The 65,272-nt window shown below is 33.7% G+C and overlaps 15 protein-coding genes and 1 long non-coding RNA gene across 23 annotated transcripts; 6 read left to right on the forward strand and 10 right to left on the reverse strand.

Annotated features, from left to right (window-relative positions):
* Positions 1–2,487: 2,487 nt before the first annotated feature.
* On the reverse strand, positions 2,488–6,371 carry LOC105956432 (eukaryotic initiation factor 3 gamma subunit family protein). The gene is made up of 13 exons (XM_012980282.2): positions 6,058–6,371; positions 5,823–5,950; positions 5,356–5,476; positions 4,930–5,011; positions 4,789–4,859; positions 4,514–4,555; positions 4,054–4,178; positions 3,836–3,929; positions 3,623–3,728; positions 3,414–3,538; positions 3,193–3,298; positions 2,921–3,007; positions 2,488–2,789 (listed from the first exon to the last, which is right to left on the reverse strand). Exons 1-13 carry the CDS (start codon positions 6,186–6,188, stop codon positions 2,688–2,690), a joined length of 1,320 nt encoding a protein of 439 aa, XP_012835736.2. The 5' UTR covers positions 6,189–6,371; the 3' UTR covers positions 2,488–2,687.
* Positions 6,372–9,919: 3,548 nt separating this feature from the next.
* Positions 9,920–12,751, forward strand: LOC105956430 (C2H2-like zinc finger protein). The gene is made up of 3 exons (XM_012980280.2): positions 9,920–10,633; positions 10,761–10,861; positions 11,943–12,751. The coding sequence occupies exons 1-3, from the start codon at positions 10,035–10,037 to the stop codon at positions 12,599–12,601; spliced, it is 1,359 nt and encodes a 452-aa protein (XP_012835734.2). The 5' UTR covers positions 9,920–10,034; the 3' UTR covers positions 12,602–12,751.
* Positions 12,752–17,160: 4,409 nt separating this feature from the next.
* LOC105956377 (WEB family protein (DUF827)) lies at positions 17,161–18,487 on the reverse strand. The gene is made up of 2 exons (XM_012980228.2): positions 18,240–18,487; positions 17,161–17,797 (listed from the first exon to the last, which is right to left on the reverse strand). The coding sequence occupies exons 1-2, from the start codon at positions 18,351–18,353 to the stop codon at positions 17,234–17,236; spliced, it is 678 nt and encodes a 225-aa protein (XP_012835682.2). The 5' UTR covers positions 18,354–18,487; the 3' UTR covers positions 17,161–17,233.
* A 736-nt stretch (positions 18,488–19,223) lies between these two features.
* Positions 19,224–21,847, reverse strand: LOC105956429 (integral membrane protein (Protein of unknown function DUF92, transmembrane)). Its single transcript, XM_012980279.2, has 6 exons — positions 21,597–21,847; positions 20,972–21,206; positions 20,740–20,853; positions 20,240–20,462; positions 19,579–19,827; positions 19,224–19,480 (listed from the first exon to the last, which is right to left on the reverse strand). Exons 2-6 carry the CDS (start codon positions 21,115–21,117, stop codon positions 19,349–19,351), a joined length of 864 nt encoding a protein of 287 aa, XP_012835733.2. The 5' UTR covers positions 21,118–21,206; positions 21,597–21,847; the 3' UTR covers positions 19,224–19,348.
* A 552-nt stretch (positions 21,848–22,399) lies between these two features.
* LOC105956428 (AP-2 complex subunit sigma) lies at positions 22,400–24,622 on the forward strand. Its single transcript, XM_088815701.1, has 6 exons — positions 22,400–22,583; positions 22,689–22,787; positions 22,879–22,929; positions 23,609–23,782; positions 24,127–24,186; positions 24,379–24,622. The coding sequence occupies exons 1-6, from the start codon at positions 22,581–22,583 to the stop codon at positions 24,418–24,420; spliced, it is 429 nt and encodes a 142-aa protein (XP_088671827.1). The 5' UTR covers positions 22,400–22,580; the 3' UTR covers positions 24,421–24,622.
* A 71-nt stretch (positions 24,623–24,693) lies between these two features.
* LOC105956427 (uncharacterized) lies at positions 24,694–29,436 on the reverse strand. Of its 7 annotated transcripts, none has more exons than XM_088815699.1 (13): positions 28,964–29,436; positions 27,962–28,074; positions 27,809–27,866; positions 27,181–27,311; positions 26,941–27,094; positions 26,716–26,839; positions 26,576–26,621; positions 26,429–26,492; positions 26,261–26,312; positions 26,100–26,169; positions 25,727–26,002; positions 25,444–25,638; positions 24,694–25,249 (listed from the first exon to the last, which is right to left on the reverse strand). In XM_088815699.1, the coding sequence occupies exons 2-13, from the start codon at positions 28,040–28,042 to the stop codon at positions 24,902–24,904; spliced, it is 1,599 nt and encodes a 532-aa protein (XP_088671825.1). In that variant the 5' UTR covers positions 28,043–28,074; positions 28,964–29,436; the 3' UTR covers positions 24,694–24,901. The 7 variants fall into 7 exon arrangements, with proteins under 7 accessions (XP_088671825.1, XP_088671822.1, XP_012835731.2 ...); XM_088815696.1 differs by having other exon boundaries at positions 27,962–28,103; XM_012980277.2 differs by lacking the exon at positions 28,964–29,436 and adding an exon at positions 28,332–28,589.
* A 600-nt stretch (positions 29,437–30,036) lies between these two features.
* LOC105956376 (snakin-2) lies at positions 30,037–30,881 on the reverse strand. The gene is made up of 3 exons (XM_088815702.1): positions 30,754–30,881; positions 30,580–30,631; positions 30,037–30,361 (listed from the first exon to the last, which is right to left on the reverse strand). Exons 1-3 carry the CDS (start codon positions 30,826–30,828, stop codon positions 30,180–30,182), a joined length of 309 nt encoding a protein of 102 aa, XP_088671828.1. The 5' UTR covers positions 30,829–30,881; the 3' UTR covers positions 30,037–30,179.
* A 3,533-nt stretch (positions 30,882–34,414) lies between these two features.
* LOC105956375 (snakin-2) lies at positions 34,415–35,242 on the reverse strand. The gene is made up of 3 exons (XM_012980226.2): positions 35,113–35,242; positions 34,945–34,996; positions 34,415–34,749 (listed from the first exon to the last, which is right to left on the reverse strand). The coding sequence occupies exons 1-3, from the start codon at positions 35,188–35,190 to the stop codon at positions 34,568–34,570; spliced, it is 312 nt and encodes a 103-aa protein (XP_012835680.1). The 5' UTR covers positions 35,191–35,242; the 3' UTR covers positions 34,415–34,567.
* A 1,081-nt stretch (positions 35,243–36,323) lies between these two features.
* LOC105956393 (gibberellin-regulated protein 11-like) lies at positions 36,324–37,310 on the reverse strand. Its single transcript, XM_088816062.1, has 3 exons — positions 37,134–37,310; positions 36,995–37,031; positions 36,324–36,698 (listed from the first exon to the last, which is right to left on the reverse strand). The coding sequence occupies exons 1-3, from the start codon at positions 37,209–37,211 to the stop codon at positions 36,517–36,519; spliced, it is 297 nt and encodes a 98-aa protein (XP_088672188.1). The 5' UTR covers positions 37,212–37,310; the 3' UTR covers positions 36,324–36,516.
* A 1,242-nt stretch (positions 37,311–38,552) lies between these two features.
* LOC148771929 (uncharacterized) lies at positions 38,553–39,400 on the forward strand. Its single transcript, XR_016030550.1, has 2 exons — positions 38,553–38,827; positions 39,145–39,400. It is a non-coding gene; the product is annotated as an uncharacterized LOC148771929 (long non-coding RNA).
* A 1,795-nt stretch (positions 39,401–41,195) lies between these two features.
* Positions 41,196–45,201, reverse strand: LOC105956426 (putative alkaline/neutral invertase B). The gene is made up of 5 exons (XM_088815693.1): positions 44,786–45,201; positions 43,798–44,209; positions 43,012–43,443; positions 41,909–42,467; positions 41,196–41,752 (listed from the first exon to the last, which is right to left on the reverse strand). Exons 2-5 carry the CDS (start codon positions 44,206–44,208, stop codon positions 41,457–41,459), a joined length of 1,698 nt encoding a protein of 565 aa, XP_088671819.1. The 5' UTR covers position 44,209; positions 44,786–45,201; the 3' UTR covers positions 41,196–41,456.
* A 2,487-nt stretch (positions 45,202–47,688) lies between these two features.
* Positions 47,689–50,452, forward strand: LOC105956391 (cytomatrix protein-like protein). The gene is made up of 6 exons (XM_012980239.2): positions 47,689–48,071; positions 48,192–48,282; positions 48,527–48,588; positions 48,696–49,199; positions 49,863–49,934; positions 50,021–50,452. The coding sequence occupies exons 1-6, from the start codon at positions 47,919–47,921 to the stop codon at positions 50,135–50,137; spliced, it is 999 nt and encodes a 332-aa protein (XP_012835693.2). The 5' UTR covers positions 47,689–47,918; the 3' UTR covers positions 50,138–50,452.
* A 1,432-nt stretch (positions 50,453–51,884) lies between these two features.
* On the forward strand, positions 51,885–54,253 carry LOC105956424 (flavanone 3-dioxygenase). Its single transcript, XM_012980274.2, has 3 exons — positions 51,885–52,365; positions 52,955–53,383; positions 53,619–54,253. Exons 1-3 carry the CDS (start codon positions 51,991–51,993, stop codon positions 53,940–53,942), a joined length of 1,128 nt encoding a protein of 375 aa, XP_012835728.2. The 5' UTR covers positions 51,885–51,990; the 3' UTR covers positions 53,943–54,253.
* Positions 54,254–57,486: 3,233 nt separating this feature from the next.
* Positions 57,487–58,752, reverse strand: LOC148771930 (uncharacterized). Its single transcript, XM_088815287.1, has one exon. It carries the CDS (start codon positions 58,750–58,752, stop codon positions 57,487–57,489), a length of 1,266 nt encoding a protein of 421 aa, XP_088671413.1.
* Positions 58,753–60,278: 1,526 nt separating this feature from the next.
* On the reverse strand, positions 60,279–60,886 carry LOC105956374 (hypothetical protein). Its single transcript, XM_012980224.2, has one exon. The coding sequence runs from the start codon at positions 60,794–60,796 to the stop codon at positions 60,416–60,418; it is 381 nt and encodes a 126-aa protein (XP_012835678.2). The 5' UTR covers positions 60,797–60,886; the 3' UTR covers positions 60,279–60,415.
* A 1,381-nt stretch (positions 60,887–62,267) lies between these two features.
* Positions 62,268–64,548, forward strand: LOC105956425 (nucleolin). 2 transcript variants are annotated; one of them, XM_012980275.2, is made up of 4 exons: positions 62,268–62,746; positions 62,829–62,963; positions 63,093–63,163; positions 64,130–64,548. In XM_012980275.2, the coding sequence occupies exons 1-4, from the start codon at positions 62,504–62,506 to the stop codon at positions 64,446–64,448; spliced, it is 768 nt and encodes a 255-aa protein (XP_012835729.2). In that variant the 5' UTR covers positions 62,268–62,503; the 3' UTR covers positions 64,449–64,548. The 2 variants fall into 2 exon arrangements, with proteins under 2 accessions (XP_012835729.2, XP_088671820.1); XM_088815694.1 differs by having other exon boundaries at positions 62,376–62,746; positions 62,835–62,963.
* The last annotated feature ends 724 nt before the right edge of the window (positions 64,549–65,272 follow it).

The following is a 65,272-nucleotide window of genomic DNA, read 5'->3' on the forward strand; positions in this document are numbered from 1 at the left end:
GTTCCTGAGGTCCCTACAAAATAAGCACACGTGAACTAAGCCGGGGGTTGATCCGGCGGAAACCCCTCCGACGCTCAAGTCAGATGCACGGATCGTAGAGAGAGTAGAGAGAATAAACTCGTGGTCGATTATAAATAATGAGAACGTACCTTTACAAATGAGTAAAACACATATTTATATCTCGGTGATTGGGTTGGGCTTACTTTGTTGGGCCCAAGCCTTACTTTGAAGGTATTTGGGCTTTCGTGTAATGGGCCTGATTAGTAGATATATTTGGGGGCCCATTGGGCCGGCCCATTTAGGTATATCAATACTGGCGGCGAGAGACCAGCGGTTGCGGGCGGCGGGGACCAGCGGCTGCGGGCGGCGGTGGAGGGAGCAGCGGCTCCGTTCTCGGCGTCGGGAGCAGTGGCAGCAGGGGAGCAGTAGCGGCGCGCTACGGCGGAGGGAGCAGTAGCGGTAGGCGACTACGAAAGAAGCAACGTCAGCGGCGGCGGTGGAGGGATCAGCGACTGCGGGCGGCGCAAGTTGGGAGAGGAGCAGAGGTGCTCGTATGACTGGTGGATAGAGAGAGAGTTAGAGAGAGAAGAAGAGAGAGGGGGGAGAGATGTAACGGCTGATTAGTGGGAGATAAACTAGGGTTTGAAAAATTAAAAGGGTAAATTAGGTATTTCAAGTTGCTCAGGGGGTCTCACTAATTAAGATTAAAATTTGGGTTTTTGACTAGAAAAGAAAAATTCATAGGACCTATGCGTATATATTTTCAAAATTAGGGGGTTATCCCTCATTTCCCCGTGCTAATATTAGGAGAGTTCTATAATATAATATTCTCTAACACCACCGATCCGGTACATTATATCGGTTTGATCTAACATTATATAACGAGTAACTAGAGAAGTCCTACTATGTAAAACACAATAATACAATGTTGATCTAACATTATATAACGAGTAACTAGAGAAACCCTACTATGTAAAACACAAAATAATACAATGTTCTACAAATATCCGGTCAAGATTAACTTGATCTAACATTATATCCGTACGAGTAACTAGAGAAACCCTACTATTTATAGTAACATTATATTCTTTGCACTGTATTCACCATGGCTGACGGAAGCTATACGCGATTTAGACTAAGGGTAACAATGCGCGCTTAGTCGGTACCTCTCGACACCCTACTATTTATAGTAACATTATATTATTTGCATTGTATTCACCATGGCTGACGGAAGCTATACGCGATTTAGTCCAAGGGTAACAATGCGCGCTTAGTCGGTACCTTTCGACGACGTTGTTTAGATACTATGAAGCTGTCCTCTTTAATAAGAGGTTTGAATATTTCGGTCCATTTCTTACGCTTCCCGAGTTTAGGGATATTTTCGAAAGAACTAGCCGCGTCAGATATTCATTATTCCATACCTTGTATGCAGCCTCGCTGCTGCCATCGTAATATCCTGCCACCCATACATACCCACCGGAACCACCATTTTCTTTATTATTTCCGGTTGTTCAATTGCTTGTTCATGTTTCAGTTGCCCTTCTAGACCCACCGGAACCACCGGTTTCTTGATTGTTTCCGATGGTTCCATTGCTTGTTAATGTTTCCGTCGCCCTTCCAGAACCACCGGTTTCTTGTTTCCGGTGGTTCCATTGCTTGTTCCCTTCATTTTTTATCCGACGGGCGTATCTTCCGTCGAACTGTCCCATACCATGTCTTCATACCATGTCTTCAGAGATAACTTGATGAATTATAAATATTTTTAGATAATTTGCAGGGGTGCTTGCCTATTTAAGGATTTGAGGTGCTAGGGTTGGGTCGAGTAATAGTAACCATTTAATTTACGATTTAATATCGTGAGAATTCGAGGTCCTAAGGGAGATTTACATAACAATTCAAAATGGGCCCTTGATAAATTATTTTGAAATATTTTTTGAAATGTATGTATGTAGAATAACTAAAAATATGGAAAAAAAAAATTCGAAATTAACAGGATGATTTGCGATTTACTGGTTTAAAATATGGAAAAAAAAAATCGAAATTAACAGGATGATTTACTGGTTTACTTCCTCCCGTGACATATAATCTTTATAGCAAATAGACTTCATAAACATTTATAAACTTGAATACACTAATAGATTCTTATTTTAGAATAAAAATAAGTAATTAAAATATTTTAGAACTGATGTTCCAAAATATAATATAAAATTACAAAATAAATTTTAAAAAATAAGTACTAATAATAAAGTGTATATAAAATAATTTTTGGGCCCTAAATTTTCGTAAATATCCGGAGACTCTAGGTAACCTCCCCTCAGATCCAACCATATTTGCAATGGCGTAATATATGTTCTTTTTTTCCAATTTTAAGTTAAACAAAAGTATATAATAATTTAGTTTCATTAAATTCCAAATGCACCGTACGCTATAAAAAAATATGCTAACAAAATAAATTCATTATATAATTGGCTGAAATAAAATGCTATATTATGCCAAATTTCCATAATTATTCCATAAATCAACTATTTGAAAGTTAATCCGTGGCTCGAGCAAAATCGCATTTACTGTACACTTCTTACAAATCAAGGCAAGTACAAGGTTTAAGTCACACCAGAACTCAATTAAGGTAAAATAATAATAGTAATTAAAAAAAATTAAAAAAAAAAAAAATTCGATAATTCATATAACTAGGCGGGGCTTTTTTCGCTGGCAGTTATTCGAATGCCAGTCAATAAATAGCCACCAGATGAGCTCATCTGCATATGTGGATGAGTTCTTGATGGAAGAACCTGCAATATGTAAGATTATATGTAATTACTACGAGTAACAGATAGTATTACGAGCCATTTTCAATTAAAAAATATTAAAAATTATTTTTATTAAAAATATTGGACATTATATAGAGTATCGAGAGTTGTACCTGATACTCACGCAACCAAGATTCCGAAATTTGCAAGCTGATGGCCATTTTCTCCGTCTGCAGATTGTGCATGCATGTTGCTAGAGGCTGTAATAAAATAAATAAAAAATAAAAAGAAAATCAGAAAGAGGGAGAGAGATTGTTTCGCTCGTATTTAATTAATATGCAAATTTCGACTTTTTCTTGTTCTTGTTTGTTTAACCAAATGAGATTTTTTTTTCAATTATCAAAAAAGTGGTTAATTAAATTTAACGATTAAAATAATTAATTACCTGGAGATACTGGTGATAAATGACGAATGGGGCCGAGTAAGATAGAAGTGGTACAAGCTCTTTTGCGATGCTCCAAGCATCCAAGTCTGGAGCAGCAATAATCAAACTGCAAATAAAAATATTAAAAAAAAAAAGTCAGATATTTATCGAAAAATAAACAAACTATCTTCACGAAATTCAGAATAAAATTAATTAAAAAAAAAAGCAAAAAATTAAATTACCTGGAAAAGCCATTTTCCTTCCAGGAATTAATAGCATCAAGAGGTGCCTTATCGCCAGCCTTTATACTTTTACCACTTTCGATATTACTGACCAAGTCTATAGTTGAAGGAGACGACATTTCTTTCTGCAGAAATATAAACCGTCATTGTAAATTTATATATATAGAAAAAAAAAAGAAAAAAAAAGATAAAGAAAAATTATCACAAACATTTTGCACTTTTCCGATATCAGAGTCATCTTCGATCTGGTCAATGGACGTTGAATTTTCACTGCGGGAAGAAGGTTGTAGTTCAGAAAGCGAAGCATGCACGATCCTGGACAATGAAGAAATACCACAAACGGGAATAAATTTTATAGCCAAAAAAACCGTTGCAATAATTGCATAATAAAAGGTAAACAAACAGGATTTAAGAAGACGCACTTTTTGCATGTCTCGTTACTGAAATTGAACATTCGGACAATATTAATAGGATATGGAGTCATCCCGCAATACGTATTACATACATAACCCATTCCTGGAAAGAGGCAAAAAAAAATATTAGGCATTAAATTTTCATTGAAATAGAAAAAATAAATTCGATTAAATTATTCAAGAAAATTTTTATTTTATTTTTATAACGGAAGAAGGTAAATATATACCTCCCAAACGCTCCGCCACAGCACCAGTAATTAAACCGTCGAGCATATCCAATACAAGTACATCTGAGTGTGAGGTAACATTAGCAAAGGACAACAGAAGAGACAGTGTGTCCACCCGTAAAAACCTGGCAATTATACATCATAGAAGTTCTTTAAATAAAGGGTTCGTGGCATTAATTGTAAATATTTGAGCAATAGATGAAAGTACTAGAAAGCAATCGGAATAAGCAAGAAATTGACTACTTGTCATCGGCTCGTCAATATTAACATAATTCTTAAAGTGATAAAAGAAATCCCAACTATTTGCAAAAACTAGAAAGAAAAGAACTACTATTTGACAATACGAGGCATGTCTTAATCATTAAGAATTATTAATGTGAACATAATTCTTAATTTGGTTAATGTGATTATAAATTGAAGTTAATGCGGTAATTTATCATCACAAGAGTAAGTTATTTACCCGATTTTCTCTCCCTGTTTTTTGAAGTATGCTTCACATATGCTGCAAGGAACAAGATGCAAATATATTAGCAATGAAACGATATTCAGGAAAACAAATATTTGACTGAAATAATCAATGATTGCAGATCGAGATTTCCTAATAAGTATGTATAATATTAAAAACAGAAACAGAATTTCGCATACAAATTAAAAGCAACAAGTTCATTACAGTGCTTAGAAATGAACATGTAATTCTGAGTAAAGAAAAAAAAAGTGAGTAATCATTAAGCCAACCTTCGGGCAAATGGACGTCTCACAAGTATCCTCGGTGCATATTTTTTCTGCTTTTTGATCCGGTACTTTTCCTGCAAACCGAGATATATTCAGTATTTGATGTTCGGAATAGATTAAGCTTTTTTCGTATTAGTCAATTACCTGTGAAAATGCAGTTTTCTTATCAAATGTTGCACTATTTGCAATAAGGGCCTCAACTATTTCATCCCCAGTTACTCCCTTTCTGCAAACAAGGTATAAACAGTCAAACACTATTGCAGAGGCATAGTATACCTTGCAGCCATATTAGGCAAAAAATGTTAGAACTTAGACGAAAACAAGAATCAAGGAAAAGTCAAAATACATAAAGTTGGTTTATGGGCATTATACTTAATAGATCAACAGCAGAGAATTTGAATTAGAACCAAATTATATTGGCCAGTGTCTTTACATGACGTGCTTAATGCTATAGTCGCAAAATTAAGCGCAATCAGTCTCTATCGTATGTAACGAACTTCCCCATTTCGATGCAATAAAAGCATAGTTGTATAGTTTTAACCTAGAAAATAAGCAACTTTAGTAATTTACCTCCGCATTTCATCAATGTCTTCACCCGTGAGAGTCTGGGCTGTGTTATTATCAACTAATGCGCGATTATCTCTGCATTCCTCCATAACTTCGCAATCCATTTTCTCCCCAAGGTTATTACCTGATTAAAAATATATATATGAATACATTGGCAATTGAATTGCTTAAACGACGTTCATCGCAAAACCAAACTATACATACACAATCAGACCCTTATTTTCCTCTTTCGTCTCCCACCGAGACGCAGAGGCACATATATATCTTCAATACTAAGCATACTAAGAAGCAACTAAATTCAGAACACAACATACCAACTCAACTCTAACACCGTTGAAACGAAACATAATGCTAATAGAAACAACATAAAACTAACCCGTACGAGTCGAAGAACATCCGAAAAATTTAATATAAGCACTTTTCAAACTAGTCATGATTCAGATATATCTAAAGAAGACAGATTTATTAACCTTCAGATGCTGGACCGACTCGGGAGAGAAACGGTCCGTCTTCTCCGACATCTACCTGAAACGAAGACCCAAACGGGCATCCAATCAAAGGCTGCAGCGAGCAATTCTTGTTCCCTATCTTTATTTTCCTAAATTACACAAAATATAAAAGCCGACTCAAAAAAAAGGAGCTGTTGTATAAATTTTCATAATTTCCAAGCACAGGTAAAAAAAAAAATTGAAGTTAACAGCTTACGCGCCGCCGTTGAGGCGAGAGAACAGCACTCGATCGCCGTCGTTGATGTCGAGCAAAACACTGCAGCCTTCCCAGGTTATTCTCGGGTTCCTATTCGCGCACATAGTTTCGTCTGAATTCTTACTAGACATTGCTGTTTTTTTTTTGTTTTTTGTTCTCCGACCAAAAGAAACAACCTTTGATCGATTTGGTTGAATTCGAATTGATGGTTTGTTAGGGAAAGAAACAACCTTGGGCGGTTAGAAGAGCAATTTGGTTGAATTTGAATGGGATTTGGGGCGAAGAAATTTGAACCTAAAACCCTAGCAAATGGCAACGGTTCCCCTAAACGACGACGTATTTTAAATGGGCCTAAACTTTGGGCTTTATATGAGAAATAAACTCATGGGCTAATTTCCAGAGAAGCCTGCCTATGGAGTTCTATTTTACAGATTACAATTACTAAATATAAAGTAAATTTTAATAAACGAAAATATAAATCCAACCTACGGCAAAACTAATTACATCTCCGTAAATTTTTTTCTCTACTAATTTTCTAATTTTTTTGATTTTTTATCTCAATGGAACGATTTTTTCACTTTCTTTGGAACGATTAATGACATCTTTGTAATTTTTTTTCTTTTTTCTCTACGAGAACGCTCTACAACTCTAATGGCATTTTTGTAATTATGTTTTATATCTTCTAATTATGGATGAGTTTTTTCTTAACACTTTCTTCATGTATGCCGAATTTTGAATGTCATATTTTTAAATCGTTATTTTCCTCACTTTTAAAATATCACTAGGTGCATCACATAGAGAAATACTATATATATAACATAATTTTAGGCATGCTTACAATTAGGTTCCCATACATGGTTCTAATCCTTGCTACCCAGTATATTTCACGCAGTGTAATATCCATATTATGCTCTTATATACATACACGTGTATATTGCGTGCAATATGTGACATAAATATCATTAAAATAAAAAATAAATTGTATATATATTTTGGATTTGAGAAGAATATGGGAGATAATATCTTAGTTGTTATATATTTCATTTTAGTATTACCACCAACTTAATTTTTTTAATACCTAAGTGTTGAAGCAAAAAATAATAATATAGACTATGCACAAGTCAAATTGAACGGTCCACATCCATTAAGGTGACAACGAAATACCAAACCATTCATAATATTCGCTGTTTCGACAATTGGAATAGTTGGGCTAAATAAACCCATGATTAAATAACTAATGCATCAACATTTTTTCATTTACTTATTTTATTGTTTAATAATATTACAATTATTTAGATAAAAATCGTAGTTGTTTCAACACACCCCCAACTCTTCACCTAACGATTAGGAAAGCTTGTCCCCGTATTTCAAAATTGATGACGAATACAAAGTATATAATATGGAATAACTTAGATTTGCTACGTACCTAGATATTATATATAAGGGTTTTTTTACGAGAAAGTATCTGACCACCAATCTTTATTAATTTAAATTAAATTGAAGTATTTTATCCTTTTCATTAATAAGTAATAACTACGCCCTTTTAACATGTATTATAAACAAAGAAATATTTAATATTAATGCAAAATTGCCCCCAACTATTTAAATCTAATTTGTAACTGTAAACTCTAAATTAACTCCAATTTCAATAATTTATAAAAGTCAATACTGTTAGAGACTGATGTTGACCGCCGGTCAGCGGCGACGACGATAAAAAAAAAGTCAACGCCAGTGACCAGCGGTCAATGAGCACGGCAATCAAAATTGGAGTTAAATTTGGGTAAGGGGTCAAAATTGAATAATTGTTTTAAATTTATCTATACCCGATGAAAATTTTCGGTGATTTTAAACCATAGCTCTGCACATAACAACGCATACATCAATGTATATGTGTGCTTAGTGAATGATTAATAATTTAGATTAACAATTCTAAAACACCGAGTTTATTTTCACCAAATATAGGATCTCAGAGCCCAAGTGCATAAAATATCGTATGCTCCTTGAATTAATCCACCTAATATTTAGATTATATAAAATAAAATCAATAAAAAAAAAGAAAGTGGACTTCAACAAAACACAAATGAAAATGGATAGGTTGAGTGGTTAAGTAGCACGTTACAAAATTCACATAGGGCTAAACGCTACAAAATAAAAATCAAATTGATATAAATATAAGTCACTTATCATTATTTTATTCATTTGGCTCTTCTATTTCTCTTCTTCCTTAAAATTGGAATCTAAATTCCCCACCACATACTTTTGACTATTGAGCCCCCAATTTGCATGACTATATTAAATGTCACACACTAAAAAATTAAATTGGGATCTTTTAGTATGTAAATATAAACAATCAGTATCTTCCAAACATTGTGAAAGGGATTTAATAGAACATGATCTATTTATTTACATATTAATTATTAAATATTATACTCCATTTGTTCCACAATATCTGTCTCTTTTAAGAATTTTTTTGTTCCATATTATCAGTCACTTTACAATTCCAATGTTGCATTAATTACATATTTTTCAATTATACCCTTATTAATTCCCCAACATTCTTTCTGCATTAATTAGTAAACAAGGGTATTTTGGTCTATTTATATCTATTTTCCTAAAATCAAGACATATTTATTGAAATTCTTAAGACTCGTGCCGAGGTGAAAAACGACACATATTTAGGAACGGAGGGAGTATAAATTTCAATAATAAATAACATTCTATTATATATATAAAAAAAATTGTATCCTCAACATAAATAATAGAAAAATTCCTGAGAAAGGCACAATACGGGTTGCACGATAAATAAAATTTAATCGTTAATTAACAATAAAATTTCATAATTAATTGGCTATAGTTTCTTTTTTCTTTTTTTTTTCTTTTTTTTTTGCAATATGTGATCTAATTAGTGGAGTAAGAGAGTGTGATGTCATTTACCATAACTCGAATCTTCCTGTTGACACTTTTTAGGTCAAGCTTGTCTCGAATTGAAGTTTACGCTTGTATTGCTAAAATCCAGATTTCAATTATTAAAAAAAAGGAGAAGAAGAAAAAAGAGGATAATAAGTTATAATGGCCATGTTAATTAGGCACAATGCCAAATTAAGCCGCCATATATGCTTCACATGCATTCTTTTATCGTACCCATGCAATCCCAATTTAATTTGGACCCAAAATTAATATGCTAATTAATCTTTTATATATATATATATATATATATATATATATATATATATATATATATATATATATATATATATATATATATATATATATATATATATATAAGTATTTTATGAACTATAATACATGTATTACTCCACATTCTTGTGCATGAACATACATACATACACGAACCTTCCCCACATAATTAATACCAAAAATGGACCCATTATAGTGGTTGGAAATTAATTTCATCAATTCAGATTTTCGAGTTACATCATAAATCCGATCTTCTGCTACTCTTTTCCTTTCCAATTTAATTATAAACACTAGTAGTAATTAAGAACACTAAATCTTAATTAACAATACTTAAAGTAAATAAATAACTATTTGGTTGTATTCTGACATCCATCATTATTTATATGATTAGACAAAAAAAAAAAAAAAGCTGGTTTGTTGATCTATAAACGAATCTTAGTCTTGCTGGATAAACTGAACTCTCATGCAATAATTAAACCAAATTATTGATATATATATTACATATATAAATCTCTATATGGTTAGTTAATTAATCAATTTTATTTCTCATGCAAACAAACAAATCTGAATTAATTAAAAATTGAAAAAATAACCAAAAGTACCAAAAAGACCTTATCCCAATTCTTTCTTTACCCAATCTTGGATCCCTCCCCCCATTAAAGAAACACCTTCCCCCAATACCCTCTCTCTCTCTCTCTCTCTCTCTCTCTCTCTCTCTCTATATTTATTTTCTCTCTCATCACAACTTTGTGTTAGTGTGTGTGTGTGTTTTTCTCTCCATGAAAGAGAGATCAAGAAACTCCATGCCACAAGTCTTGTTCCACTACTTCCTAACCCTAATTCTCATGGCCCTCCTCACCTTCTTACCGGAATCTTCTTCGTCTTCTCACCACGACGCCAAAAAGAATGTCCGAACAAGTAACAATACTTCGAACCGCAAGAAAAAGAAGGAAATTACCAAACAGCCCTCGTCTTGGGATCAAATCAAGAACCTCCTCACCTGCAAACAAATCGAAGATTCCAAAATCCACGACCCTTCTAGAAGATCAAGATCATCATCATCAAATAATAACACCAACATTTATACCTCGTGCAGCTCCATTTGTACCTTCCGCGACGTCGCCCACGGCAACGCCCGCGTCGTCCACCGCGCCGACAACTCTCCGGAGAGCAGCGCTCTCGGCCAGGAAACCAGGCTCCTCACCAAGAAGACCGCCGCCTCCCACGGCTCCTCTTCTTCCAGGTCCGTCAACTCCACCTCCGCCAGAACCGCCTCCGCCGGCGGCGGCGGCGGCGCACCGTACACGTGTGGCCGAGGCATGCAGTTCAGGAAGCTCTCCGGGTGTTATGAGTGCCACTCCATAGTTGATCCTAGCAGGTATTTTTTTAGTTATCATGATTAATTAATTAACCCTAGGAAAAAAATTTAATATATATTAATAATTAATTATATTGTGATTAAGTTAATTAATTAAATTAAGGTATTGAAATAAATAAATTAACAGGTATCCATTGCCGAGAACAACTATATGTGCTTGCTCTGAATGCGGAGAGGTTTTTCCGAAACTTGAGAGCTTAGAACATCATCGAGCAGTTAAGCATGCAGGTAAATAATTAATTAATTATTTTTAATTATTATTATTATGTTTTAATCTAATTTCATATTTTTTTTATATATGAATGACCTAGCTGTTGCTTGATTATATTCCAGCTTTCACTTAATTATTTATTTCTTTTTAATTTAATTTAATTTCCTATTATGAAAATCTACGAGTCAACGCTAATTAATTTGTATTAATATTTTTAACAAAAATGATTAATTCTATTCAAATTGAAAAGAAGAAATAAATAGTGCTACAAGAAAAATAAAATTGAATTTTTATTGAGGGAAAATTTGAAGTTTAAAAACATGTTAGTGCAGGCAAAACGGCATTATGCTGCAGTATAACTAATATATTGAAATTATTAAAAATAAAATAAAATAAAAAAAGTAAATTAAATTTGGTCCAATATAAAGCATTAATATTTGCCTATCTTTTACACGGCACAGTGGGTGGTGGTGCTATGCCACTTCGCTTTCCAATGGACCATTTGGATTTAATATTACAGCTTTCTCTTCATAAAATGAGAAAGTACCACTCTATACACGTGTCGTTTACTGGTTGGTGGTCAGTTTCCGCTTTTTATGCACGAGTTGTACCTCACCGACAAAAGGAAGTTATACTTCAACCCCCGACCGGTTTGCCTTTTATGACTACTTAATTTCTCTATATCCATATATATATATATATATATGAAATTAAAAAAAAAAAGGAAATAGAAAAATAAAATCATATTGTTTAATTTACCTAAGTTTCTCTATGTATGTGTTAATTAGCTTTTGTTCAATTTATCTTTACAAATCAATTGAGTGGATTAATTTCAGTTAGTTCTCTCGAGTCGACTGATTTACACCTCAGTAAATTGAAATGGAAAAGACGAATGATAGACGCATAAATTTGTATTGTTTGAGAAACGAGAGACTTTCGACTAACAAAATTATTAGGATATATTTTTCTCTTTTTTTATGAATTAAGTTATTTAAGATTTTAATCATTATCTATTTGTTTATTTATTTATAATAATTATTATTAGTTATATTAATAATTAGGAAGCTGAAATATCTAATTTTGTTGTTGTTGTTGTAGTGTCCGAACTTGGACCGGAAGATTCGAGCCGGAACATAGTGGAAATAATATTCAAATCGAGCTGGCTTAAAAAGGACAACCCGATCTGCAAGATCGAACGGATACTAAAAGTCCACAACACCCAGCGCACGATCCAACGGTTCGAGGACTACAGGGACTCCGTGAAGATACGCGCCAACACCACCACCACCACCACCGCCGCCGCCAGGAGATCAACCAACGCCAGGTGCGCCGCCGACGGGAACGAGCTCCTCCGCTTCCACTGCGCCGCCCTTACGTGCTCGCTCGGGGCCCGCGGCTCGTCCAGCCTGTGCGGCTCCGTGCCGGCTTGCGGCGTGTGCACCATCATCCGGCACGGGTTCCAGGGCAGCAGAACAAACGGGATCCGCACCACCGCCAGCAGCGGCCGCGCCCACGACGGGCTCGCCGGACTCGGCGCGCGCCGCGCGATGCTCGTGTGCCGCGTGATCGCCGGGAAGGTGAAGGGGGCTGCGGCGGGGGATGCGGCTGCGGCGGCTGATGAGATTGGAGCCGGCGGCTCGTACGACTCTGTAGCGGGTTATGCGGGGGTGTACTCGGATCTGGAGGAGTTGCACGTGTTTAGCTCGAGGGCTATTTTGCCTTGCTTTGTTGTAATTTACAAAGCGCTTGAATATTAGGTTAATTAATTATGTTTTATTTTGATTTTTAATATTTTTATCATTATTAATTTTTTTTTTCCTTCTTGTGGTAGATTTAATTGGTGTAATTTAATCAAGGAATCAACCTATTTGTAAATATTATTTTTGGGAGTGCATTGTATTAAGAAAGTGTTTCTTACAAGAATTTTAAATATTTGTACTAAAGAGATATAGAAATCGAAAAAAAATCACAAATAGCACAATTTGAATTATTATTTGGATTAATCGAGAATGTTCGACCCCGGTTATAACGTAGATGCGGCATTCCCACTCGGTGAAAATTTATATGGAGTATCGATAGTGTCGCGAGATGACCGTGGTTAATAGCCACACGAAAAAAAGGAAAAAAAAAACACGAAATTGAGTGAAATTCAAAAAATGCAATAAATATGTTCATTAAGTAGCACGTGAGCTGGTCTTGGGACACATGCAATAAATATATTAATTAGGGAGTAATAAGATGTACGATGACTTTTGACTGAATCAAAAATTAAAGACCCTTAAAACAATTAATCCTCTCAATCTCTCTCATAATTGTCACACACATGCAATTAATTACAGCCAAAGTGACAGATTCATACATATATGTGTTAAATTTAATTGTCAGAAATAAATATTGTTAAATATCTAAACTAAAGCCATTGACTATTGTCTTAACCAATTACAGTACAGCTTTAATTAATTAGGAATAGCTAATCTCGTCATCAGTATTGAAACTGTTGGCCAGCTAATATTGCTTAAAAATTTGTTGCAAGTTGTAACTGATTTTTTTTTCTTAATTTTTCTTAATTTTATTTTTTAATTAAAAAAAGACTAGCAACGCATCATATATGTAGATTCTTAGGAACAATTTTTTCTTTATTTGAATACAAAATTACCTTGTACAAAAAATAAATAAATTAGTAAGTACAGTAAAAAAGTAATTAGTGAATAAGATTGTGCTTAATGAAATGGGCTTTGTTTGAGATTTAAAAGATTTTGGGCTCTTTGGCCCAAATGGAGGTTCGAAGTTCACTTCAAGAAATTCAAATTAAAGCCATATGAGATCCGGACCCATGAGGGCCGGGTTGGGTTGCCCAGCCCGACCCTTTTTGACATGTACTTGTGAGTTGTGATTTTTACTAACAAAACATCAATAAGGTATAATTATTTATTTAATCACACCATAATTATACTAACCTAATAAGCCATTGGATACCGTGTGGTCAATATCTTGTCGTATACCGCGATATGTATCGCGATACCATACGATTTCTATAGAAACGATACACTCGGCATATGCATCGATTGTAATCAAATAGAGCTAAACGTCGCTCGATACCTCGATAAGATACGATATCCTATAGTTACAATATTTGTTTTTAGGGGTTGATTTGTGTGATTTTCTGCACATTTAGGGGTAATTTGTGTAATTTTCAGCTTATTTAGGGGTGTTTTGTACAATTTTCAGCATTTGTCGTTCATAACCACTGTGTTTTTTTTTTAAATTAAGGCAAAACCACAAAAAAATGCTTTAGATGAAAGCAATTATATTAGCAAAATGTAATAAAACCGAAACTAGCATATTTATTTAGGGGTGATTTGTACAATTTTCAGCATTTGTTGTTCATAACCACCGGGTTTTCTTTTTTCTTTTTATTTATTTATTTATTTTTATAATTAATGTAAAACCACAAAAAATGCTTTAGATAAAAACAATTATATTAGCAAATGTAATAAAACCGAAACTAGCATTTCTAAAAACTAATTTGAATTTTGTCAGACTCCATAATTTAATGTTTGAAACTTGAATTTAGATCTATTTTGAATGAAGGATTCGACTTTAAAATATTTAATTTTACATTTTTATCGTATAATTAATATGTGATACATATTTTTTTTTACTATTTTTAACAGTTAATCAAATATCTCATAGTACGAAACAATAAATGATACGATATGATACGTGAAGGAAAACGATACGCCGATATATACCGAAACAATATATTCTAGTATTACGGGTCAAACTTGGGGGATGACTATATATTGACCTAATGATTTATTCAGGTCACATTAATAGAGATTTCCCAGGCAAAGAAAAGCTGGGAAACTCTCATCATTCCAAAAGTACTTTTTTTAAGTCACTTCAAAACTAATACAATAATTAGTTAACCATCATCACCACATTCATCTGTTTCTCATAGGTAAAGTGATTAATTAATTAATTAATTAATTAATTAATTATAGATGAATTACTTTGAAGAAACTAAACAATTCATTAATTATGTATGCATTGTCGGCTTAGTTTTTAAATTCTCACTAATTGTGTTCAAAAAAGCTGTTTTTTATTCTAATCAAGAATTTATTATTTAATTTTCTCAAAAAAAAAAAAGATTAATTATTTAATTACCTATTCAATTATGGATGCCACTAATTTATTTTAGATAATTAAAAGAAATAACCAGTCATATAAGTGCAGTGGATAAATCTCCACTCTCGTCCAATAACTCGCAAACCGTACAAGAGATATAGTGAAGCTACTGCGGGATTGAAGTTTCTGGAACGCACATTTTCAAAGAAGAAATTATAGAGTCAAATATTTAGTACTTTAGTCATTGTTTTTTCAGACAAACATTCACATAATTATCTTAATTAGTACGTTATTCAAATGAAATCGATATTTATCTAGTACTAACTCGAGCTCATGTGATGTAGAGCGCAATCTTATAACTGAGTCTCGACAAAAAATCGAGCTCATGTTCACTATCAATTATTTAAAAGCTCGCGAGTTGATTCACAATTTTAATCCTTAAATTCTTATTATAAATATGGAAATAATTAATATTCAATAATATTAATAATTATAATAAAACTCCAATGAAATATCATTGCAACACATAAGCGGGAAATCGGCTTCCATAGTTCCATACACATTACATAGTTTCATAAAAATAAAATAAAATAATATTATTGAATGAAAATATCCAAAATAATAATATAGGAGTACTACTTAATTATCATAATTATATTTTATTAATTAGGAAAAAATAAAAAAAGGCCATGCAAATGATTTGGTCACATGCGTGAACTAGTTATAAAAATATATATTTAATTAATTACTTCTGAACTAACATCATTGAGTGACAGAGAATATAACTCCAAAAAGCAAAATCGAAAGAAAAAAAAAATTCACTCATTTTAATTAATTTTATTCCTCCATACGACACAAATGATAGCATTGCACTTCCCGGAGAATATATATTTATCGAATAAATAAATAAATATAAATGGATAATTATATTTAATATAATATAATATAATAATACCAATATTCAACAATATAAGTAGGAGTACTTCTTGTGAGAAATGTAGCTCATTCATATTCAAAAAATTAGGGTTGCCTTTTCTTTTTCCTTTTTAAAAAAAAAAAATATATTATTATTATTCGGCATGAGACTATTGGATAGGTTCCGGAAGATCATAATGCGGTTCATATTCCCCGGCGGCCTCCCGGCTAGAGGTCGTGGCTCGCCGGGGCGGCAGCCGGCGGCACCAAGGCGGAGTTCATGTGACAGGGCGGCGGTGGATACACCAAAGACCTCATGCAGTAGTAGTTCGTATAATTACTACTCATCGAATTCGCACTATAGTGAAGCGATTGCCGATTGCATTGAGTTTTTCAACAAGTCTTCTTCTTCGTCGCAGGATTGTGCGTCGTCGTCTTTTGCCGGAAGAAAATCCGACGATGTTATTATCACATGGTCTAAATAATATTTCATGTATAATATAATATATATAATGAAAACTATATATATAGTTTGGTTTAATTTGTTATATGTATAAAACACACAAGTTTCTCATATGGTTATTTATATTTTTCCTATTTTATATATTGCTTATATATTGTTATTATATTTCTATATTTATGTATTTAGCTTATATCTAACTAATAATCAGTCCATTTCTTTGGATACTGTTTCAGTTATTAGTTGGTTCAATGTCATTTTATTAGGTAGCACAAAATATGGGAATTAGGATAGTATTACTATTATACCCTCAACGGCTATCCAAAATATATTATTTGAAAATACACGTAACACATTATTTGGTAGTAAATAGTTCATCTTTACAGTTTATATGTTCATTATTAATGTATGCATTGTATATATATACACACATACATGTGTGTGCGCATGGGCAGATAGGTTAAATTTTTTAGGGGTTCGAGGGCAGCGCACCCGAATTTTTTAAGAGTTATTCGCAAAAAAATGATAAAAAAGTATATATTTTTATTTTTATGCAAACACATGCATAATTAATATGTCATTTGAAAGTTTTTCAATTGACAATTAATGCATCAACAAATTGAAAACCAAAAAAAGGAGGGATTATATATATTGATGAAAGGCTAATGTGACCATAGTGTATATATATATATATATATATATATATATATATATATATATATATATATATATATATATATATATATATATATATATATATATATATATATATATATATATATATGTTACACATTGATAGTACTAGCTAGAAAATTTTGTTTCTGCAACATTAAATTTCACTCATTATTGAATTATTGAAAAATCAATTATTAGTAACCAAATTTACTCATGCAAATGCAACTTGATCATGAGAGCTCCCCCTCTTCTTCGAAAAAATCCCTCCGATGAACGGAATAAGTGGCTTCTTCTTCTTCTTCTTAAGAGAAGGGTGCCTTTGTAGCACCACGACCTCACTGCGATGCGGCGGTGGTGGTGGCGGCGGAGGCGGCACATCAATGACACGTGTCACCTTCGGATTCGCAAACGTCACACACTTCTTCTTTTGGAATTCAACTCTTTGATGATGATGATCATAATCACCACTAGTTATTGTTTCCTTCTTCACTTGTTCGATCGGTAGTTCTTTAGACCCCTCGACGAATTTGACGTCTTCTGTAGCGGTCCCTACTTCGTCCAATGGGAGTCTGACATGTGTGCGAGTCGCTGTAGTACTCTTCAAACGATGAAGCTCTTTTTTGGTTTGTTGGAGCTCGAGTTGTAATGAAGAGAGGTATTGTGCCATGTGGATGCTCTCTTGTTGAGCCTTTTGTAGGCTTTGTTTTGTTTCCTTTAATTCGGATGCTATTGTTGTTGTTGTACCATGCGCATGTTGGCTTGTACCATCCTGCATCTGTATTGGAAAAGTGAATAGTTTCTCATATAAATTAATTAATACCATTTTTCATAATTTAAATGATTATTTTAGCTAATTCTAGCCACAAATCTTTAAATTAGTTTTTCTTTTTGTCAATTTTCGTAATAAATCATGATCGGATAATTACTTATTTCAGTCAATTTTCCCTCCCTTCTCGAGTCAACAGATTTAAATCAGCTGAGTCAAATGGTTTAATTAACTGAGCCAAATGTGAAGGAGAAAGCGAGTGAACCAGCGTTATGAACTATAGCATTCGAGTATTTTTGTAATAAAAAAAGTACGAGCACTTTATTGAAAAAAGAAAAATCTTAGTACCTCAAATAATAATAAATCTCATGGGCTAGAGGAACTCGATAATATTTCAAATTTTAGCAATTAATTTAGATAAGGCTGGTAACTAAATTAATTATGTTCTGACCTCTTTGAACTTATTGGCGTAGATCTCGCCGGCGAGAACTCTCTCGCCGAACAACATGACCGCCTCTTTCACCGACCGGAACGGTGCGCTCGTGTCGATCTCCGCCCTATTCATCGTAGCGGCGCAGATTAAATTGTAGTAATTAATTAGTAGTTTATAATTATTTTGCAATAAAAGGGATTTTGTTGGGTATTATTTGAGGGGTGTGTGTGTGTGTTGCAATGAGTGGGAGTGTGTGTGTTTTTGATTAGTTAAGAGAAGGGGGGAGTGGGGGTTGGTTCGTTTCTTCGCGTCCACTTCACTAATATTCTGTTGCTCCTATGTATATATTTTGATTGAGTCTCAAGTTATATGTGGTTCGTTTTCACTTTTATTTATTTTAATTAATTAATTAATTAATGGGTGAGTTTTGATTTTATTTTATTTCAATGGATTTTATGGGGCCATATAGTTGAAGGGTCAATTGTTCTTGGCCCCACCTATGCTACTAATCCTATTACATACGGTAAACACATCTTGCATTAAAAGACGAAATTTCTCGCCACCTGATCCTGGCTCGACGTGATTTTGATGAAAGAATATAAATTACGGTAACTCAATGGATTGTTAGGGTAGCGGATATGGGTCTGTGCCTACAAGAAATGAACGTTATTGGAGTTGAAATTCGCACACTGCGATTGCCAGTACTCGATTCTAGGACCTACCGGTGGCTACAAGAAATGAACGTTATTGGAGTTGAAATTTCCACACTGCGATTGCCAGTACTCGTTTCTAGGACCTACCGTAAGCATATCTGATCGCATAATTTATCGGCTAAAGCGGTACACTAAACTCAATCCTTGATCATCTACTTTTTTATGGAGTTTTATTATTTATTAACAAAAATTACTTGGTACTTACTATAAATTTTGTCACGATATTATTTTATATTTTTTTCCTCCTTAATTAATCAATAAAAAAAAATAGGCCCAAAACAAATATATATAGTATGTTGCAGAGTAAACATATATATATATTTTCTGCAATTTATTTTTCATTAAATAGATGGTCTGTCCTAATATTATTTCATCCACTAGTACAAAATTACAACACAAGCACAAGTTTTGCCTTTAGAAAATATATGAGCAAGCAAATGAAGTAAGCACAGTTGTCAATAATACCGAGACGAGGTTCACTCCATTGTTGTCGAGTATACTCAGACCAGATATTCTCTTCACAGTCGGCCCTGGTTTCCCGACAACCTGCAATTTCGACCAAAACGTCAATTAACTACACTTCTAATATCATTTAAAAAAAGTTTGATTAATTCAATTATTAAAAGTATCCGTGTTATTATGACCTTATCTCGGACGCTGCAGAAGCCACTGTATTGGAGGGTGGCTCCAAGTAAAGAATCTATAACACTCCCGCACAATCCAGATAGAGCTGAAATCGGTATTAGCAGTAGCTGCTTTAAAGCGATATCGGAACTGCAGTTTGTCGTGACGAATCCTAACGCGACAAATGTCACTCCGATAACACTCCCCCCTGCTGCAGCTGCTACAAGCCCTGCCTTCGTCACACCCCCGTTTGTGCCCTTTCGAACCGGCTGATTTAAGTGAGAGAAACGATGAGAAATCGAGAGAGAGAGAGTAGTAAACGTTAATTACAGTAGTAAACGTTATTGCGTTTAGTACCCCAGTTTTATATCAAATTGCTAAAAAACTCCCTGTGTTATAAATATTAGCAAAAACCCCCTTATCATGCATTTTTTTAGCACACAACACCTTAAAAAGTGTGTACAGTAGAACCTCGATAAATTAATAACCTCGCTTAAATAATAATTTCTTACGGTCCCGACTCGGTAAAAAACGTACTAAATTATTAGCTCGATAATTTAATATTTCGCTAAATTAATAGAATTTTGTCAGTTCCGACTATATTAATTTATAGATGTTTAACTGTATTTAGGGGGGGCATGGGGAGTTTTCACCTTAAAAAAAGTTCGTATTTTTTGTCACCTTGAAGGTGGTAATTAAACGGGGTTGATCGTCGCTGAGAATCCCGAGTTCGGATGACCACGTGTCGCCGTTGCAGCAACAATATTGACCAATAATACCGCCGATTAGAAATGTTAACAGGCTCGATTCTTTTGAATTTAGACAATAGTCCTCGCTGCCCGCTACTGTCCAAACAGTCAAGACTAGAATCGTTCCGATGCCACTGTTGTAAATAACTTGTATCCTGTAAACAATTAAGCAATTCAAGAGCTATATCATAAAAAAAAAAGTTACGAAAATGCTGATTCGGCTCGTGAAAAAATCGAAGTTTCTTTGAGCATTGATTTTTTAGAATATCGTCTTTTTTTTTTAAGTTTCCGCTGCTAATTACTATGAAAATCCCGATCTTCTACCAGAGGTTCAGCTTATGCTATATAAACCACTTCCGGGAAAACGTAAAATGACTTCGATTTCTAGAATGTTGAAAGCACAAATTAAGAATCGCAATTTGTATAGAATACCAATTGCGTTGACCACCCTCCTTGAAATCGGCATCGACTTTTTGCTTTTTGTCCTCTCCAAATTTTGTGAACATCGAAGAAGTGAAAAAGAAGACAAGCAACACCGCCCCGAACCTACAATCCATATCAATATCATACATGAGAACATATATATATATATATATATATATATATATATATATATATATATATATATATATATATATATATATATATTGTGGAGAAGAAGGACCTGTAATTGACGGCAATGTGAATAGTCATGACTGCAAAACCAGAAATAGCTCCCGAAAAGTCGAGGGACTTCTTTCTATACGATCGGGCAGCAATTGCAGCTGAAATAATTGCAGCAATCAACGGTTGTACGAGATTGTTCTCCATTATCGCTTATTTATTTTGTCCAACTCCGAAACACCTCCAAATTTCGAAGCGATTGTAGCGCTTGATCGATCCCTTTCGACTCCACTCGACTGAAAATAATGGAGCAAAGAGAAAAAAGTATGACATCAGCACCTACATCATCATGTCCTTGTTTGATCTTTTAGGGCACAATCAAAATCAATTTTTTTTTTTTCAAATTGAACATGAGTTCTTCATATATAAATATATTATACACATCAGCAAAAAAATTGGAGCTCAACATCAAGCAGCAATAATCAATTAAATCTGAATAATCTAATATTGATATATATATATATATATTTTTTTTAATTTTCAGGTATCCATAATTTTTCTTTTCAATCGAACAAAACCAATTCAACCACACAATCACGAAGGCAATTATTTACAGTTTTATCCATAGAAAAAAAAATTAAAAAAATAACGATGATAATTACTTTGAATGAAATTGAAATCTTTACCTCGATTGAATCCTGAAAATCGCAATCTGAATCTCAATCTTGTATGTAGTTGTTGTTTTTTGACCAATGAATTAATTTGGGTAATGGCGTTCTGTGTTAGGTGGTTCGCCCACTAATTTTAAATTTAGACAAACAAACCCCTTTTCAATTTTTTTTTCTTTTGTTTTGGATATTAAAATGGAAAATGGGAATCTATGGTGAGAATCTAATTATAAATTGAACAAATCAAATTTTATAATAGAACCTAAGATGCACAGAAACTTTCGTAAGTGTTTAAAAATTGAAATTCCATAACACCTGTCCGAAACGTTTTAGAGTCGTTTTCGTAAGTGTTAGAAGTTTCGGGGACGGTTTTAGTACTAAGGAAAAAAAAATTAGAAATTCGTTTCCGTCCAGAAAATATAAGTCTATTTTAAATAAAGACAAAAATTTGTGTATTTTTCCGCACACTCGTTAGTTGAATATAAATTGTTAAAGACGAATTTGCATAATTGAACCTTTTCGATAGAGATTAATTGATTTGATTAGCTTTCTTAAATTTTTAATTTCTTTTTTTTATTCATAATTAAGCTAGGTTGATGACATTGCGGGAACTTCAGCTGGAGCTAGATACACTTTGATTCGGTTCGTTTCAGTCGATTTACCAACCGGATGAACACTGCTATGTAACTTTAACAATGTAAGGCGAATGTGTAAGAAACTACATAGTTAAAGGAGGTGACTGTAATTACGCTAACAAGAGGGGGCTTTTCATAATTTCACCTTACCCCAGGGGAGTGACTGTAATTTGCCCATAAATAAATAAATGAATAAGAGAAATAATTCGATAAATGGTGTGCAGCTTTGACCTTTGACTTGTCATCGCGCAATTGCTCTCCGTTCTAAAGCTTCAAAAGAATTTCTGCAATTTCAACAGCTGAATTTGATCTCTCTCTCTCTCTCTCTCTCTCTCTCTCTCTCTCTCTCTGTCTGTCTCTCTCTACAATGGTAAAAGTTGTTCGCATTTGCTAATCACTACTTGTTTTGCTGAATCTGTTTCTTACCACCGAATCAAATAATTCTGATATTTTTTTTCCTGATCGAAATCTGCAGATCCGATTCATATTATTACAGAACAGGCAAGGCAAAACTCGACTCGCCAAGTACTACGTCCCTCTCGAGGAATCCGAGAAGCATAAGGTCGAGTACGAGGTAATTTCCCCCCCAATTTAATCTGATTTTTTTCTAGGGCGGAAAGTTCTTTTGATTAATTAGAAATTTTATCAATCAATCGGTTTTTTAGGTTCATCGGCTGGTTGTGAACAGGGATCCCAAATTCACCAACTTTGTGGAGGTTAGCATTTCTACATCGTATTCGGATATCGATTTTTCGTTTAATTGTAGAAATCATTTTGAAGCACATACGACTATTGATGAGCATGGGCTATTGATTTTATTTTTAATTTGTCGAAACTACGATTAACTCAAAATTTTAACTCGATACAAGGGTTTCCGGATTGGCTTTTCGACATACTTGAGAATTCCGATTTTTCGTTGTTAGTTATTGAGTAGTTGTACAAAGTTGCAACAATAGTAGGTTAGTGGAAATGCTTTGAATGCGTGCATATCGTATTTCCGATTCATTCTGGTTAAAATGGAGTTCTCGAGTATAAACACCGAAATTAGTGAAAAATTAAATTGTACAATGTGAGAGTATTAGGGACTAAAGAATTTGTCTACATTTTGAATTAAAACCCGTAAAAGATTATTTTCCGAGCTCCTCGAGTTTTGGTCGTATTAATCATTTGTGACGAATTCGAGATAAGGTTAAATTTATACCAAAAGAAGTTATTTTCTTGTTTCTATCTATTTTCCATCTTCAGTTTCTACATTTGTAGGCTCATCGATTACGGGTGACTTAATTGCACTCTCCCGGAAGAATCTTTAATGTTGTCGCTCAGGACATATTGTTGTGTGTTTCCATTTCAATTACAATTGACCTATAATCCGTGGTCAACATATTTCTGTTGCAGTTCCGAACCCACAAGGTTATCTACAGGCGGTACGCTGGTTTATTCTTCTCACTGTGCGTCGACATTACCGACAATGAGTTAGTTTATTTGGAGTGCATTCACTTATTTGTGGAGATACTTGATCATTTCTTCAGCAACGTGTGCGAGCTCGATTTAGTTTTTAATTTCCACAAGGTATGTTTTGTTCCCCTTTCCTTATTTATTAAACTGCTTTAATTTTCCACTTTCTTTGCTTTGGAGAAGTTCAACACTTGGATTATAATTAATTGTATGCCGATTGGGATACTTTACGTTAAAGCTCCTCCGTACAACAAATTGATCTAGCTCTAGTGTATAGTGAAAAGAATCGACTCTTCCATTTTGTTTTTCGATTTTTGAGTGCTCTGAGGCTGGTCTAAGTCGGGCAGGGGGAATATAATAATGTAACATCGCTAAGAAAATCTCTGTTGTGATGTGTGGTAATATATGCAAAGTATGTCGTATGCTGAGTAATAATCTCTGTGTTGTATTTTCCAAAGGTGTACCTAATACTAGACGAGTTCATACTTGCTGGGGAACTCCAAGAAACGAGCAAGAAGGTAAGAACTTTCAATGACCTTATTATCTACTCTTTATTTGCTACAATATGTGTATACGCTACCCATAATTCTTGGTACGTGGGAGTATCCATATTGCATCTTAGGTCGAAATTAAGTGCTTTTCCTCGATCATTACATAATTTTTCTAAACACGAAATTTCATTTTCGTTTTCTTTATTTTACTAATTTCAGGCGATCATTGAGAGAATGGGTGAATTGGAAAAGCAGGAATAATGATTATTTCAATCAGCAACGCCCGATCAGGCCAGATTCGTGTAACTATTTGCTAAACATAGTCGAGTCTTGTTTAAGATATTCGGAAATATTGTTTGTAAAATTTGCTGTTGGCAAACTGTTCTTTTTGTTGGTGAGTTAAATGGTCAATTCGTGGAAATTCATTCAATTTGTGCGTTCATGTTTACGCATCATCTGATTATATTGTGTGTTATTCTTTTAATTGTGTGTGTTTTCCTTAATACATCATCATAAGACATTATTTGGTAAATATTTAGATAAACAACTTACATATGATTTATAATATTCATCAGGTGTATTTGACTGTGCCGAAATTTCGAAATTGTCACTAACAAGAACATATAATTATTTTTGCAAACATTTATATTGAAACTAATTAATACATAACTCTCCCCAAAAAAAAAAAGAACAAACAATGGTTCTAAAGTAGAAGCATATAATTGACAGTAATTTATCCATTTCAGAATCGCTGGTTGCACGGCAGCTGAAATTGCGGTACGTTTTCAGGGTAGAATACAGCTCCGTTTCTCTCAAATCCCAAACGAAGATTTTCTTGATGCGTTGTATTATTATGATATTGTTGATGATGGTGTTTCTTCACATTTAAAGACGAATTCATAGCCATAATATTATGCTGGTGCTGATGCGGACTCGAAAACTGTTGATATTTGGAGGCTAGTGCAGCGTGCACGTGCGGGAATATAGTATGAGCATAGTTCACCATGGAAGGCGCATCTCTTCCTCCTCCGTTATACCATGTCTGAAGCTGTGACGTAAAACTGCTGTTGAGAGTTTGCGGTATTTGTACCTGTAATAATAAAAAAAATCAGTCGTCTTTCATGATCATAACAAAGTCTGCCGTGTAAGTTTCTGAGCAAAATCATAGCAAACAATAATCATAAGTAAATTGCAGATTAGCTATTTATCTGAAAATGCATCATCGACACAATTTACTGATTTTTTCTTTTATAATTTTATTTTTTTATTTTTCAAGAAAATCACCTGTTGTGGTGCTAAAGCTGAATTATGAGCATGGAAAGTAGAGGAATAGCCATTCTGGGGCGGCGGTAAGAAAAACATGGCCGAATGATTTTGCGCCTGCATGTGAAATTGTTCGTTAATATGTACAGCTCCATTGACGCTTTTTCTTCCATCCAAACCACATACTCCGCTACCCAAAGCCAAAAAATCGTAATTCTGCAAACAAATTGTATTTCAGATGCAAAAAAATAATAATCATAGAAAAAAGATTGTCATTTAGATGGTATTGTCAATGAATTCACACCTGTTTTCTAGAACATAAAGCAGAGCTTTCGGGCCGATCTTGAACGGGCCTCTTGTTCAGAAATTCATTTCGTGTTTCAGCTGAATTATTTTGGATTTCAGCTGAAGGCGCGAAAGAAATACTGTCGTTTCTATCACCACAAGTTGTTACTTGAGTAGGTTTGTTATCCTCTACTAACCCTTCGTTTTTCTCTGATAATTGCAAGACCCGAATCAGACGACTTATGTACACATGTGCTGTACTTCTCTTCCATGACTTATTTGATTCAACAACAACCTGATAAGATCGTCAATATTTCAAATTTAGATGAATATTTACAACGATCTAATAATAAATTAAAATATAATAATCTTGAATGAGCAGAGTTGCAAACCGTTTCAGTAGTAATACTGTTGTTCTCAATTGCAGGTGCAGAATTAGCCTTCTCAAACCAGGGTGGGATTCTGTAAGTGGATTGACGTCAAATTAAAGAGTGCACGAGAAACACAGTTATCTACTTGCAAAAAAAATAAAAAAAACGAAAGAATTTTGTACCTTTTTCCGGATTCTTGTGGCTTAGAATTCTGAGGCGGTGATGGAAATAAACCTATATTTAGAAAATGGAGGTTACATTAACCGTAAATTACACGTAGATAAAGATCAAACTTAAAAGCGACTTTCAAATACCAATCTTGTTAGCTAACATTTTAATCGAAAAATTACCTTTATCTTTTTTAATGTCCATGGGGGGATAATTCTTGTCATATTGAATACCAGAAATTGCCGCCTGAAAAAACATCACCATCTTAGATACAGTATTTATCGAGGAGATATAACCAGCATAATAAAATTCTTTGAAAACAAACGTACCTGTCGTAGTTCAGTTGCATGTTCACCACTCGGGAATATCCTTGGTCTATCAAATTGATTAAACATAGCTAAATTTAAGAACCGAAGATATAACAAATATTGATGAGAAATGAAGAAGGAAGAAGTATTTATAAATGCACCTTTGAACAAGATTTATATCGGATTGGGATTCAACAATTTCTGGCGGTGAATTTTGAACGATACCTAAAGTTGATTTTGAGCCGATTTTGTTAGACTCCTCTTTTGGAGTCGGAATCACAGTATCTGTTCACAGTGGAATTTTAAATTGAGAAACACACAAATGAAGCAAATGAAAAACCATAAGAAAGAAAAACAAGAAAACGAAATAATTAATAAATGCAAACCTTCAACTGAATTATGAATAGCTGGAGATTTTGCTTCCGATACTTCATTATCCAATCCTGTCTGATTAGTTTTGTTAGAATCAAAGAACATTCCGGATAAAGCATATAAGGCTTCAGCAACTTCTTCTTCATCCTTTGTTATTTTTCCCTTCTTCTGCAAAAAAGAGTAAATTTCATTTATCATCCATTTTTGTCCGTAAATGAGAATAAAAAGTTTCGGAAACTGCAAATATTTCTAACCTTATTTTGTTTGGGTTTCTTTGTACTGTACTTTTTCCCGAGTGTTTCAACTCCATTCGACACGTGATGCTTTTTCCTCGAAACTGGCAAAGGTATTATAGTAACAGATTCGCGTCCTCGTTTTTTTACGGCTGCAAAATTAACAACAGAAAATAAACACACAAGAATTTAACCGTATCCAACCAATCGCTTAAGCTATTCATTCTGTATAAATCGATGCAATTGAAAAGACGGAAGATTTTAAAATCGAGCCAAGTGAAAGAAATTACTAAAATCAATTTTCGGTTTTCAATCTACAACAATTTCTTTTGAAGTTCATAATTTCTGTATCATATGAAACAACTGTAAGATTCACACATTACACACAGAGTACACACTTCAGTAGCACACAGAAAGTGAAAAAAGCAACACAGAATCTTTCCATTTCAATCAAGAAAAAGCTAAAAAGGGCAAAAAGGAAATTAAAATTTCAGAACACATAAACAAAAAGCAGAGTATTAAAAGACAGGAAACTTCTCATGAGACCCACCACTGCAGAAAAAGAAACACACTTGAAAATCAGTGGGCTCCCACTAATTATCTTCACTAAACCACAATTAAAATGTAATTAATCACAATAATTACGCACCGGAACGTAGCTTCCTAGGAACAGAGGCATGGTTAACTGCACCACAACCATCAAGAATCTGCAATAATTAATTAATTAAAAAAAAAATTAAAAAAACACAAAACTACCATTTATTAATTTAATTCCACAATTTCACAGTTCTGAAGCATTTACCGTTCTGGGCAGTTTGTACTTCTTGCCTGTACTGGTACTCGGCTGAGATTCATCTTCACCGTCGAATCCAACAGAACCCATCTCCACCGTCAAATCCGAAAATTGAGTTACTTCTACAGAAAACAGGGGGAGATAACTTCAACTGAGAAGAAAAAAAAAAAAAAAAGATAACACAAAATGAAAAAAGCACACACAAAAGAAGAAGAAGAAGAAGAAGAAGAAGAGGCATAAAAATATACATATATACACACAATGCGACACGTATCGCAAACACCCAAAAACGTATCACCAAACACGAATACACCACCGATAAAGACAAAGAATCCAACGGATGGCCCCTTTTTTTCTTTTCTTTTTTGTTGGTTAGTACCGTGAATTAAAAACCAGCTGAAGGAGGATGTTTTCGTAATTTCACCACCAGATGTATGTTCTGATCACTACACCGCCAAGGGAAAAAACGCTTATTGAAAGTTGAAACCGACTGAAAATGGAGTAGATCTTCAACATTTGGTGTTTGATTTCTCTCTCTAGATGACGATGATGAGAGAGAAAGAGAAAAAAAGGATATGGCAGAAAAGAAAAAGTGATTAGTGTCCTTTTTATTTGGGGGATGTTCAGGGAATCAGGTTCTAACGCAATAAAAGTACACACTCATTTACTCACTCACTCTCTCTCTCTCTCTCTCTCACACACACACTTTACTTTCTCTCTCACACAGTCACGCACACACACAACACGCACAGAGATGGAAATGCAAAGAGTTCATATGATCAGAATATTAAACATAGAGAGAGAAAGTGAAGATGAACATCATTAGTTATGCGTTATAAATTCTGGAAAAATGTGTAAGATCAGAGTATCAGACGATAAAATTAAAAAATTAAAATTAAAATTAAAAAAGGAAAAATGTTTTATCCTCTTTGATATGCAATTAATTGCAGCTTAACTCTGATTAAAAATTGGATTAAAGAGAAAAAAAATAGAGGAAGAAGATAAAATTACCTTTTGCTTTTTTTCTTCCTTTTACTGAAATTTATGAGAGAGAAAATTGAATCGGAGACGGAGAGAGATGAGAGGAGAGCTTTCCGATGCTGCAATGTACGGATTCAGCAGCTAAAAACAACACACTCACTGTGTGTTTAGTGTGTGCGCAGAGGTTCCACACTCGTTCCTAAGCAGACGGGGGGAGAAACGAAGAACAACCGTTTGCGTTCTGAGATTATAAATAACGACCGCCTGATGACGTCATTTTTGGAGATCCGACGGGCTGTAACAACCGGGTCGGGTTCAGTTCACACCAGCGGGGAAAAAGAGAACGATGGTCCGACGTGGCCGCCACGTGGACAGTTGTGGGATATCACGTGGGTTTTTGTTGCAGCTGTGGATGGAAACGGACGGCTGAGATTGGATATTTGATGACGTGGAAATTGGAGATTTTGTATTAATAAATTGGTGATTTTGAAATGTGGGGGACTGCGAGATTTACTCGGCGAGTGTAATGATTTTATTCTGTTGGTAAATTTTTTTTTTTCTGCAGGTTTTTGCGTGAGGGTCATGTGCGGTGCGTGTCGCTAATGTGATTCTGTTGAGCCGTAGTGAAATGACTGTTTTACCCTTTTTGGTTTTTTTTTTTTTGAAATAAGAATTTATGAACAATGCAGATGATATGAAATATTAGAAATGTATAAGTATATGATTATAGTTTCATAATAATAATAATAATAAATAATCTATAAGAAAATTAGTGGACTGATCCAACATTACATTTGGGCTTTCTAATTTTACTAGACCGTATAATGGATTGTGACTCAAGGCCCATATTCATAGTATAGAAACGCTTAAAAATTAAAATTAATGATAATTTCCACTTATATATTTCATTTCATATTTTAATGGAAATAGTTATATATTTTTATTTTATACAGGTGAAAAGTACCGGATGATTTTGCACCATAAATTTATGTAAATACCTACAAACCAAATACACATGAAACACATGAATATGTGTGTTATTATGCGTAGATCAATGATTCAAAATTACTCGGTGTATTTCAGCGTACCGTATTAAGATGGTGTTTGGTGTGGAAATTTGCGAATGATGAAAATAGATTTTATTTAAATCATTTGAAGAGACAATTTGGACGATAACATCATTAACAAAAGAACAAAATACCCTAAATTCAACACATAATTAATTAAGATTAGAATTTTTAATTAATTAAGGGCACTTTTTCCTGCCGCCGTGAGTAGTCTGATTAGCCCAGCAGGGGCAGACCTCGTCGTTGCCGGCGGTGCCAGGTGGCACACAGTTGCACCTAGCACAGCACGTGCCGCAAGCCCTGTGGCATAAGTTTGGCCTGGATGATAGAGAACACCTTCTAGAACATTCCGCTCCACAATCTGTATTTTATTTTTAAATCACAATTTTAATTATAATGCTGACATTCAAATCAAGATTCATTTATAAATATTTATGTATATTCAATAAAATAATTAAAGGAATTCGTTATCGAAATATTATATTGGAGTGATATAATCCAGTTAAGTTTATCGAGTATAGCATAAAATAAACAGATCCGTCGCTTTAGATATGTATATTATATGGTTTTTTGGAGTACCTATTTTGACATCACCAAGAGCATACTCTCCAATCCCATTAGTATTGATGATCTGCAAATGGAGAAGATTGATAACAAAAATAATTATTCAATATATATATTTATATTTATATTTATATATTAATCAATATTTATAAATATGTGTACATACGTATAAAGTATATACAAATATACCTTTGCATGAGCTTGAATCATGGAAATAAAGAGGAAGGCAGAGATGAGACAAGCTAAGGATTTGGAGATTGCCATGGCTATAGTTTTAATTATAAATTCAGTTGTTATTATTTATTTATTTTTGTTGTGATGAAATGAGAAAATATAGGTGGTATTTATAGTGTAAAATATTTGTTACTTTTGTTAATTAATTAAAATTTGTAGATTTGCTTTTTCTTGATTTGTTAATTTATTTAAATTCGTAATAATTGGAGGAAAGCAGTCAATATTGCAATATATATGAAACCGTATTGTGATAGGATTTACATTTTACAGCATAAAATATTAAAATAGTGTCTAAGTAAAAACAATATCAAATAGGAAAAACATCCAACTCAAATTATTCAAATTAATGTCAAAATCTGGCGCTAATCACAAAGATATATACTCCTCTTATTGGAAATAATTTACTCATGGGACAACTACCAATATAGTCTTTCATTAATTTATAAATCTACAACAAAAAAGAAATTAATTAAAATTACATGAAATAAAAAGATAATTGATTGATATTAAATTAAAAAAAAAAATATATATATATATATATATATATATATATATATATATATATATATATATATATATATTATTTGTGTATTTTTCGGAAAATAAATCGGAATATTTGGATAATTTCGCAAATTGGAAATTCCAAATATTTTTTAGATAATTCCAATTCCAATATAATCCAAAATAAATCGGAAAAAATATCAAAACTTTTTGAATCGAAATAGGTGGAATTGGAAATTTCGTTCCAACATTCACCATGAAAACTTGAAGCATCAGTCTCTCGCTTTCTTTATTACGTCTAATCCTCCTCATTTTGTGTTACTTTTGGTGCCGAAAAACTGTGCAAGTAATCACGTGGAAGCTAAATATATGATGGTAATATTAATATGGGAAAATTATAGTTTTTGTCTATTTAGAAATTTAGTCATTTAACGTGTCACGTTTCAGTTTTACATGCAATAAATTTTCCATTAGAGTATTTTTAGTTCTATTTTGCATGTTTTTTTTTATTTTATAACGCATTTTCCTTATATGGACGCTTGAAAATTTTATTAATTCGACATCTAAGTTATCATTGGTATAACTTTAATTATGTGAAACGACACATCTATAAACAAAATTAGATGAACATTTATAATTATTAAGTGTCCATATAAATAAATTTATGCGAGTTTCTTAGGTACATCATTAAACGATAGCTAAAATTCAAAGTTCGAGTGAAAAAAAAAACTAATTTCCTATAATTATTGCATGTAAAATTGAAATAGAACAACTTATAGGACTAAATCTCTAAAGAGACCAAAATTACAATTTTCCCTATTAATATTAGCCTAAAAAATCACGAGTAATAATTAGCGTGGCATCCATCAGCATTCCAAATCACCTTGGATATTATTGCATGATTAAATCATGTCAAGATAAAAATAATTCTCTAAGATTAACAAAACAAAGAAAAAAGAAAAAAAGTAACCGAAGTTAAAAAAAAGGTTTGTACCAAATCCGATATATGGGAAATAGGAAATTTCAAATCGGATTCTGAATCTGAATTCCGAAATTCAATTCCCATTTTTCTTATTCAATTTCTTCCAAAAACATTTTTTTTCAAAATTAATTTTAATAAGAGAATAGACTTTTTTTCAAAAATGCTAATTTTCATTCGATTCTTCCAATTTGGACAACTAAAATATTATTATTATAAGGAAATAAGAAAATACATAAAAAGACGAAGTCCAAGATTCAGTAATACTAATACTAATAAGTAATAACTCCACATTTCACCTCAATTTAAGAATTTATTATACCCGATACAAAACGGTTATAAAACGGAATCTGGTTATTTGCACAAAACGGGGTTATTAAAAAAGTGGAAGTTAAAAACGCTACCCCGTTATTTGCACAAAACGGGGTTATTAAATGGTATTTGGATAAACCGCAGTGTTTCCGCCGGTGTGGAGGAGGATTTCGAAGATTGCGCCGGGGAATAGTACCAGTGAGATATTAGGGGTAATTAGATTTAACAAAAAAAAAAAAGAAAAGTAAAAATAATTAATCTAAAGTAGATTACGGGGATTCACCGAGGTAAGGTCACGAAAAAGAAAAAAACCTTATGTTTTTGTAATTACAACCACTCATTCAACTAAGAATCTTTTTATACATCCACTCTCGAGATATTAAATTTGGTGGAATCTTCTAGATCACGTTGAATATTCTCCAGTATGTAATTACGAAAAATATTTGTTCAGGGTAAGAAAAATAATCCCAAAAACACTGAAAAAAACGACTAGAAACAGAATTCAGCTGAATCCCGACATCTAAAAAGTTCGGTATTCAGAAAGAAACTAATTACCGGCATCCGCTCCATTTGCCCGTGCAAGCTCGTCCTCTTGAGCCAGCTCAGCCTCTTCTTTCTCCTTCATTTTTTCGTTCGACATATCTCGTAGGTGGTTAGGGTAGGTTTGGGGTGGGTGGTTAGGGAAGTTGGGGGTGTTGTTGAAGCGACGTAGGGGAGTTCCACCGAGTATTCAATACCTCATCAAATAGAAGGGATTACCCGAGTCTGAGGCAACATGGGAGACGAAGGAAGACTTGTGGCAATTTCAAGATCGTCTCCACTTGTTCGAGGCAACGAGGACGTCGCCGCATTAGGCGGGAGGATGTCACGACCCGCTAGTTTTGACCCAACTCCTTACCAGTTTCCATTGGGTTGGGGAGGTTAGGAAGACCAAGACTTAGCCCAAATAGGGTTAAGCCCAAGTTGGCCCAAATGCATAAAGGTATAGGTAGAGGTAGGTGGTGGTAGGTAGAGACATTTTAGGGATTCTTTGGAGTGTTCCACTCCCAACCATTAGATCATATCGATCTCCACCATCCATTGAGGAGGTGGTCTTATATAAATAGAGGTAGAGTCCTCATTTGAAATCATCCAACAAATCCAACAAATCTATGAAATCCAACAAGCACTAAAGTACATTCTTACTCTCTTCTTGTCTTCTTAAGTTCTTCTTTCGTTTTTCCATCACTTAAGTATTCGAAACATATTCGGGAGAGAGGCTGACTTCACGCGGGAGAGGCTGACTTAGCTATCGCGAGGGGCGAGAATGAACTAAGGCCGCACGGTTCTTTGTTAATGGACATAAAAATATGAAATAAACAATAAATAAATACAAATTTAATATAAAAAAATAGTCTCCAAACTTTTATGAAGCAGCACCCCCAACTTCCCTAACCACCCAGCCCAAACCTACCCTAACCACCTACGAGATATGTGGAACGAAAAGAAAAAATGAAGGAGAAAGAAGAGGCTGAGCTGGCTCAAGAGGACGAGCTTGCACGGGCAAATGAAGCGGATGCCGGTAATTAGTTTCTTTCTGAATACCGAACTTTTTAGATGTCGGGATTCAGCTGAATTCTGTTTTTAGTAGTGTTTTTTTTCGGTGTTTTTGGGATTATTTTTCTTACCCTGAACCTCATGTAAGATTAGAAAAACCATGCTTTAGAAAAACCATGTTTTAGTTCGAGTAATCGAAATATAAAAGGCATTAAAGAAACAGATAATCTGCAAAACTAAATAAAATTAATTAAGGAAATCGATTGTATTAATAACTAATAAATAATAGCGCATAAAATTAATTAGATATTTATTTATATCATTTGAAGAGACAATTTGGCCGATAACATCATTAATACAAGAATAAAGTACCGTAAATTCAACATTTAATATTTGGGGGAAATAAATCAGTAATTAATTAAGATTAGGATTATTAATTAATCAAGGGCACTTTTTTCTGCCGCCGTGAGTAGTCTGGTTGGCCCAGCAGGGGCAGACCTCGTCGTTGCCGGCAGTGCCAGGTGGCACGCAGTTGCACCTAGCACAGCACGTGCCGCAAGCTCTGTGGCATAAGTTTGGCCTTGATGATAGAGCACACCTTCTAGAACATTCCGCTCCACAATCTGTATTTTTTAAATCAACAATTTTAATTAAATCAAGATCCATTTATAAATATTTATATATATGTAGGTATGTATCGGAGTTTATACCAAAAATTATGGGCATATTAATCATTCAATCGAAGTATTATATCGAAGTGATATAATCCTAGTTAAATTTATCGAGTATAGCATAAAACAAACAGGGTGTTTTAGTACCTATTTTGAAATCACCAAGAGCATGCTCTCCAATCCCATTAGTATTGATGATCTGCAAATGGAGAAGATTGACAACAAAAGTAATTATTCAATATATCTATTTATATTTATATATTAATCAATACTTATAAATTTGTGTACATATGTACAAAGTATATACAAATATACCTTTGCATGTGCTTGAATCATGGAAATAAAGAGGAAAGAAGAAATGAGACAAGCTAAAAAGCACTTGGAGATTGCCATGGCTATAGTTTTAATTATAAATGCAAATATTATATTTATTTATTTTTGTTGTGATGAAATGAGAAAATATAGGTGGTATTTATAGGGTAAAAGACTTGTTGATTTAATTAATTAATTATATAAATTTGTAGATTTTTTTCTTCTTGATTTGTTAATTTATTAAAAATCGTATTAAAAAACACTAATTGGAGGAATCCAGTCAATATTGCAATATATATGAAACCGTATTGTGATAAGATTTACACCATAAAATATTAAAATAGTGTCTGAAAAAACAACATCAAATAGGAAAAACATCTAAGTCAAATTATTCAAATTAATGTCAAAATCTGGCGCTAATCAGAAAGAAATAATACTCTTATTGGAAATAATTTACTCACGGGGACAACTACAATTTGGTCCCTATATTATACACATTTTTTATTTTGATCCTTAAATATTTTCTTCCACAAAATTGGTCCTCAAGTAATCGGAGTTTTTTAACTTTTCATCCCCCATTTGATTTTGGAGTTAGTTTGGATTGAAACAACACGTGTGGAGGCACGTGACCATGCTATTTCAACCCATTTCTTAAAAATATTCATGATTTAACTCCAATTTTAATTTATTCCTCTAATTGTGCACAAAAAAAAAAAGAAAAAAAAATTATTGCAGTTGGTGGAGGCTGTTAGGGGTGAAAATTAGAGTGGAATTTATGATTTTCGTCGATTCCGATATGAAATTTTCCGATTTCGGAGTAATATTTTTCAATCCGAATTCCGCTTCCAACTTCCAATTTTAAAATTATTTGTAATTTTGATTTCCGATACGATTTGAATTCCAAAAAAAATGATTGTTTTCCCGTAATATTTCACTCAGTGTACTAATATTTTTATGTATTTATATTTTAGGTGATAAAAATTTGAAATTTCCGAATTCTGTCGATTTTGATTCGAAATTTTTCGATTTCAAAACAAGTTTTTTCATTCCAATTTCTGAAATTCCGATTTTCAAATTTTTTCGTAAGTCCTAACTCTGATCCGATCGGTCCGATTTACACCCCTACTGATGCCTTCTTCGGAATGTTATAATTAGAAAATCACAAAATTTGATTCTAATAAATTGATGAAATATGTATTGGTTAAAAAATATGATTCATCTAAAAATATTAATATGGATGATTGTAAATATTAATTAAATGATAATTGATACACATGGTATATTTTACCATTCATGACATAGAATCTGAAAACAAATTAAACACCAAATGTGTAAATTCAAAAACATTAAACCCTAAATACAACATATATAATATTTAGGGGCAAATAATTTAGATATAATTTTTAATCACGGGCACTTTTTCCTGCCGCCGTGAGTAGTCTGGTTAGCCCAGCAGGGGCAGACCTCGTCGTTGCCGGCGGTGCCAGGTGGCACACAATTACACCTAGCACAACACGTGCCGCAAGCCCTGTGGCATAAATTTGGCCTTGATGATAGAGAACACCTTCTAGAACATTCCGCTCCACAATCTGTATGTATAAATCAATAATTAATTATTAAAACACAAAATTCAAATTTAAAAAGTCTAAATTAAAAATATAATATATTCAACAAAATTATTTGGAATTTTGCTATGAAACATTATATTGAAGTGGAATTGGGTGTATGCCCGATCAAATATGCTCGATATAATCACACATATATACGTGGATGTGTGTGAAACATATATATACACACACGTGTACGGGATATATCATAGAACAAACGATTTAGATCGGTCACTTTAAATTAGATGAGCAACAATGTAATTAAAGTTAAATCTAACCAATTTTCATATCAGCAATCCCATTGGAATTGAAGATCTGCAAATGAAGAACATTGATCAAATTAATTAAAGAATTATTCAATATAATGAAGAAAAAAAAGTGTATGGAATATAATAATTAGTATATATATATAAATACCTTTCCATGAGCTTGAATCATGGAAATAAAGAGGAAAGCAGAGATGAGGCATGCAAGCAAGAACTTAGAGATTGCCATAGCTATATTATTAATATATATATTAATATTATTATTTTCAATATTAATATATATATTAAATAATATATTTTTGTGATGATGAATTGAAATGAGAGAAATTGGGTGGTATTTATAGTGTAAAAGACTTGGACAATGTTAGGAATTTTTGGATTTCATTTTTCTTGATTGGCTAATTTCTTTAAAACTGTCTTAAATATATAATAATGGTAGGAACAAAGTGCTTGTCGTTGTAATAATAATTAATTATCAAGAAATCAGATATGTTATCTGGCTGGTATATTTCATATTCAATGTAGTATCTATAAGACCTATATCAGTAAAATAAGATAAGATTTATAGCATAACTTAAAATTAAAATCACTTTTAGGGTTTATGATTAATTTTAAGGTAATTACAGCCACCTCCCCGAAGTAATGCTAAATTACGGAAAAAACCCCTTCTTTTTGTGTAATTACAATCAGCCTCTTCTAGATTTCGTGAAATATTATCTAATTTATACTTGTTTTATGAAGAAAATAAAACAGTTTGAGATGCACCACAATATGATATTACAAGTCAAGAAACATATCTTAAGATCATCTTGTTTTGAAATATGAAGTTTGAATGGATTAAAACTGATACAAACTAGAAAATATATTTCACATAATCTAGAAGATTCCATTAAATTTGAACCGTAAAATATGGAAGCCCAACTGATAATGGCTGGATTGAAAGGGTCCAATTTGCAATAAACCATGATAAAGGGTCGTTAATTATATTCCAAAAAGAATTTGGGGCCGACATAATTAAATATCAAATAAAGTTGAATTATTTCACATGTGTGGCTTAGGCTTATTGCAAATCTTGCATATAAAATTATAGAATAATTAAAATACATCTTTTTCTTTATTAATCAATATTACTGAGAAAATATATTACTCTGCCCATTAATCTAAATTTTCAGTTTTTATATTATAAAATATGCCGAACTCAATGAGACAAAATTAAAAGAGAGACTAGACTATTCAGAGAATTTAATTTCATACAGGGTTATATATATAGACCAATACCTAATTAATTCGATGTAGATGATATTTTAACTAGGGGAAATATGCAATACACCCCTTATTTAGAAAATATTTTGAACTAAACCCAATTGACTTTAAAGACTTTTCCCATAACCCACATTCCAATCTAAATTAGTGAGACCCCCCTTACCAGCCATGATAAGACTAAAGTGCCCCTATGTGTTAGGTTTTTAATATAATACAATTTTATTTCTCCCTCAATTTCATTCTCTCGGTTCTCGCCTCTCTCTCTTTCATTCTCTCGCTATTTCTCTCTGTTTACTGCTTTTTTTTTCTTTTTTTTTTTTTTTTTTTCTTTTTCCTTCTTCTTCACATCTGTAGACCGCCGCCGCCGGAGTCACCCTTCAAACGCCGCCGCCGAAACCCGTTGCAGGAGGCCCTTCTCCGCCGATGTTGGAGATCGTCTCCCCCCTCGTCGAACACCACCACATCGACGCCTGGTACAATTGGCGGCGGCGCCTCCCCCACCTTGTCGCTGCCTCCGTCGGATTTCTATATGGAGATTTCCCTTCTCTCAACGCGGAATACCAATATATACTATATTAATTGGTAAATTTTATTTTTTATTTTTCTCGAATTAATTGTCGAACTAGCAATAGAATATGTTATGGATCTGGATTTTCAGTTCTATTATTTGTTTGTTATGAACGAATACATTGATTTTCAATTATTCTTGATTTTATTAATTTTTGTGTTATTCTACATATCCTGAATGTTTAGATCTGGAAAATCTATTGAATTACGAGATTAGTCGGTTGTGGTGCAATGTATTTTACAGAGTAGTCACGTTTGACAGAGTAGTCATGTTTAACAACTTAGTTATATTTGTTCTTTTTTTTTTTTGTGGTGCTGCATATGTTCAACAGTGTAGTCATATTTAACAGAGAAGATCAAACGGAAGATTAAGTGCAGTCGGTGCAACCGAGTTGGATACCGCAACAAAAAAACATGTTCGATGGCCATTGTTGAAGGATCACATTAGTTATTTTCGTTTTTTCATAGTCATTTTTTTTCTTTTTGCAATGTATTTTGCTGTTAATATTGCAAGTTTTTTCAAGTGCTGATTACTTGTAGTCACATTACGCAGTTGCTAGTCACATAATAGTCATATTCCCACTATCATGTTCAGTATGTTATACAAACTGTAGTCACATAATAGTCATATTCATGTTTCTACTGTCTGTTAATTATAATGTTTTACAAAGCACAGTCACATTCACATAGTAGTCATATTCTTACAAACTGTAGTCACATAATAGTCATATTCATGTTTCTACTGTCTGTTAATTATAATGTTTTACAAAGCACAGTCACATTCACATAGTAGTCATATTCTTACTGTTATATTAATAATTATGCTTCTACAATATGTTAATTACACTATTATACACAGCGTAGTCACATAATAGCCATATTCAACTATACTCATATTCGGAGTTGTAAATCTGTCGAGAAAAAAAAATCAAATTTTTGTTTAAAAAAATTAAAAAAATATATTTTTTTATTAAAAAAATATTAAAAAATAATAAATAATAAAAAAGTGGCTATAAAATCCGAAAATAATACAAAAAGAAAATCCTATTTTTTGATTTGGTAGCAAATTTTTAGAAATTTGGAAGTAGATTTTTAGGAATTAGATTATTGTTATGGAAAGAGTGAAAAAAGGAATAATTGAGACTAATTATGTTAATTGACATAAGGGTAGAATTGGAAATACAAATTCTAGGGGGTTATCACAAAGAAAGATTTAAGGGTTGGACATATCACCATTTATTATCTATATGAGGGGTTTATTGCTAATGACCCCATTTTAACTATTGTTATTATTGTTGTTAAATATCAAGTTCATAGTATATTTCAATCAATTCATAGCTATATTTTCCCAATATTAAAAATGGAATAAAAGACTACTCCCTCCTTCCCATTTTATTTGTCTTTCTAGAGATATTTTTTTATTTCAAAATAATTGTCACTTTACAATTTCAATGGCACATTTATTGTGTTTTCTCAAATTTACCCTTACTACTATTAAAAGAATTAATGATAGAGCAATAAATAAGAGTGGTTTTTTAGTCATTTTATTATGATTTTTGTAGAATCCATGCACATTTATTGATTTTCTTAATATGTGTGCATGAGCACAAAACGACAAATAAAATGGGAAGGAGGGAGTAATATTTTGCCAGCGTCATAGACTTGACTAATATTGACCGAGGCCGATGCACAAGATTACGGGAGGAATTAAAACGGAAATATTTTATTTCGATTCGAAAATTAGTTAAAAGTTTGCATCTCCAACTAATTATGACAAAAAAAAAAATTTGAATTGTGCGCATCACAGCCTAATGTAGTTCCAAACTGTACGATGATGTTTGCGACATGTCAAAAAAACATTACAGCAACAGCCTACAAAATGGTGCGAATTTTAGATTTATTATTTAAATTTATAATTTGATATTAGTGAAGATGGATCTAAACAATAACAAAACATCAACACAACGAATTTTCATTTAATTTTACTTCTTATTTTTCTACACAATTGATTTTTCATAATTAGAAAAAAAAAAAGGGAAATTTACAAATTTCAGCCCTCACTTTGCAATGATTTAACATTTGGTCCCCCATGTTCACAAAAAAACACATTTAGTCCCTCATGTTTCAATAATTTAATGCTTTTGGTCAATTCCGTCAATTTATCGTTACTCTATCACTTAAGGCTTTGATGGGCACACACTTGATTCCGTTAGTTATAAAAGGAAAATTGACAGAAAGAACTAAAAGTATTAAATTTTTGAAACATGACTACATGAGGGTCCAAATGTGCTTTTGTGAACAAGAGGGGGCCGAATGTAAAATCATTGAAAACGTGAGGGACGAAAACTGTATTTTTTTCCAAAAAAAAAAAAAAACACTTGGGTAATACTAATACATGTCCAATCCATATATTGTGTATAAATTGCATTAATCTGCAATGTTCTCTTACAACAACCTCTTCAAAATACATCAATCATCAATCAACTGTCTAATGTTCCTCAAAAATAAAACGACAGCTAAAAAATCCACACAAAATCAAATCAAATCGATATTTTTTCGACAATAAATATCAATCAATTAAAAATCGAGGGGGGGGGGGGGGGGGGGGGGGGGGGGGGGGGTGGCGGCGTGTTAAATAACTTCGTCAACACGTCCAAGAGGCGGATCTCTTCATCTGCGGCTTCATCTGCTTGTCTTCCTCGAGCGAAATCATGCCGAGATGAGAAGGATCTTCGAGCATCATTTTAGCAACCAAATAACCGGCAATTGACCATGTCTGATTCTTACGCGCCTGCTTACCCATGTAACGGCCCTGTTTCCCATCGTAATATTCGGGCCAATGATCTTTCAACAAACGGGTTTCCGCCAGCTCAATCGCCCGTCGAGCTAACTGCGGCCGCCCCGATTTTATGCATGCCGCCGTCAATAGCCATATCAGGACTACAATAAAAATAAAAAATAAAAAAAATAAGACTCGATTTTACTGTCACTAATTCAAAAAAAAAGAATTCAGACGTTTATGCAAGATATCTAAATAAAACTCGATTCGACACTCAAACATCAAGAAAAGACGAGTAAGAACCGAAAAGTAAATACCTGGCCAAGAACCACCGTTATGGTAGCTCCAGCTCGTATTCTTCGGATCGCACCCCGTCACGATCCTCCACTCGTGACTCTCCATAGCCGGATAACATATCTTCAACGGCATCTCACCGACCAACTCATCCCAACGCGACTCGATAAGATCCATAATCGCCGAAGCTTGGTCGGGCGTCGCCAAAGACGACAGAATGGCGACGCAATTCCCCAAGCAGAACCAACGGAAGTCCATCCTAGCGGGGCTCACGTTGCCTATGAAGTACCCTCCGCGCGTCGGCATGAAATCGAACACCCAGTCGGGGAGCGAGTCGGGCATTACGTTGAACTTGTTGACCGCCGTGTGGGAATATTCCTCCGTCTTGTAGCGGTAGATGTCGTTGAGCTGCTTGATGTCGAGCCAGAAGTAGTTGCGCATGTGGTAGCTTAGCGCGTGGAGGCGTTTCGAGATTACTTCCGCGCAGGCTTTGCCCTCTTCGTCTTGTTTGAGGAGGAGTAGCGCGCATCTTAGCGCCATGAAGAAGAGTGCTTGTATCTCTATCGGATATCCGTAAACTCCCTGAAAATACGGACGTATAAACAATTTAAATCATATATTTATATATGGGTAAATTACAACCACCCCTGAGGGTTGGTCAATTTACAAAAAAACCCCTCTTGTTTGGATCCCTCAATCATGATTTTTTCTTACACCTCCACCCTTATGGTGTCAAATTCAACATAATCATGTAGATTTCGTGGAATGTGCTCTAGTTTGTACTCGTTTTGTAAAATTACAATTTCTGATGCACCACAATCTGATATAACAATCTGATATATACAAGCCAAAAAACACATATTATGATCATCTTGCTTCAAAATGTGGAGTTCAAATGGGATAAAACGGGCAACAAAAGTGATAATATTCCATATAATCTCGAAGATTCCACTAAATTTGAAACCGCAAGGGTGGACGTGTAAGAAATTTTATAGTTGAGGGGTGCTCGTAATTATCCAAACAAGAAGGGGGTTTTTGTAATTTGATTATATATATATATATATATATATATATGTGTGTGTGTGTGTGTGTGTGTGTGTGTGTGTGCGTGTAAATATATGCTCACCATTCTCCGATCGATCATGCTGCATCCATCGGCACACAATAAAGTGGGGAAAGTATCGAAGCCTTCAGACAAGCACAATGTCATTATCAGTCTAATGCCACGCTGGCACTCGGGCAATTCGGCCAAAGAAGTGTCCCCGGTTGACTTTGTATACGCTCGCAACAGAATAATCCACCAAAAGCCGGAATCGACCGGAGCAACTCTGCCGATTGCACACTCCCCGAAATCCGCAATGATGGTTTCGGAATTTCTTACAGGGTCGTGAAGTACCTTAAAACTTGCTGGCATTACACCCGCACCTAAAGTGAAGTTGTCCACTTTCTTCTCCCACGATTGGAGCCGAAGTGTTTTCAGAAGAAAGTTCTTCACGATTTCGGGCTCGCCGTTCATTAAGAAGGCTAGTGCACTTGGAACAAAATCTCTTACAAAAACCTGTCACCGTTAGACAATATTAATTTTTTTTAAAAGAGATTTTAAAAAAAATGCAAAAACAACTTAATTGCTTTTTAGCACCCTTGTGTTTATCTGAATTGCTAAAAAACTCCTCGTGCTACAAATATTAGCAAAAACAACCCCGACAATGCATTTCTTTTGGCACACAACCCCCTAAATGGTGCGTTTATAGAGATAATTTGCTAATAAAATTGAATTGTAGGGGGATTTTGCTAATAAAAAAACCATGGATTCTCAACGCCGATCAAATTTCGCACATAAATTACGCGTTACTCGTAGATAATTAAATAATCATAATTTTTTTTTTTATATATATATGAAAAGCTTCTTTACCTGATCATAGTTAAGTTCCTCACTGGAATGATCCAAAGCAGCAATAGTGCCGACAGGCTGGCCACGGAAATGAACGATCGATCTCTGCAAAGCCACCCACGCATCCGCCACTATGGGATGCGTCTCGACGCAGTGAAACGACCTGGGCGTGCTGACACCGGAATGTATACTCCCAAAGCTCTCGAAAACACGAGACGAGTTCTCGTTGTTCTTGTAGAAGTTACGGGGCGGGGACGAAATGGACAATTCACTAATGGATCTCTCGTCGAACGATCTCTTCCTCTCTATGTTGACCGCCCTCGGCTTTTCCAGTAGTCGAGACAAGTCCGATTCGCCGATTTCGAAAATCGATGCGGCCGAGTCGTTGCGCTTGAGGTTCCCGTTTTGACCGCCATCGAAAGTTGGAGCCATCCTTCAAAACAAAAAAAAAAAAAAATCAAAATAAATAAAGATCTGTTTTTGGTGAAGATGAGTGCTTTAATTTCTTAAAAGTCAACCAAAAAAAATTTATGAAGGGTTTGTAAGAACAAGCACTTAAAAAGTCAACTCTAGTGGTTAATTCCAAGGTCAGAGGTGTGTGCATATGTAAGAAGAACAAATCAGAAGCATGGCTAACTAACACTGTCTTAATTTAAGGATTTAAAAAAAAATACTCAATTAATTAATAAACATCTAACCGCAGAATGACAGTGAGCAACAAAGATCTAACGGCGGTGGTTAGCTACGATTAGATTCCTTCAATTCATAAACCCTAAATTAAAATTCATAACTTTGTTATTTGAACTGAATCTGAAAAATTAAAATTCATCAACCTAATCCACAAAACCACCATATTTCATTTTAATTCATACTCTGCACATGAAGTCATGAATAAAATGCGCTAGAACACAATTAAATAAATTAAATCAAAAAAAAATAAAAATTAAACTCATAAAATAAATAAATAATTCAAAAAAAAAAGATATAAATTGAGGAGAAGCTAACTAACCTTGTGGGAGGAGATTTCAGTATACTGAGTGAATAGAAAAGAAAGACTCAGAAGAAGGTCTTATATATAATGAGAGGAGAAAGACTTTGTGGAGAACGAGGCAATTATTTATATGTGCATGTAGGAGACTGACCGGATTATCCGGTTGCTGATTTTGGTGGAAACTTGGTATTGCCGGTAAATACTGAATTATCCCACCAACCGACAGGGATAGGTGACCGGCGCCACGTAGGATTTTATGGGAAGGTCCGAACAACTGGATTTGGGGAAATCCCCCGGTGACTTGTCGTTTTGGTAAAACGTTTTTAATTTCTATATCCAAATTCGATTTATTTATTTCATTTTTATTTTTTATTATGGAAATGGCTGGAAAGTACCTGTTGCTGCTAGAGTACGTAAACGCTCTCTACTCGCTTGTTCTGTAAGAAAGTAGCGGATGTAGATTTGGGGCTAGGGGCGAGTGCTTCTCACGCGCGACTGGTGGTCGGGGTGTGTGTGTAGATTTTTCCACATAGCGATATCTTCCATGAGATTTCCTCGGCGGACACAAACTTGGAATGGGATCGTACGGCTTCGTCTGGTTGTTCGAATTCCACGTGGCGAGCATCGGGTGCTTCAGGGTAAAACTAAACTTTATTGTTCGAATTAAATTTGCACAAATTATATAGGTTTCAAAATTATATTTGCATTCAATTTAAGGTAAATATCACTTAGTTTTATTTTTGTGCACATGACCCCTTATGGACAAATCATATTTTGCATTAGATTCTAATAAATTTAATCTTAGAACTTAATATAATAAACCAAATATGCTGCTGACTAAATAGTTAGTTAGTTAATAGATATTGGAATAATTTAATCCAATCTTTACAAGCAAACGAGGCCTTAGTAAATAGTAAATACTTATGCTTAGAAAGATGAAAATTTTAAAATTACAAAAGAATTATGTTCGTATATTAAAATAAAAGTGGGTTGGTCATGTGGTATATATGAATTTAATTGTTTCCAAGATTAGAGCGGAGAGAATTACATTTTTAGTCCCTTAAGTATTTTTAACCCGATTTCAACTTTTAGTCCATGTGTTTTGAGGTGAACAAATTCCGATATCTATTTATCGATTTGTGACAATTTTTGTTCACTATGTTAGTTGACCTTTCATCACTAACAAAAATACCAAACTAAAATTAATATTTATATTAATTTTGGGGCTAAAAGTAAAGGACTAGATTGTAATTCAAAATTATAGCTAGGGACTTGAAGAATTCCCCGATTGGTAAAGAATCGATCCGCATTTCACCCCATCGGAGAATAAGTGCAGCAACGCAAGATTTTGAAAACGTTGTCAATGTACCGCGGGGTGGGTCGTCCGTGCCATCGTATTCGAAATCCACCCGTCCAAAACTATGAGACGAACTTGTCCCTCGTTACCTGATCCGTGAACGGGCCCGTAATACAGGCTCGTTTTCTTTAGCTTGCACCGGGCCGTAAATAATGTTAAAGAAGATGCACTAACATCTATTATGTATGTCATGAGAAAAGAAGTATTCCAAGAAAATCATCAAAATGAATAAATATAAATTATGAATAGAAGTAATACAAAAGCAAGCAAATAAATACCTTGATTTACAATTCTAAATCATAAACAAACTTAAAAACTAATAGAATTAATACTCAAGTAAATTTGTATTAAACTAATTTAAATACACAAGCGGCGATTAACACCGGTACCTACTATTCATCGAACTCGTCGTCCTCGTCGTCATTTACTTCCTCAAAGATACGGTCCATTAGCATTACAAGAACAAAATCAACAAAAAAATTCTTTGTGCAACATATCTCGGATCTTGACACAAACGTAGCTATGCGTCAACTAGTAGAGCCAACACGCAATCGAGAAAGCTAAATCGAACGACCCAAAAAGATTAATCAACGGGATCAAATGAAAACACATAGCAAAGCCGAAGACCATCCCCCATAAATCCTCCATGAGAGCTAGCCGCACGCAAACAACGATAAACACTGTTTCAACGAGCCATTTTGCGAAAGCGGGAAGTATTACGGCTCTCATGTTGTGGAAGTAGGCTAAGTAACCTAAAAACACGGTGTGTACATAGATAACCGTGAAGAAAACGAATAGGTACGCTAGATATTGGAGCTCGTTTTCTTCCTGATAGAAGAATGTAGATTATAACTCCAGCGCTCCAAACATCTCTTTCATTGCCATAATTTATTTTCAATACTTCTGGAGCCACGTAAAAAACATTCCCAACGATATCTCTGTAAACTTTCCCTGGATAAACATTCGACAAGACAAAATACACTATTTGAAGGGACAGTCATCATTCTGCCGCCATCGTCTGAAGAACACCGATTTGCTAAATGATTTATATTTGAAGGGAGAATTACACTATTTGTCGTTCATGTTTGGCCCGATTCTAATTTGGTCTCCTTGTTTCAAAGTGAATAAATTTCATCCTCCAAGGTTTACTTTAAACACATTTGGTTCCCTCCATCACGTGTCGGTTCACATCTAACTGAAAACACTATTTCGGGCCAAAATTAAAATTGTTTTGGGTTGAAAAACAATTAAAAAGTTTAAAATACTATTTATAATTATTAAATTTATTTTTATTATACTAAATATTATTGAAAAAAATAATTATAGATAGTACTTTAAATTTTTAATTGTTTTCCAGCCTCGAAACAATTTTAAATTTCAATTTTGGCCACGTAATAGTGTTTTCCGCTAAATGGGACCAATGTGTTTAAAGTTAAACATTTGAGGTGAAATTTGTTTACATTGGAAGAAAAGGGGACCAAAAGTGGAATTATATCAAACATGAGGGCAAAAAGTATAATTCTCCCAATTTGTCAATACGACCGGACCATTGGTATAAAAGCCCAAAAAGTAGAGAAGAAAATCAATTCCTGGTGCAAAGAGGGGAGCCCACTTATAAATTAAAATTTCGACCGTTGGATATACTTTCTCTCTCTTCCGCTCTCTACTCTCTCTCTACTGTTTCTCCATCTTCTCTGTGAAAACCCCCAAAATTCGTACTGCACTATCATCTTTTGCTAATTAATTACTCAATTTATCTGCAAGTTCATTCTATCTATATCCTAAAATCTCTGGATGGGGAAACGCAAATCTCCAAACAAAGCCTCCGATCGCGAAAAGAAATGGGATAAAGTGTTCAACGCGTTAGTGAAATTGTCGCAGAATCTTCAGAATGATCGGCAGTTCCTTGAAGATAGAGTCAAATCCTTGAACGGAGTTATTTATATGGTAAAGATTTCCTCTTTTTTTGTTTCCACTCGTTTGTGCGTTTGTTTAATCTTTTTTTAAGTGGAATTTTGAATTAGGGTTTTGACAATTGGGGCTGATTTTGTGAATTTTTCGATGCAGATGAAGATGGAGAAGAAAGTCGAGTCTGCGAAAACGGAACTTATGTTGGGTTTGAAGGAGAGGGATGCTTTGATTTACAAGCATAGATATGGTTAGTTCTTTTTTTTGCCCTAATTTTTTAACCCAAAAAAGAGTTAGTATTAATTTGTTGTTATTATAATAGGAAGTTTTAATTCATTATCTGTATCTGTGCATATATTATCGAGTAGAGTGGCGTAGATGATACAGTGGAACTACTTAGCATTACTCTCTTTTAAACATTATATTGCATTGGTTAATTCTTTTTTTTCTCGTCTTCTTATCGTTATATCGTTGTTTTGTTTTTTTTAATGTAGAGCAAACCGACGATGTTATTGAATGGTTTCAGTGTCTCGCGCAGAAATGTCCGGACCCTAAAGTATGCTCTCTCGTCTTTTACATGTTTAATGGATTCCCTATTGATATTCTGCTTTCTTTATGATTAATTATTAATGATTATTATTATTATTGTTATTATAATTTCAGGATGTATCAGATGATGTGAGTAATAAAAGGGATGGCTCGAAGAACAAGGCACTTCAAGATGAGGTGAGGAAGCTGAGAAGTGAACTCGAGAAATGTAAATCGGAGAAAAAATCTGAGGTCACTGCTCTCTTAGCAGAGAAGAGCTTTGTCTGGAACCAGTTGAAAATTATGGAGAACGATTTCGCCGAACAATTAAAGAAGAAACGCGATGAAGTTCAACACGCAAACGAAAGGGTAACTGCACTCGTTAACAGAGCAGAGGAATTGCAAATCTCGAATGAAAAGTTGAGAACTGGCTTAACCAAGGTGGAAAACGAGTCGGTTCAAAAGAGCGAGGAAATAATCAGACTTTCGAAGGAAATCGAGCTCTTGAAATCGTCAACACCCTTACTGCGATCTTGCAGAACAGAGGCGAACAAAATCGGAGGAGGAACGAATAGTACTGCTAATCGAAGGGTTGTTACAGTGAAGAAAGAATCAGACCCTTCACATAACATTGAAAAGGTGACGGTTCGATTTGTGCTCAACTATTCATTACTTGATTTTTTTTGTTCATGGCATATGAATTTAGCATGCAATAATATTGACTATATATGATGACATAGAATCTCAAACCCGATGAACAGTATTTTGTTCTTGTAATTAATCGAGAGTTTGGTTTAGCCTGTAATTGTGTGGACTCTCTCTCAATCATTTTCTTGTCTGATTAATCGAGAGTATGTTGTTGATCATCTGAATTTGCTGGCTTTTAGTTCCTCAGATCCCAGTTATGTGTTTATATGGTGATTTATGTGCATGGCCAATCTAGTTGACAATTAGGTAATGTTTGAATACTGAAACCCTCGTCTTTTGCACTACGTATGCGAATAATTTGGCCAATCTAGTTGACAATTATCGTCCATTAGTTGATAATTTTGGCAGTTTATAACTCACAAGCTAATATTTTCTACTCGAGCCGTCTGTCTACGTTATAAAATATAAACTTATACATGTATGATTCCAATATTTTCTATATAGTTTAGTGCGAAAAAAACAAAGAAAAGGTTAACCATTTTCTTTTGTGATTCTGTAGAATCTTCTGCATTGTTTTTGTTATAAGTCAACGTGATTTAGGAATATTATTCATCGGTTAAGCAGCAGTTTGATTTTCTGTAGAATCTTCTGCAGATGTGTCGTACGAAAAGAAGTGCGCATAAGTCGACTGGAGGACAAGCTCCTAAGAAGCAATTCATGAGAAAGGTCGGTCTCTCTCCCACTTAACAACTCCTCTTGTTTTTCACATCATGCATGAATTTATAATTTATATAGAGTTCGATTTTTTGCAGGAAAGCAGTAGTTCAAGTTCGAAGAGAAAATTAGTTGATGATGATACTCCGAAACTATTCACCTCCTCCTTCAAAGTACCTAAATTGAAGTCTACTTCGTCTCTACAAATAGTTTGAAACACTCCCACTTCTGTGTGTACATTCTTTTGCTTCTGATCCACCGATAATTTGCGTGCGCTAATTATTTAACTTGGTTATTTTATTCGTAACTTCTAATACTAGCACACATTTAATTTGCGTGTATAATTTAATTCATTTACTAGGCGTCGGGTATTCGTGTGTAATTTGTTTGTGTAAATTTCTTGCACAGTTGTGCTCTTGTGTTGGAATAATTCAATTTTCATTGGATATATTTAGTGGTTAGATGTTCAAAATTGTTGTAACAGTTTGCAATTTTTGGATTTAATACAGCCTCGGTTGATTTTTTTTCGATTTGCGATATGGGATTTGGATTCGACGAAGTTGCTGGAACACTTTGTTACGAAATCTGTTTTTTCGTGTACGAGATCGGATATTAACATCTCGATCTTATAAATATTATACAGTAGAACCTCGACAAGCATTATACTCGGTGAGAATGTGGTAAATTATTACTTTGATATTTTGCTAAATTAATAGAATTTCTCTAGTCTCGACTTTATTACTTTATAGAGGTTTAAATGTACTCGATAAAATATTTCGAGAAAAATATATTCTAAATTGTATAATTAATAAACATAATTATAGTGAAAGTCACACGTGCAAGAAAATGGAAGAAAGGTAGATGTCAAAAAAAGGAAAAAAAGTTGGGTGGTGGAGGTTAAGAATAGCAAGCATGCCACCCACCCGGAACGTCAATTTCATTTATGGTAACAATCTCAGTCGTACATTGCAATCATTTTCAGGCAATATATATTTAAACTGCTACAGACAAAATTGAAAAAAAAATCAGTAAAGAAGATGTATTGAAATTGTAAAGTGATAAATAAATAAAATATAATATAAAAAATAGCGCGAAAAATACGGAGACATATTAATCATTTAAGAAAATTATTAAATATATTTTTTTTAATGAAGTAATCCGCAGCCAACTGTATATGTCACATTGGGTTAAACCTACAATCTTATATAATAACTTGTAAATTAGTAGCTTGTAAAATTGTCTTATAATATAATAGTTACCATGTATGCATGCATGGCAATCCGGATCGAAATCAACATAATTCATAAATTCCATTTTATATATTCACTTATACTCCTAAAATTGATACTATAAATAAAATAAAATAAAAAAATTGGAATTTTTGGAGACTAAAAATGCGATCGAAATTATCGAAAATTGAAATCTCTTATACATTCTAATTCGATCCAAAATTTAAAATGAATAAAGAAAATCGTAAATTTTAAAATGAAATATTATTCCAAAATCAAAAATTTTTGAACAGCGAAATCGCTGTATATTGAAAATCACGTTCCATTTATCACTTGTTAGTTGAGATATTAGTTAAGGTTGTAGTTGATCTAGAATAGTATTATGAACATGTTTTTGGGTCCAAAATTAAATTAGTTGTCGCAAACCTTAAATTTTTCATAGGCCTTTGTCGGATCGAGACTTTTATCGACTTTAAATAGTATTTCAAACATTTTTTTTAATTAATCGAGTATTAAATTATCGAAATTTTACTATACATAGACATTAATATATATATTATTAATTCAGGCTCAAAATTAAAGTAACCCAAGTTTTTTATTTTCCTTAAATGGGGAGGTTAACAAGATTACTATATATGTTGAAAGTTAAGTGCGAAAGAACGTTAGATACGATGTTTATAACATGCATCTATTACCATTGTGTATATATAATATATGTATATATATTATATATATATATATAACCCCCATCCTTTAATTCTTGAAAATCGCAAAAAAGAAAAAAAAAAAGAAAAAAAGAAACATCTTTAATTAATCCCACCAAATTAATTTAAAAAAAAATGGCTCCACTAATAATATGTAAGAAATCTTTAACTTCACTAGCAGAAGAAAAATACGTCAACAAAAAATTCATCAGAGATGAAGATGAGAGGCCAAAGGTGGCCTACAACGAATTCAGCGACGATATTCCGGTGATATCGCTCGCCGGAATCGGGGAGTGTGGCGGCGAGAGGGCGGAGACTTGCCGGAAAATAGTGGCGGCATGTGAGGAGTGGGGTATTTTCCAGGTGGTCGATCATGGGGTTGACACGGAACTGGTCAAAGATATGACTCGTTCGGCTCGTGAGTTCTTCGATTTGCCTGCTGAAGAGAAGCTTCGGTTCGATATGTCCGGAGGAAAGAAAGGTGGTTTCATCGTTTCCAGCCATCTTCAGGTAGTTTTTTTATTTATTATAATTTATTTCGTCATTATTATTTTTTGCAAGACGTTGCAGACAGGTGCGGACCAGGGGCTTTTAGTTGGAGGGCCAAAATATGGGGTAAATAAAGAGTAGGAAAAAAATAATTTTTATGGGCTAAAAGTGTACAAATTTTGAATTTTAAGTGGAGGCAAAGTCTATAAATTAATAGATAAGTACCAAAATGCAATTAAAAAAGTAATAGAATATAGGTGATTTTTTTTTCAACAGGGGTGGGCGCCTCCCTAGGCCCCACGTGGTTCCGCCCCTGGTTGCAGATATTATCTATCCTAGATTGGGGCGGAACTAAGAATTTTGGTCGGGGCGAGAATTTTAATGTGACAGAAAAGATTTACGGGCGGGGATTTGGGGACAAGCGTAAAAAAATTGGGATATTTACTTAAAATAGCATAATATAATTAATTAAATCTTGTAAATTTTAAGTAAAACAACATAAATAGTAGATTTACGAGGATTTAGGTTAATCGTATCCCTACATATTCTTTTCATTATGTTCTACGTTACAAATAAATTGCATTTCTTTTAATTATGTTCCATGATGAAGGGCGAAGTAGTAAAAGACTGGCGCGAAATTGTGACATATTTTTCGTACCCAATTAAGGCCCGAGATTACTCGAGATGGCCCGACAAGCCAGAGGATTGGCGAGCCGTGACAGAGGCTTACAGCGAGCAGTTGATGGAACTAGGCTGCAAGTTACTAGAGATTTTATCTGAAGGAATGGGTCTTGAAAAAGATGCGCTTTCTAAAGCATGTGTGGAAATGGATCAGAAAGTGGTGGTCAACTTCTACCCAAAATGCCCGCAACCGAATCTCACGTTGGGGCTCAAGCGCCACACGGATCCGGGTTTGATTACGTTGTTGCTCCAGGATCAGGTGGGTGGGTTGCAGGCGACCCGTGACGGTGGCAAGACGTGGATCACGGTTCAACCCGTCGAAGGGGCTTTTGTGGTTAATCTTGGTGATTGTGGTCATGTAAGTTCATTTTTTTTGTTGAATAAATAGTAGTTAACTATAAATGATTTTATCATTAATAAATATTATAAAAATATAATATAATTATTGTTAAATTAAGGATGCAATTGAAAAATATTAATAAATTTTAAAAATTGTAATACCTAGAACTTTGCAATATGATTTTTTTTTTCTTAATCTCGTTTATATAGAACTTTGCAATATGATTTTTTTTTTCTTAATCTCGTTTATATAGTATCTAAGCAATGGGAGGTTCAAAAATGCGGATCATCAAGCAGTGGTGAACTCAAACTACAGTCGATTATCAATAGCGACTTTCCAGAATCCGGCTCCGGATGCAATACTTTACCCGTTGAAAATCGAGGAAGGGGAAAAATCGGTGGTCAACGAGCCAATCACGTTTGCCGAGATGTACAAGAAAAAGATGACCACGGACCTTGAGCTCTCTAAGCTCAAGAAAATGGCAAAGGAAAACAAGTTGCAAGAGGAGATCCTACAAAAAGTCAAAGTTGAAGCTCAAGTTAAGTCATGCAAAAGTCTTGAAGAAATTCTAGCTTGATTATTGGTAAAGAAAATTAAATTTATATTAGGATTTGAATTACGAAATATGTTTGAGTTGGGTGAATTTGAACTTGTAAAAGAAAATCGGGTGAAAACAGATTGATTTTTAATTAAGTTTGCGGAATAAATATTTAATGCTCTAAATGTAATATTGTATTGATGAAGTTCTGAGAAGTAATAGTTTGAGCAGTATGTTTGGTGCGTGTATTGTAAGTTCATATTATAAGGCCAAGTTTTATTTTTTTTTAATATAATTTGTGTAACACAAAAGTGTGAAAATTTGATGACAGTATGAAAATTTTCATTTAATTTCCGTTGATTGAATTTTCCGCATAAGATAAATATGAAAGATTTGTCACAATTTTTTTGGCTATTGAGAATATTCAAAGTATTTTGTAGGAATTTTATTGCCAAGTCAAACGTCGTCAATTTATAAATTCTTCTATGTATAAAATAGGAATACAAGGTAGGAAATAATTTATGAAACTACAAATGATTTTGGAAGATATTTTCGTATATTATAAAATAAAGGGCTAATTACAGATTACCCCTGAAGTATACCTCTTGTAACAGATGCCCCCTAATGTACTATTTGTAACAGATACCCCCCTCCATCCACCAACTGTGATATTACCGTTTGAAAATGCTGACGTGGAGGTGCATAACTGCTCAATAATATAGCCGTTGGGACTGTGGACGAAAATACCCCTTCATTTTCTATATATATGAACAAGCTTATTACACACATTTTATCCAAGGGAGCGGCTAAAACAAATACCGGTTTTTTCTTACTTCAATACCAACAACATAAAAATAAAAAATTAATAGATAATAAATAGGTAATGACAATATTACCCTTAATGAAAATCAATATCACACACAAAATTTGTGTGGCATTGATTTTATTAAGGGTATTAACGTCATTACCTATTTATTTTTTTTCATTTTTCTATTGGTGGTATTGAAGTGAGAAAAAGACGGTATTTGTTTTAGCCGTTCCATTTATCCAATTTTCAGCACATTTCACTCACAATTTGACATCAAATTTCAGATGTATTTGCACATATTTTTTCACACAAAATACACTAAATTTTCACAATAATTTATTTATTACACTGTATTTATTTTAAGATTTTTTTTACACGATGTCGGGGGGTTCTAACTCGGCAAAATCTCGTTTCTCACGTGATTCATGTCGCTCTAACTATTACATATCTAATTTTGCAGGTATAAACTGTAGGTGCGTGAGACCCGCACAAATTCGCACAGCTTGGACGTCAAAAAACCGCGGTCGTAAGTTTGCCGGTTGTGAAAATTGGGATGTAAGTACCAAAATTTTTCTAAGTACGCCTACAAACTAACTTGACTTCTCTAATTGCATCTACTTAATTTATTGTAGAGTACAAATGGATGCAAATTTTTGCATTGGTTAGAGCCTGAAATCTGTGAGAAGGGAATTCAAATTGGCCAATCAATGCTTGAATTTCTAGACCAAAAGAATAAAAAAATCAGGAAACTTGATGAAGCTGTACTCAATTTCACAACAAAAAATGAGGAGATGAAGATGATCATTCAAGGTCTAGAGGCTAAGGCTCAAGAATCAAAAATAAAATTTGCCAAGTTCAAACAAATTGCTCAAACTACATGCACATACTCAGTTACTCAAATACAAAAAAACTGAGAAAGTTATAAAGGTCTTTGTAATTGTAATAGTTACTGTATTTATATGTAACTTGATGTATGCAACTAATAATGACAAGTCACAGTACTTGTAAGTACTTGTACTTGTCTCAAGTTGTATAATGCATACATATCAAAAACTATATTTTCTACTGTATGTGCCAAAAAATATATGAGCTTTTAACTTGTGCTTACATAATATATCAAAAACTCTTACTCATGCTCATAGATTAGTCGTGTCCCGAGTTAGCAAACTCAAGCTCTTCAGCTCTTGTTACCACGAATTTGTTGCTAGAAGATTGACCGGAGACAAATATATCACCAAACCTACTTTTCTATATATAAAGATATACATTAGTACTATCAAAATATAATCAAAGCTATAATTGTTTTGTAAAATAGGCTAGTGTTCTTACCATTTTCTTTGGTGGAGGTCCATTGTTGTTGATGCCAGGTTCACTTAGGGCTGCAGATGTGCTTTTAGGTGCAGTTGGTATATTTGACAAGGGTACAAAGATATGTGTGTTTGATATTCCAATCCCATTCCAAAGGCCTATTCCACACAATGGACCATTGCCTCTGCCTCTTCCCAAAGTTATGCCCTTCCTTCTTCCCCTATTTGCATCATTAAAGGTCTACAACAATTGACAAAAAGTTGAGAATATTGTAAAATTAATGCTAATTAAAATTAATAGTAAAATATTTGAACTCATCCAACCCAATTGGTAGTGTTTATGCTCCTTCATCTTCCCCTGCCTCTAAAATATGTGCATTCGTGGGGATCCCTAGGTGTAATATTAGAATTCTACGATAAATGAAGAAAAACTAAGAATATTGTGAAAGTAATGCTACCTAAAATTAATTGTAAAATGTTTAACTCATACCACATTTGTAGTGCCTCGACTCCTTTCTCTTCCTCTGCCTCTAAGATTTATGCTTTCGTTAAGATCTCTAGGTGCAATACTAGGAGTCTGCGAAAATGGTAATCAATTTATTGATTGTAATAACCAAAATAAGATAGAAAATACAATAAACTAAATAATAAAATAATTTATAGCTTACTGGTGCAGATTTTGATGTTGGCCTCTCTATTGGGGGTTTCTTACAATATCTTTTATTATGTGTGTCATCTCCACAGTTAGAGCAAGACATCACACTCCCTCTCTTGCATACTCTACCTCCATTGTTGATTTCATCAAGTCCCTTTCTTCTAGCCTTTTTAGGCCTTCCAGGTTGTCTTTTATATGGAGGAGGTTGAATGCATTTTATGTCACTTATATCCCATAAATTATGGTCTCCCACTGGATAAATGACAGAGCCATAAGCAAGCTTGAAACTGAGTAACAAAAGTGGACATAATCTTCTGGTTGCTTATGATCTGTGATCATGGCACATGTTGCATGGGCACAAGGTATTCCAGTTAAATCCCATTCTCTGCAAGAGCATTTGTGTTGCACAAGATCAACGATAAATGAGCTAAATCCTTGAATAATCTCCCAAACCCCAGCACCTACTTTAACTGCCTCAAACTCTTCTACTCATTTCATCTTGTAGATGTCCAACTTCTGTTGTATTCTGGGGCATAATCTGCCTTTGTACTTTCCAATCCAATCTATTTTTTCTTGAATTCTACTCATGAACTGCCTTCTAAGTGACTCAAGCATAGTTAAAATAGGCTGATCCCTGGCCTCTTTGATGTAATTATTAAAAGACTCACATAAGTTGTTGCTCAGCATGTCACACTTTGAAAACGGTGACATTTTGTGTTTGCACCATGTTTATGAGGGAATATTTTTCAGCCACATATATGCTTCTGGTGATTTCAGCCTTATAGCATTCATATTCTTTGTAAATTATTCCTCTTAGTAAGATCTAGCAGCAGCCCACATCAAGTCTTTTAATGCAATATCAGAGAATTTCAGCTTAAAGTTGGCATATAAATGTCTTACACAGTACCTATGCTCAATTGTTGGCATTAGCTGCTTGAAAGTCTCAACTAAACCCTTCTTTCTGTCTGAGATAAATGTCAATCTCTTCTCTTCAATACTCAATCCACTAATCAGAGCTTGTAGAAACCAACTCCAACTCTGTTTGCACTCTGCTTCAACAACTGCAATAGCTAATGGGAACATTTGATTATTCCCATCCCTTCCAATGGTTGCCATCAACTGCCCTCCATATGAACCCTTAAGGAAGCATGCATCTAAGCCTATTTGTGCAACAAACATAACAAAAAATCTTTGAAATGTAATTGCTCTGTATATTGGAGGGCATTCAACTTTAACAATTGTTGTAGAGCCAGGGTTAGTTTCAAGTACTTTGTTGGCATATTTTATGATTTTAAAATATTGATGGTTCACATTACCTTGAATCTTTTCCAAGGCCTTCGCTTTTGCTCTGTACAACTGCATCCTCGAGGAAAAAATCTTGACATCTCTTTTTACCATCTTCTTGAATGCATTTAATGTCATGCTAGGATCATCAACAAAATTCTGCAGATATTTATTTGCCATATAATTGGAATCTACTTTTGTATTTCTGAATTTTTTGGGACAAATATGAGGTTCACCCCTGAGTGATTTAATTTGGAAAGCTGTTGATGTTCCATATAGGCTTGCATGAATCCTCCATGCACAACCTTCCTCCTTACATTTTGCTGTGACTCGGTGCCTCTCATTCTTTAAAAAAATCAGCTCAAAACCAGACCTAATGGCATACTCTCTGATGGATTTTCTAAATACTTTAACATTCACAAACAGAAGTCTAACTTTGGGAGTTGGATTCGCCGTGTCTCTTTTCTCATCAAATTGAGGAAATTTCAGCGTCAAGTTGTCATCATCGGAATCTTGGGGACTGGTCAAGATCTTCGGGTCACTTTGAACGTCACTCTCATACCCACCATTAAAAATTTCTATCTCTTTTGCACCCGTTGTTTCAAGCTCTGCATTTACTTCGTTCTCTTGGTCATCTTCCACTGGATCACATGTATCACTAAGTCTGTCATCTTCAGCAAAATAGTTAAAATCAGATACTACAACATCATCATCACTACTCTCACTGTCGGCCAAATAAGTGGGATCAGTCTCATCATCACTCTCATCCACAATAAGATCATCAGTCTCAGCCATTGGATATGTATATGATGTTATGGGACAAAAGATTGCCTCTTCTTGTTGTGTATGTTCCATGTATTGTAGCAATGGCACATTAATATCAATCTCTTCCACATATATTACAATTTCATACAAATGTAGCTTACTATAGCACTTAAACATCGCCAATACACTCTGATCATTATCGATCATTTGAAGCCCATCGCTCATTGATTTGAGAGGTAACAAATACCAAATCAGTACCTGTAAAAGAATGCCCCAAATCCCTGACAATATTTATTATCTCAAAATATGACATTCTATCTGGATCTAGATCACTCATCACTGATATAGTCCCTCCCAAATAAGAAGCTCTTGTTGGTTCTCTTATCAGCTTTCTACCATGATTAACTCTCAGTCTGAACAAATTATCCTCTATATTTCCTATAATTTCAAATAAAAAAAACAATGGGAATCAAATAAGAGAAAATCCAAAACAAATAGAGAATGCAAGGTCTCGTTAATGAAAAAAAATTCTAAGCATTGTTCTACTTTCTAAGCACTAAAAATAAAATAGTCATTTTCTCAATAATTAATAAAATAGCAACTTAACAGTCCAAATAGTTAAGAATTTAACTCAAAAGAACTCAGAAGATTCTTCTCTGTACAATCCAAATTAACCCACCAATATTTTTAAGTAAATAAAATTCCCCAATAATTTTGTATGGATGTTTTCCAAATAAAATAGAAAAACAAAGCCACAAATACCAAAATAAAAAATCTATTATCATAAAAAAAAAATGAACTGTTTCAATGAAAATCATTTTTTTGTTCAAATTAAAAATCATGGAATGGCACATCAAACACTAACCTGTGTATTACTCTATCAGAGATTGGCTACGATTACTCGATGGCCATTGTCGTTTCGTAGATTTCCTTCAACAACACTGATATTACAGAGATCGGATTTTAGAGGAAGGTTAGGGTTTTTTTTTGGGAGAGAATGGAGAGAAATTAGTAATTTGCCTAGTCTTTCCCTCGGTTTTTGTTTTAGTCTTTCGTTATTTAGGGTTTTTCAGCCACCTCAACAAGGATAATATGGTACTTGCACACATTATATTAACACCGTTAGATGTTTAACGGTTTTTGATGGATATATATGGAGGGGGGTATCTGTTACAAATGGTACATTAGGGGTATCTGTTACAAGGGTTATACTTCAGGGGGTAATCTGTAATTAGCCCTAAAATAAAAAATAAAAAATATTTGGGCTTGAGATTCAAGAGCTTTTAATTATTCAATCTTGGCTCTTGTTTATGTTTGTTGAACCCAATATCCATTTACACGAGTATATATATATATATATATATATATATATATATATGGGTAAATTACGAGAAAAAAACTCTAACTTATTTATATAATTACAACTACCTTTCAGCTATGTATCTTCTAACGAAAAAATCTTTCATTCAATAAATAAATATGACACCGTAAGAGTAGACATGCGTGAAATAATACATAATTGAAGAATATTTGTAATTACTCAAACAAGAGGGATATTTTTGTAATTTGACATCACCGCAGAAGGGTGACCGTAATTTGCCTTGTATTACACATTTGTATTTGTTAATATAAAATGCACCATCAAATATACATACAAAAAAAAAATCCAAAAAAAAAATACTAGATGTATTTATTAAAGTCTAAACCAAGCAGACTGAAATGATTTCTGATAATAAACCATGACAAGAAGCAAAGCCAAGACAAGCATCAACCCCCAAGGCGAACTTCCCTCATCCGCCGCCGCTCCGTACACCGGCCGCCGCGCTCCGACGATGTAGCTCCACAACCTGCGGCGGAGGAGCATCATATTGACCACCAGAATCGCCGCCACCGGCAGCAGCATGAGCGCAAATCTGAACTCCATCCTGCTTCTCTCCACCTTCTCCTTGAACTCTGAATAAGCCGCCAAAAACATCAGCATAATTAAAATACCGAAAAACACCACCAACGGCAGCGGCGGCGCCGCGGATATCGAGCCTAGGGTTTCGTCTTTCCACCTCGTAACACCACCCATTTTTTTTTTATTTTTTTTTTTGCTAATTATTTTTTTTTTCTGTAATTTGGAAATAATTTTGAAGATGATGATAATATAGTCTTGCAAATAAAAAAAAAATAATAATTAAAAAAAAAAAAAGATGATAATAATATACGGTTGGTGGTGTAATATTGCTTTAGCATAAGTTCTTGGTTTGATTATGTTTTTAATCCGACGTTCCAAATTGGTTTTACGCATACTTTCGGAGAGAATAATATATTGATACGAAAAAGGATTAGTTTTCTTTATTACTATTTATTTTATTTTATTTTATTTTTATTTAGGAAGGTTTTATGTAAAAGGAAAAAAAGAATATATTCATACACTAAATCTATCTACGGCTTTGATCATGCAACGTATGCTCTTCCCAAAATAAAGTCCATATATTTTTGGATATGGAATATAATTTTTTTCATAATATGTGTTCAAATTTGAAAGGGTAAATATATAGCACTTAACTCCCCTGTAGTTTGAATTTTGTGCACATAACCCCCTGTACTTTCAATATAGGACATGACGCCCTTGTATTTTAATATAAGTACAAAACACTCTTGTACTTTCAAAAAAAAATATATTTCTAATGAGCATGATTATTTACCAAATGGGATACCATAGGGGTTATGTGTTTATATTAAAACTATAATGAGGTCATGTGCACAAAGTTCAAACTACAGGGGTTCAAGTGCTTATATTGAAAAGTACAAAAAGATCATGTGCAAAAAGCTCAAATTAAGAGGGGTTAAGCGCTATTTACCCAAGTTAAAATTGTAATAATAGTAATAATAGTATAGTTTAGGAAATTATGACAATGTCTTTAGAAAAGTTCGCCTATACAAGAATAAAGTTATCGAAATCAAGGTAAGTAATTTTTAATTATTTTGGGTGCTTTTAGATTTGAATAAAAATGTAAAAACTTTTTTTTTAAATAAAATGACAAATATTATTTTCTTACTGTATATAATATACATTATACTCTATGGGTTTGTTCGATTACCGCTATATTATACTGACTTAAAGGAAGGGGTTAGTATCACGTTCCGGAGACAAGATTCATATTTTTTCAAACCTGCAACAAAAATTAAAGTCCGCTACTATTTCATTAAATTATTAGCACTCATCCCATGAGATTACGGGTGACTAAGACAACTACATGTAAATTTTATTCAATAAAATGTTTTATAGACAAATCAGATATTGCACCAGAACTTAACATATTTTAATACAAGATCGAATCCAATGAACTGAACGTCTCACTAAATAAATAATTAATTAGTCAGTAGATAATTAATACAATCTAATCGGATATGGGTAACCAAACGAGCCATTAATACAAAGTATAATCCAATTATCTAAATAATTAATTAGTCAAGATAAAATTAATTCAATCGAAACTAATCCGATATAAGTAACCAAACGAGCGTGTGTGTATATATATACATAATTATCCGATGGTCCGGTATTTGTTCTATTCATAATCATTTGCCAGAAGGCCCGTTTCAATTGAATCTATAAAAGCCCGCTTATAAAGCCCATTAATAAAAGCCCGCAAATGAAGAGCTTCATTTGAACAGAGCTCAAAACAACACAGAAAAAACCCTTTCCTACTCCCAAATTTTTCCACTTCAATTTTATTTGAATTTTCAGAAAAAATCATCTGAAAATTCGATTAATTCCGCGCTCACAGAAATGGCCGGAGAAGATTCGTCGAAGCCAGTGAAGAAAGAAGAAATTGAAGACGACGACGAAGACGATAGGAGCATCGCCTCCACTTTTGCGAACCGGAAAAACAAATCGCCGAGCAAAAGCAATGCCGCCGCGAAATCGCAGCCGAAGGTGAAGAAGGAAGCGAACAAGCTCAAAAAAGAGGAAGCCGATGAAGATTTCGATGAACCTTCCTCAAATAAATCCACCGTAAAAACTGAACCCAAGGTTATTATTTTTTAATTTATTATTTTTTTTGTTTAATAATAATAATAATTACTTTGGTAGTAATTTTAGGTTGTGTGTGTAGGTGCAGAAAAAGAAGGTGAAAGAAGAGGCGGTAAAAACGAAGAGAGGAGGTAAAACAGCTGAGAAAAAGGATGCTAAGAAGAGAGAGAAGAAAGTGTTTGATTTACCAGGTCAAAAGAAGGATCCTCCTGAAGAAGTAAGCTCTCTGTTTTTCATCTTCTTATTATTATTTTTTATTTTTTATTTTTGTTGTTTTGAATGTATGTGTGATGGTTAATTGATGCATAGGAAAATGTGGGTGAAATTGAATTTGGTTTTTTTTCAGAGAGACCCGTTGAGGATTTTCTACGAAACACTGCACAAGCAAGTGCCCGGTAGTGAGATGGCGGCGATATGGTACACCTTGTTTTACGATTTTTGGTTTTTTTTTTTTTTTGCTAATGTTTTGGTTTCTGAATAGAGCTCTAAAATCAATGTGGATGGTTACTTTTGCTTAGGAAATTGACTTGTTTCTTGGACTTATCGAGCTTTGCGCGATGTTAGTTGATCATTCTTTAGCTAACTATAAGATAGGCGGTTATATCTTTTGTATGTAATGTGAATACTTGAATCGAATAAACCGAAAATTAGTTAGTTTTGCAAATAGAATAGTACTTTGTTGGTTTTATCCCGTAGGCTGTGTTCGTCTTACGAGGCATTAGATGATCTTTTGCTTAAAAAAAAAAAAAAGATGATATAGCTTACTTACGATACAACCGTATTATCATCTTTTGTATATTTGCTCCTTCTTGAGCTGGTTATGCAACCCTATTCGAAAATGTTGCATAGTAATCTGGCTATTCTCGGATCTTTGTCGTTCGTTGAGTTTTATTACATAACCCTTTATCATGAAGTGTACTTTTTTTTTTCTTGTTTTTCCTTACATCCGTATTCTTATTCTTGATCATTAGGGTTTTGGTTGAAATACGAATGAATATCCTTTTTCTAATGCCAGGTTTCGTTTATTAGGAAGTAAAGTTCAATATAATGATACTTAACAGATCTTGAACTCGCCTGTGATGGAAGTGACGTTAAAACAGTTTCGAAAAATCATGAATGCGCACCCTTTGTTTGTTCAACTATGATCATTCGCTCAATCCAATTAGAAACATTTATATTAAAAATTTCCGATTATTTCTTTAAAAACAAACTCGTTATGTTTGGTGTAGTTCGACTTGCAATGATTGAATTTGTCAATAGAAAAAGCAGAGCATTATTTTTATTATGCATGCCTATGGTGATATTTTCTGTCCATTTCTTCGTATTTTTCTCAAATAATTCGTCCCATTTTTTTTTCTTTTTTTTTTAAATTGCAATTTTTAGGATGATGGAGTCCGGTTTGCTTCCGAAAGACGAAGCAAAGAAAGTTTTCGAGAGAAAACAGAAAAAGGGCCAGCAGCAAAAGCTCAGTTCGCCGATGAAAAAAGTTGTGACTGTGAAGAAGAAAGCTGGAAATACGACCACCATTGAAAAGAAATCTTCGACTACTCCAATTTCTACCGAGCAGAAGAAAAGGACGAAAATGACCTCAGACACCAAAACTACCTCGAAGAAACGAAAGAGCAAAGATAGCTCTTCTGAAGAAGATGATGATGACTTTGTATTGGATGCTATTAAGTCCAAGAAACAGAGAGTTTCTTAATTCTAGGTCTATTTTTATTTTTAATTAATCCCTCTTAATTGGTGATGTAATGAATTTTAATCAATTGACTAAATTACTAAAAGACCCTCTTTAGATTTTATTTGTTCCTCATCTCCCTATTGGTTTCCTATTACAAATATTTTTTAAGCGTATAAGATGTTAATTCGATTCTATGTATATAAACATTATGAGACACGTGCAATATAAAATATATATATATATATAATCAAACTAATTAATTGTTGAAGTTGACATTCAAATTTCAACAATCGACCATAAATACAAAAAGTGATTATCAATATAAACTCATTTGTGAACAATGGAAAAACTTATCAAACTAAAAATATTTTATATTTTGTTATATAAAGGATTTAAAATAAAAGAAGAATATATATATATATATATATATATATATATATATATATATATATATATATATATATATATATATATATATATATAGGTACGATATGGTATACCGGACATCAATACTGTAGATCGTATCGAATAGTGAAATTCAGGAGAAAAAAATTACGGAACCGAATTTTATGTTCATGGTTCAATCGGTTTGGCGACTGAGTGAACACTCCTAAATACAGCCAGTAGGATAATTAGTTGGTATGGCGTTTTAGTTCCAAAAGACAAAATTAAACCCTAATTATAACTCCAATTGATAAAAAAAAAACGAAAAAATTGAAAATTTAGTGTAATTATAAATTTATTATGTATTTAAAAAATATTCCCATAAACCCCCTCTCCATCTCTACCTGTACGCCACGTGGCATCCGGAACTCCCTTCTCTCTCTCTCCATAGATTTTCCTTT

Source organism: Erythranthe guttata, chromosome 3, assembly GCF_056151865.1.
Source record: "Erythranthe guttata isolate IM_541 chromosome 3, IM_541, whole genome shotgun sequence".
NCBI classification, from domain to species: Eukaryota; Viridiplantae; Streptophyta; class Magnoliopsida; order Lamiales; family Phrymaceae; genus Erythranthe; species Erythranthe guttata.

What these genes read in the sequence shown, in the direction of transcription:
- LOC105956432 (XM_012980282.2), bottom strand. Translation starts at nt 6,188, where the DNA reads ATGTCTAGTAAGAATTCAGACGAAACTATGTGCGCGAATAGGAACCCG. An exon ending in AGAAAACTGCATTTTCACAG is followed by an intron (nt 4,860 to 4,929) that starts GTAATTGACTAA and finishes CTCGGTTTGCAG; the next exon opens with GAAAAGTACCGGATCAAAAA. An exon ending in AGACGTCCATTTGCCCGAAG is followed by an intron (nt 4,556 to 4,788) that starts GTTGGCTTAATG and finishes TGTTCCTTGCAG; the next exon opens with CATATGTGAAGCATACTTCA.
- LOC105956430 (XM_012980280.2), top strand. Translation starts at nt 10,035, where the DNA reads ATGAAAGAGAGATCAAGAAACTCCATGCCACAAGTCTTGTTCCACTAC. An exon ending in TCCATAGTTGATCCTAGCAG is followed by an intron (nt 10,634 to 10,760) that starts GTATTTTTTTAG and finishes ATAAATTAACAG; the next exon opens with GTATCCATTGCCGAGAACAA. An exon ending in TCGAGCAGTTAAGCATGCAG is followed by an intron (nt 10,862 to 11,942) that starts GTAAATAATTAA and finishes TTGTTGTTGTAG; the next exon opens with TGTCCGAACTTGGACCGGAA.
- LOC105956377 (XM_012980228.2), bottom strand. Translation starts at nt 18,353, where the DNA reads ATGAATAGGGCGGAGATCGACACGAGCGCACCGTTCCGGTCGGTGAAA. An exon ending in ACGCCAATAAGTTCAAAGAG is followed by an intron (nt 17,798 to 18,239) that starts GTCAGAACATAA and finishes TTTCCAATACAG; the next exon opens with ATGCAGGATGGTACAAGCCA.
- LOC105956429 (XM_012980279.2), bottom strand. Translation starts at nt 21,117, where the DNA reads ATGGAGAACAATCTCGTACAACCGTTGATTGCTGCAATTATTTCAGCT. An exon ending in GTTTAATTACCACCTTCAAG is followed by an intron (nt 19,828 to 20,239) that starts GTGACAAAAAAT and finishes CACTTAAATCAG; the next exon opens with CCGGTTCGAAAGGGCACAAA. An exon ending in TCTGCAGCGTCCGAGATAAG is followed by an intron (nt 19,481 to 19,578) that starts GTCATAATAACA and finishes TCGAAATTGCAG; the next exon opens with GTTGTCGGGAAACCAGGGCC.
- LOC105956428 (XM_088815701.1), top strand. An exon ending in AGCATAAGGTCGAGTACGAG is followed by an intron (nt 22,788 to 22,878) that starts GTAATTTCCCCC and finishes TCGGTTTTTTAG; the next exon opens with GTTCATCGGCTGGTTGTGAA. An exon ending in TCCAAGAAACGAGCAAGAAG is followed by an intron (nt 24,187 to 24,378) that starts GTAAGAACTTTC and finishes TACTAATTTCAG; the next exon opens with GCGATCATTGAGAGAATGGG.
- LOC105956427 (XM_088815699.1), bottom strand. Translation starts at nt 28,042, where the DNA reads ATGGGTTCTGTTGGATTCGACGGTGAAGATGAATCTCAGCCGAGTACC. An exon ending in AGAAACCCAAACAAAATAAG is followed by an intron (nt 27,095 to 27,180) that starts GTTAGAAATATT and finishes TCTTTTTTGCAG; the next exon opens with AAGAAGGGAAAAATAACAAA. An exon ending in ACAGTATTACTACTGAAACG is followed by an intron (nt 26,003 to 26,099) that starts GTTTGCAACTCT and finishes CGATCTTATCAG; the next exon opens with GTTGTTGTTGAATCAAATAA.
- LOC105956376 (XM_088815702.1), bottom strand. Translation starts at nt 30,828, where the DNA reads ATGGCAATCTCCAAATCCTTAGCTTGTCTCATCTCTGCCTTCCTCTTT. An exon ending in TGATTCAAGCTCATGCAAAG is followed by an intron (nt 30,632 to 30,753) that starts GTATATTTGTAT and finishes CTCCATTTGCAG; the next exon opens with ATCATCAATACTAATGGGAT. An exon ending in TCTTGGTGATGTCAAAATAG is followed by an intron (nt 30,362 to 30,579) that starts GTACTCCAAAAA and finishes AATAAAATACAG; the next exon opens with ATTGTGGAGCGGAATGTTCT.
- LOC105956375 (XM_012980226.2), bottom strand. Translation starts at nt 35,190, where the DNA reads ATGGCAATCTCCAAGTGCTTTTTAGCTTGTCTCATTTCTTCTTTCCTC. An exon ending in TGATTCAAGCACATGCAAAG is followed by an intron (nt 34,997 to 35,112) that starts GTATATTTGTAT and finishes CTCCATTTGCAG; the next exon opens with ATCATCAATACTAATGGGAT. An exon ending in TCTTGGTGATTTCAAAATAG is followed by an intron (nt 34,750 to 34,944) that starts GTACTAAAACAC and finishes TAAAAAATACAG; the next exon opens with ATTGTGGAGCGGAATGTTCT.
- LOC105956393 (XM_088816062.1), bottom strand. Translation starts at nt 37,211, where the DNA reads ATGGCAATCTCTAAGTTCTTGCTTGCATGCCTCATCTCTGCTTTCCTC. An exon ending in TGATTCAAGCTCATGGAAAG is followed by an intron (nt 37,032 to 37,133) that starts GTATTTATATAT and finishes CTTCATTTGCAG; the next exon opens with ATCTTCAATTCCAATGGGAT. An exon ending in GATTGCTGATATGAAAATTG is followed by an intron (nt 36,699 to 36,994) that starts GTTAGATTTAAC and finishes TTATACATACAG; the next exon opens with ATTGTGGAGCGGAATGTTCT.
- LOC105956426 (XM_088815693.1), bottom strand. Translation starts at nt 44,208, where the DNA reads ATGGCTCCAACTTTCGATGGCGGTCAAAACGGGAACCTCAAGCGCAAC. An exon ending in AGGAACTTAACTATGATCAG is followed by an intron (nt 43,444 to 43,797) that starts GTAAAGAAGCTT and finishes TAACGGTGACAG; the next exon opens with GTTTTTGTAAGAGATTTTGT. An exon ending in GCATGATCGATCGGAGAATG is followed by an intron (nt 42,468 to 43,011) that starts GTGAGCATATAT and finishes CCGTATTTTCAG; the next exon opens with GGAGTTTACGGATATCCGAT.
- LOC105956391 (XM_012980239.2), top strand. Translation starts at nt 47,919, where the DNA reads ATGGGGAAACGCAAATCTCCAAACAAAGCCTCCGATCGCGAAAAGAAA. An exon ending in TGAACGGAGTTATTTATATG is followed by an intron (nt 48,072 to 48,191) that starts GTAAAGATTTCC and finishes TTTTCGATGCAG; the next exon opens with ATGAAGATGGAGAAGAAAGT. An exon ending in AGAAATGTCCGGACCCTAAA is followed by an intron (nt 48,589 to 48,695) that starts GTATGCTCTCTC and finishes TTATAATTTCAG; the next exon opens with GATGTATCAGATGATGTGAG.
- LOC105956424 (XM_012980274.2), top strand. Translation starts at nt 51,991, where the DNA reads ATGGCTCCACTAATAATATGTAAGAAATCTTTAACTTCACTAGCAGAA. An exon ending in TCGTTTCCAGCCATCTTCAG is followed by an intron (nt 52,366 to 52,954) that starts GTAGTTTTTTTA and finishes TCCATGATGAAG; the next exon opens with GGCGAAGTAGTAAAAGACTG. An exon ending in ATCTTGGTGATTGTGGTCAT is followed by an intron (nt 53,384 to 53,618) that starts GTAAGTTCATTT and finishes TCGTTTATATAG; the next exon opens with TATCTAAGCAATGGGAGGTT.
- LOC148771930 (XM_088815287.1), bottom strand. Translation starts at nt 58,752, where the DNA reads ATGGCTGAGACTGATGATCTTATTGTGGATGAGAGTGATGATGAGACT.
- LOC105956374 (XM_012980224.2), bottom strand. Translation starts at nt 60,796, where the DNA reads ATGGGTGGTGTTACGAGGTGGAAAGACGAAACCCTAGGCTCGATATCC.
- LOC105956425 (XM_012980275.2), top strand. Translation starts at nt 62,504, where the DNA reads ATGGCCGGAGAAGATTCGTCGAAGCCAGTGAAGAAAGAAGAAATTGAA. An exon ending in CCGTAAAAACTGAACCCAAG is followed by an intron (nt 62,747 to 62,828) that starts GTTATTATTTTT and finishes TTGTGTGTGTAG; the next exon opens with GTGCAGAAAAAGAAGGTGAA. An exon ending in AGTGAGATGGCGGCGATATG is followed by an intron (nt 63,164 to 64,129) that starts GTACACCTTGTT and finishes TGCAATTTTTAG; the next exon opens with GATGATGGAGTCCGGTTTGC.